Here is a 71,471-nt window from a genome sequence, read left to right on the forward strand (position 1 = left end):
ATGAGAGGAAAATCGTTCCCATTACTGGACATTATTTCGGAGAAATTCTTTTGTGTGCCTTTGTAGATGAGATCGGGAATATTTCTAGCCTTTTAAGGTGTGTTTCAAGTGTAGGAAGATCGGAAATTCCTTGCTATGTGACACTTCCAATAGGATAATCAGATAACAAAACTTTAATGAGCGTTTAGCGAAAAATATGCTTGACTGGTCATAGACATTTAATTATTAATTTTCTCCACAACTGCGCGCTTCTCATGCTAGAATTACTTCAAGTTATTTCACGGTTAATATTTGCTTTTAAATAAATTATAAAAGAAAAGAGAAATGTGTTTATTTTCAATGTTTGATTGTTTATCCGGGAATGATGAGCTATTTTTGCTCCCACTAAACGTGCTTGTCAGTTGTGAAGGAACCAACAAAAGATACGTTGACTGTAACGTCACTTTCATTGTAAAAATAGAGAGCCTTCAGAATATCCTATCCTCCAAATCGTGACAGGATTAAACTGAAGTTTACACGCATCCTATTTATTCTATTGTTACTGCTCCTCGTAAGTGAATTGTACTTGTTGTTTCAATGAGAAAATCATAGATTTTATGAAATCTTAGATTTTTCACTCTATCCTTATCCGCTTTTGCTACCTTAGCTTCATTCATGAATCATATAGTCTACGGATAATACTCCACATATTTAGCTAACTTCTCTTAAAAAGATTCAATGGACGATTTTCCAAGACGAGAATCTTTCACGATTTGTACATTTTTGCGGTCGAGGAATATGCACTTCGGAATATATAGTTACATTAAATTTGGGTAATCTTGCCATGTTCTCCTGAACTTCGGACATACGCCTACCTTAATTATGTTTAATTAATTGATTAATAAATTAAAAACATCTGTTTTTCGTATCACCCGTTGACCATTGTTGTCTAAATTTTCTATCCGTTCCATTCACATAGGAAAACGTGACATTAATTAATACGTAACTTTTCCTATTGTGAATGACTCTTAACTAAAACACAAGCTTTCTTTATCCACATTATAGCATTATAGAATTCAATTGTTTTTAATAGGGGGCACGGCAAATAATTAGGTCAATGTGATCGAGCAATGGCCAAAAATTTCATTCAAGAACATTCGGATGCCTACGTTTTATTGATCTTGACACTTTCTTTTAAACACAATTGTTAATTGAGCTTGACACAATTGTGACCTTATGTCATTTATGTGGGTAAAGGGCGGAAAACTTGCGAAAGATAAGCTGTGATAAAAGTTAAAACAAATTATTGCTATTTTTTATGAAATTTTGATGGGCAAGAGGATATTTCTAAATAAAGCTAATTACATTTTAGGGGAAACTAGGGATTAGTCTTGACTGAATGCCTAGTGTGGTGACAAACCGTAGTCAGAGATTACAAAGTAAACCAATCACCCCGAAGTCCGTTACTTTATCCAGTTTAACTTTTTTTCAATACATTGTAGTGAAATAAATTTGCAATTGATTAAAACAATCTCTTCAGTATACTGCAATTGGAAATCTCTCCTCTCAAGAATTAATTACAAGCACGAAATAAAAATGTCACTTTGAGCTCAAACCAAAGTTAAGGAACTTCGCACGGATTGATGGGGGAGAAAAATTATATTATGATAAGTTTCTTAACTCAATCTTTGAAATCACTCCCTTATTCCTTCTCCTGGATTCCATTCGTACTTATTCCTTTGCCTATATTCCCCATGTTAATTAATTCCCAATTATTATCCAGATTTGTCTCCGAATTTTTGCTACTGTAGGACTCGTTCATTGCTAAAATCAGCGCGTTTTTCTATTTAATAAATTATTTCATTAAAAACACCTTTCATTATTACGGGCCCAGAAAATATTCGTTTAATATTTATCAACTCAAGTTGTTAGAGTCTGTGTGCATCGATGCTTAATAAGCTCATTCGCCCAACAGGACATAAAAAACGTTTTCCTCCCTCAATGAGCGTTCACAAGCTCGCTCCAGCTACCATTTGTATCTTGTTCACGCGCAGGTTCATTGTAGTTCCTCGTACCGAGATGTGGTGCACTAGTGCTGTAGCTAGCCATCGCGTAGCCTGTTACTAGCGTTTCTGGGTTGTAGCTTCCGGTTGTATTGTAGCAAGCAGTTATGTATAAGGACTGTAGGGATGCCAACATGCACCTTTATTAATGATTAATTTTATTTATTTCTTATAAAATATTAAATGAATTTTTATCCATCCCACTGCCTTCAACGGTTTTTTTCTGTGTCTTAGTTAGTTCAATTTCTTATAAACTCGCTTCAACTTTGAGCGCTGTTTGTGGCAAGGATTTGAATAGCATCTATTATATTCATCTAATTCGTAATGCGAATTAGAATTGAGCAGTCATGATAAGTAAAATCGGAATTAAAAATTGGCTGAAGCCTTACTGCAGGATGATCAATTGTGTTTAAATTCAAGACTTGACAAAATACATAGAGAAGTCGTGAATTTCGTAATTCACGGAAACTTCCTGTTTCATTTTTGCGCAAAGCAGATAGATGTCGCAGGAAAAGAACGGTAAGTATTTTATATGAAAGTCAAGGTCATGAAGTTTTGTGTCCCGCCTAGTCAGTTGCCACTATGCATTGGACAAGTGTGCAGCGTGCGTTTACTGTCGAGGCGTACATTTCTAATGGCCGCTTTGCGGAGTTGTCTTCGTCTGAGACAACATTTGGCAGATCACCTAATCTCCTTGAGAGGTGACCTTCTTTGGCCGGTTCCATCCACCGATTTGGCTTCGTGTGATTTTTTATGGGGTTCTTAAATCTTAAATCAATTGTTTACAATGACTGTCCAAAAACCAAAATCACTTGAGGAACGTCACTGGTGCGCTGTAGCAGTCACTGGTGCTCCCGAGCTGTCACTGGTGCGCTGTAGCTGTCACTGGTGCGCTGTAGCTGTCACTGGTGCGCTGTAGCTGTCACTGGTGCGCTGTAGCTGCCACTGGTGCTTTGTAGCTGTCACTGGTGCTGTAGCTGTCACTGGTGCGCTGTAGCAGTCACTGGTGCGCTGTAGCTGTCACTGGTGCGCTGTAGCTGTCACTGGTGCGCTGTAGCTGTGACTGGTGCGCTGTAGCTGTCACTGGTGCGCTGTAGCACCGGCGGAGCGTAGCTCTGGCTGGCCCCCTTTAAGCAGAGCCCTCGACTTCCTCTGCCCTCGCGCCCTCAGTACGCAGCTCTCGCCCTCGCTGGTCCATGTCGACGCCAGCTTACTCCTGCTGCTGCCACCTAAGCTTAGCTTTACATCGCAGTCCGGCTGCTGTGAATTGCCTGTTACGTGTATAAATTAGTCTAATTAAACTGTTTTCTTGTGATAATGACGAACTGAAAGTTTTTTGGATAATTCGTGCAGTTATCGTGTCAGATGGAAGGAACTTCGCTCTGAACCAAATTTCCTGGACTCGTGGCCCCGGATATTTGTTTCTTCGATTTCTGGTTACTCTGACTGCGGCTGGAAGGAGTACTAATATAATATTTACAGGTGAGTGACTCTTTTTTTTCAATAAAGCATGTCATGTCATCATTTGATAACTAAATGCTTTTTTTAAGCGAAATCAGCGGCTGAAAGTTTTACACCTTCATAAGATACGATAAAACGCAAAGTAAATATGAGTATTTCTTGGTAATTCAATTAAAAAGAATTCAGTTTTTTGTATTGAGGCAACGATTTTTCCATGCGATTTATTTTATATATAGAATTCTTCTATTTAGAAATTGATTTTTTATTGATATTATCGTGCGATTGTATACGTGATTCAATTAACATCCAACAAAGCTGTGTCCCAGCAGGCAATGTCAGGATAAATCAACCATGAAACAACGTACTTCGTTGAAAAATATAACGTACTTGAAATAACGTACTTCAAATAACGTCAAATATTAATGCAGAACAAAAAAGGGAATCAGCTTCATTTTTTCAAAGTCGTACATTTCGATGTTGTTTTAACGTTGAAATCGCGTTGAATTCTGACGTTAAAAGCACATTTATAAAAGGTTTTACCACGTTAACATGTTATATCTTAAATTTCCCAGTATTCACGTGATTTCAACGTTGAAAATGTCTAAATGTAAAACGTTGAAAAAATAACGTTGATTAATTTTTCATTCTGGATTAATATTCAACGTTATTTCAACGTCGCAAAAAACATTGATTTACATTGCCAGCTGGCGGCTCATCAGAAAAATGTTCAGACATCGAATTTGATCATTTATTGCATGGGATATCATTTATTAGGCCTCGATTACCGTTGCAATAATGATTTTTTTTATCTAACTTCCATTTAACTATGGCTATTATTTTCCAGCTACTTGAGATTCAAGTTGATACTGGCTGATCCAGCCAAGGCATCTTAATGAATCGTTCTCTACCCTCATGCATTCCGATTTTTTTTCCTCCGGATATTCAAAAGTTCGCTTCATAGTTTTACCAAACGCGTGCATAGATGACAGTAAAATAATTTTCGGAGGAAATTACATTGTATATGAATTCCAACCATTGATGTCGGGCTAGATGTCAATCCTGTTGATTTATCGGTTGGTCAGTTGTAATCTTTCTCAAAAATTTTAGATTTTACCGACGAAAATATTCTTGTTTTTTTTTCTTTGAATCATAGGTATTATACAAAATGAAGTTTTGCGAGACGCTCTAGAGTACATCCTGACAAAGTTTTATAGGCAGAAATATTTTGTTCTTCGTTAAACTTCGAAACAAAATCCCTCGGAAAGCTCACTTATTTGTTATGAATTATTCATGAATTGATCTGAATGATGTCTGATTGCAAATAAACGCAATCAGACATTATATTATTCATAATTGTGATAATAATTCCCTAATGATGATAATTCCCGTAGGATGAATTTGAGAATAAATATCGTAGAGTGAGACGCGAGATTCGAAAAATTAATGCAGTGCAAAAAGAATACTCTGGAGCCAAGGTTTTCTTGTCGATCGATTATAGAGAAGGTCTGTGATCAACGTTGATCAATGATTTGATTGTTGCAACCATCAGTTGAAGGGATAATAATTCACGATTTTATCTGGATCTTCAATTAGTATCTTGCTAACACGCACATTAGCTATAAAAATAAAAATTTTAAAGAATAAATATACTGTCATGAATGAAATTACACGAAAACCACGAATCCGAATTCCTGATATTGTGTAAGCAGATAATAATTTCTATGAATTTTTAATGCCGCATTTCATTGAATATTGTACTGATGATGAGTCATCGTGACCAGTTTGTTCATCGTGGAAAGTTAAATTATGCCAATCTCTTCAGTAATAATCATAATATTCCCCACCGAGGAACATGTTCACAGTGTCACGTCAGTCAGAAAATCCCATCTTCCTAACGCATATACCCAAGCGTCGGAGAATATCTCTTTTATGTTAAAAAATTACAATCTTTCAATTACAAATTGAAAGAGGGCTCGCCTCTAATCAGTCTTTAGGAGAATTGAGAAACGACTGCAACTTTTACTTGTAATGAAAAACTTTAACTTTAACTTTAACTCGAGTCAATTTCGGCAGAGAGGCACCGAGCCGAGCCACTTGAGCAGTCGAAGTTTCTAACGGATCGCCGTTATCGGAAATCAATTTCGAGTGAAATATTGGGCCGTGCAGCACTCGACTGCATCACAAGGCTCAGCATTTTTTCACATTAACCTTAAATGGCCTCTCTGTAAATTCAAACTTTTCGTACAGTGTCGTTGCCACAACATGATCATCGTGCTGTGGTAGGATCTGAGATTCCAATTGTAATCTGCAAAATGACTTCTTTTGTGTGAAAAGAATACTATTGGTGGCTATTTTGCATATTGAAGTATTTAATTGAACGGATTTCCTTCGCAGATGAGCTGTCTAGAACGCATGAGATTCGCGTCAAAAGTTGGTTACAAACATTTAGTTGCTACTTCACTAATTTGAGTTCTGATACGGAGTTACATTTTATTATAAATTTTGATTTCTCATTTAGCCGCTTAGCACTAACGTAAATTGAAACTTTCCACAATAAATATACCAGGCATTTTGACTGAAAATTTTATTCTAATTTATCGATTAAACATCTTGTCTTTGGTTAGTAACAAACTAAACTTTGAATTAAAATTTTTGTACAGTTCACCTAATCTTGCGACGCTGAGCTCTTTCAAGTATTTTCAAACAACAACTTTTAACAAACATGACTGCGGTTTGCGTCTAAACTTTTAACGAACACGACTGTATTTGTTATGAAAGTTTTGCTATTAGTTATCAAGGTTAAGTTATATAATACCATGCTTCTGAATAGAATATTTTTACTCCAATTTCTCGTGCTACCGATTAGAAATCATACATCATAATACTACGTTTTCGTGACGCAAATCTTCATCAGAAGTTCCCTGTATCAGGAAAATAACTTTGCGTATCTGAATATTTTATTACACACAATTTGAAATAAAATATTCCATAGACAGGTATAACGGCCTAATATTTCATAATTACAGGTAAATAATAATTTATTAATCAACGATATTAGAATATAAGCACGTTATTCTGTTGCCATAGTCTTCTTATTGAATGTTTTTGAGCTGCGGTGTTCGAGTTTAATCCATCACGACATCTAATGGGCCGCCAGTTTCATCCAGAAAAGTTTTTTTGGACGCCCCGAGACGCTCTTCTTTTGCTCACAGCCGCGGCAGCGCCGAAATATCACATTTCTGGCGCCCGTGTTTTGCATGATGGACCTGCTGGCAATTTTTAAACCATTAATCTGGCTTGGCACGGCGAAGAATTTGATGTAGACTGATGGGAAAACTGAGGAGCTCAAGGCAGGGCTTCAATTAAGGGGCTTTTTTCATATTCTTTAGTGAGTTTGGCCGATGAATTTTCATTCATACTTAAAATTTGTTGGTGGAATTTTTTTTCAAATTTTTCAATTTAAATAAAAGAGGTTAGTTTTCGCAGAGTGAAGAGGTTTTCGCAGAGTGAATCCTTAGGTCCTTTTGATGTCAAAAAAAAACTCCTGAGCAGCTTTTCACTATTTGTGAAAACAACATGCCAAATGAGGAAGATATTTCAATCGATATTAAATATTTAATCGACCATCATTATAAAACCCGATGACCGCCATCAATAAAAAAATTAAATTCGCCATCGTTGAGTTAGTTTGCGGTTGAGCCAAGTAGTCTTTAGAATCGAAGTCATCAGTTGAAATTCATTCGCATTTCTACTTCACATCTTCCTCATTACCGTAACCACGACTCTACATTTGATTAAATTATTTGTTTGAAACCCCAAATGGAGCCGAAATTCCGTAACGATCGCTCGAGCACAAAATTAATCACCTCATTCGGGCTTTAATTGCTTGCTATTTCTGTGCCACTGGGAAAATTAATGCTAAATTACGTATGATTTAATATCGTTAACAGCGGTCGATTTAATATTGTTTATAGTGGTCTTTAACAAAGACCAAATTGGTCATTGTTGCTGTAATGAATAGTAGTGGACGATACTAAGTTATATATCTGGAAAAAAATTCTTATATTTTTTTGTTTTATGTACAATTTGGAACTTATTTACACCCGAGCATTTCGTTACCTGACCACCATTTTACAAAGACCAACCTCAAAAAAATTCAACTAGTCTGATTTATTGAGACTGAATCTTTTTGTCTGTGCTGCATTCTTCTGGTATACTCTACTAATTATAACTTACAATATTTTTAACTAATACTCAAATGACTGGAGGCACTGAAAGCCATCTACGGAGGAAAGTTAGAAGGTAAAACAGTTATTTATAAGAGTCGCTCGACTCCTGCGAGTTCAGTGAAGCTTCATTAGTAAATCCATCATTCGTAACGTGAATTATATAGCATATTACTCATTACGCAGCGTTTTTTCGACGATTTACAGCAATTTACGGAAAATGGCTGCAAATTTTTAGCGACAACAACTTCCCACGTTATAATGATTGTTTTTTTAATTATGATTTGTTCGTGGGGCTTGAAGCTATTCCTCGCACATATTACATTATTGCAAGCCTAGCATTCTCAGCATTATTTCATTTTAATTCAACGTTTATAATACGATAAATTCTGATTAATTTTGCTGAGTTTTTATGTACTGTTGGCAAATCAAGATCGTATTATGCACAAAATTCAACAATATTTTTTTCAGTAACTATAAAGTTTAAGCTCTCATCGTAGCTGCCAATCGTCCCTTTGGAATGCACATTGTTTATGCATTTTACTTATATGCAATAATAATTATTGCATAAATAATAACTTGTCTCAAATTTATTGCTGAGCTATGCGAGCGAAGACTAAAGTGCCCAAACGTCAGTCAACTTTACACACGTTGGTCTACTTAATACGCATTCGTCAGCCAATTTACATACGTCGGTCAATTTTTCATAATCGGCCAATTTTAAAAACGTCTGTCAACTTTATATCCATCAGCTGATTTTACGCACGTCAGCCAATTTTACATTTACCGATAAATTTCACATATTTCGATTGCAAGAAATCGTAAACTCGGCACTCAGATTTTCTTTAACCCTCAAGTGCCTCCCTCATGAAAATGAGTATCTAGATTTGGCTTCAGCAAATTCCAATAACTTTATAACAATGGGAACGAATTTGCAGAAAGCGCGCATGTAAATAACACACTCAATATGCATGTGTAATTATTCGCGTGTTATCTAAATTTGCGTGTTGAAAACTGTTCCAAACTCCAAATGGAGCGTATTTTTTCGGATTATCAGTATATAGTTTGTCCCATTTGTCATCAAAGGAGCTGGACTCGTGTATCATCTTAGAAACAAAAGCTCTAGCTTTTTTGCTTTCTAAAATGAACTTGCCCACTCGTCCATCTTCTCTCTCGACACTTTAAGTTTAGAATATTTTAAATCTCAACTTATCCAAATTTTTATTTCCTAGCTGTGGAATATGATCAGTCAGGATACTTCTACAGTATTACTCCTACAGTGCTTTTTCTACAGTCAGGTTACTACTGAGATGCTTCTACAGTCGGGTTACTCTTACAGTCGGGTTACTCCTACAGTCGTGTTTTCTACAGTCGGGTTACTCCTACAGTCGGGTTACTCTTAAAGTCGGGTTACTCCTACAGTCGGGTTACTCCTACAGTCGGGTTACTCCTACAGTCGGGTTACTCCTACAGTCGGGTTACTCCTACAGTCGGGTAACTTAGCGCAGATTAATGAAGACACATTCCTGTAATCATCAGTTAAGAGTCACCCAAACAATATATGTATCCGATTCACAAATAACATAGTCTCTGAGAGAATAGGTTAAAATTTTTAGGTAATGCTTAATAGTTAATAAATTGAGAACGTTATGCACACATATACATAATAATGTACAACTAAAATGTATGTAATATTAATCAAGATTAAAATAAATAAGTTCGTTTGTTTAGGACAACCGCTTCTATTGATTTGAGTCGTACCCTGTGCATTCTGAAATTAAATCTCACACAACAGCCGCAAAAAATATAACTCAGTACTCATTGCAGAGAGTGACAGAGAGAGCATTTTCTCAAAATCTACGAAAACGTGAAGTCACGGACGGACGGACAGACGGACGGACAGACAGACGGTCAGACGGACGGACAGACGGACATGACGAGCACAATAGCGCATTTATTCCATAAATGAGAAAATGCGCTAAAAATGCAGATGTGTGTGTCCCTATCTAGAACAGGACAAAGAAGGACTCTAGAAGCTTGTCCCTCAGTGCATTCCTTATGAATGCATGCATTGCAGCGACCGTGCGCGGCAAGTCCTAGAAGTCCCTGGCTGTTGCTGGGCCTTCAGTTTCCCAACCCAGGAACTAAGTGACAGAATTCCGACCGTGTTCCCGAGAAGAGGGGAAGAGGAGGGGAGAGTGTTACCAACGAATGGGAAGAGAGGGGGCAACAATCCCCATTCCCCCTGCCGTGTAATCAATAGTGATGGCGGGGCTCATGCTCTCGTTTTCTCTTTGAGAGCAACCGTGCTGCTCTCCAGCAGCAGCTTAACATGATTCAGTTGATCCTCTTTTTAGTTTCTCCACAAAAGATTTGCAATTTTCCATCGGCAAACAGATAAAAAACACGATAAATTGCGTTTGATATTAGGAGTAGTCGTAGCTGGAATAATTACAACCATTTTTAGTGTTACCAACGAATGGGAAGAGAGGGGGCAACAATCCCCATTCCCCCGGCGTGTAATCAATAGTGATGGCAGGGCTGTGCTCTCGTTTTCTCTTTGAGAGCAACCGTGCTGCTCTCCAGCAGCAGCTTAACATGATTCAGTTGATCCTCTTTTTAGTTTCTCCACAAAACGATTTGCAATTTTCCATCGGCAAACAGATAAAAAACACGATAAATTGCGTTTGATATTAGGAGTAGTCGTAGCTGGAATAATTACAACCATTTTTTCCAAAGAATGAAAGTTCGCATTTAATCGAAACAACTTTAAAATGTTCTCTCTTGCGTACAAACGTCCTCAGGTTGCCACAAACAATGTTTCATGTATAATTGTTTGTTCCCGGAGAGTGACATGCGGCGATTAAACGAGGTTGAATGAACGACTAGTAGGCAAACGCATTAAGCGTATAGTTTAAGATATAAGGTCGTCGTTAAAAATCATTTCATATTTATAAAAATACTTTAACTAAATGACCGTTGAATAAGAAAGTAAAAATAAAATTTTTAGCGCTAAAATAAATTTGTTAAAACTAACATTTTTTTGCTTGCTTCTAAAAAAGCCTATCTTTTGAAATTTATCATAATATATATTGAAATTTTAGAAATCCCTGTAACCGAATGTGCAATGCACTTTCCACTGCTTCGTGGATGCTCTGCTCTACATTTTAAAATTGTAATCGTTACCTCTGATGACATGGTAGCTTTTTTACACCGCCATCGCGGATGACGTTCATAGTGCTTAATTATTCTTAAATTTATTTCTGCACACTGAATCAAGTGGGACAAATTATTTCTTATTATTCATGTTCTATTTCTGATATTGCAGACCTTCATGATTGCGGCGGCCTGCTGGTATGGCAGGCCAAGGTCGTATAGATTGATAAGCTTTATTGATGGTCGCACCGTCTTAATTAATTGAATTGCTGGAGACCTAACTGGGTACATTGCTCCTATCCTTTACGGCCAGTGCATACGCTGAGTGTTCTTTCTCTCAAAAAAATAAAATTCTATGTGAATTCAACTAAAATTCTCAAACGTATGCCTAAGTTTGCGAGTCAACATGGCCCTTTCCGTTTTTTCCCCGATGGTACGGGTGCATGTTTTGTTGGTTGGTTTGTTCTTCATCAAAATTGAACTGAACCTCATTAATTTTTTCGTTAACCCGATGTTAATCGATAACAACTAGAATTCTTTAATTACCTAGAATTTCAAACATCAAATACCTGTATCAAATGAAATTAGATCAATAATATAAAATAATCTCACATTCGCAATATTGACGAAACCCTAACTCAAGAGAAACCATTCTCTTCACTCACTCTTTTGAAACGTTATTATATGTAAATTTTGTTAGGGTAGTTCCATGTTTCATATTAGTTTCCCTTCAGAAATGATGCAATTAGAACATCGGATACAGACACTTTATATTTGCTGAAAAGTAGGACATTTATTTGGGTTTCTTCACTGGAGGCTGCTGAAGTATGCTTAATGTTTATATTGCTTTCACCATTACATACATTTACCTGAACTTAAGTACAATGTGATTTAGTGCAGCCTAAAATCTAGAGAGAAAAATTGTTGAGTAAATTGACAATGTGTTTCTATTTGTCATATCAATATTTTTTAACTTTCTAATGTATGATTTTATATTTATAAACGTGAGTTTTCCAAAATGCACCTTAGTTCAGCTGAAAATACAGAGAGCAGTATGCTTTTTCGATTAAATGTACAATATGTATTTTAAATTTCGATTTTAATATCTTTAACACTTAAATTGAGCTAAAACGTACGTACGTTAGTGAGGCTAAAATTCAAGAAAAAATAGAATTATTAATTACTAAGTACTTTGATGCAGAAGTTACCCCGTTACTGCGGTGTAGAAGTTGTCCGACTCCTACTACGATGCTCTACTACTCAGGGCCTATACTTTCAAAAAAAGTTAAGAGATGGTAAGTTCATCAGCCAATCATTGACGGCCTTTCAAGCAAAATCCACCAATCACAGGCAAGAAAATAGAGCGTAAGTACTTACGTTCACTTAGCGTGTTTTGAAAGTATGGCCCCTGGTGTAGAAGCTTTGAGAAGTCACCCAAACGCATGCCCATCGCATGAAGCATAAATATCTGTAGTAAATAGAAAGTTTGTTTAAGGAAAAGTAAAGCCGTCTGAATCTAAAAGATCTTTGAGCTTAGGACATCATACTAAAATCATGAATACATCGCCAAGTCCACTGGAAACCTTTGATTCCGAAAATTTTTGAAAATTCGGGACTCCAAAATCTCATAGCCTGAGAGATGCATTCTTATTTTGGTGTCCACCAGATTTTGCAGTAATTAAGCTTGTAGACAAATAACGATCAAAACTATAACACTAACCTAAGATTATCGTGTATTCTCAAAATTTTTGAGCTGATGCATGGTGGAACTGATCTCTCAAACATTTTTGATGAATATATGATTAATTTACTTGAAATTGTTTTTATTTTAATTTTTCGTGAACTTGCTAATTTAACTGAATAATGATAAAAGCAAGAACCGTCAATTTATATTATATTATTGTACGTTTGTAGATGTTCATGTTCGGTTTCTATCAGACTATTCTTCTGTTCATTTATTGTCTTTTATACTTTTTTGCCAAGTTTTGATGAATCACGTACTTTTAAGTGCACCAGGTTTGTATAAGACACCGCCACTTTTCAAACAACGTATCGTTTACGTATATTTTCAGTAAACGACTTTTTCCTTGCAAATTTTCCAAATAATTGCTTTGACTAAATTTTTTACGTTCAAATGACTAAAAAACATTACATAACTTGTTGTATTTGTTGCATGAATGTTATAATTTTAATTTTTGTTCCTTTTTCCTACAGCCGCAGGTTTAGGCTGTCAGACCACCCCTCCCATCCAGAAGAAAAGCCTCGGGTGAGCAGAGCGACGTTGCCTTTTGCCTCAGCATCTCACGACTGCATCATCTGAATTTAAAAATGAACAGATAACATCCAGCGTATGCACTTAGCTTCATTAAATTTCACCATTGCGCGATCGATTTTTCCCTAGGTAATGCATTAATTTGAAACCTGAAATAGAAGCAAATTTTCTCAAACATCTAAAAACTCATCGAGTTATTACACAAACAATGAGCTGTTTTCAGCTGCTCATTTCCTTTAAAACGCTGTCGTCGTTCTTATAATTTCATCCAAACACTTTCATACTTTCATACATAGTACAGATGATACAAACTTCACCGAAGTAGAACAGTTCACCATATGACCTCAGTTTCACCAATGTTCAAAATGCAAATTTTCTTCGGCCCAGAGCGGATCTAAAGTTCAAAGGATCCCCTGAAGCTCAAGATGGGTCGGCATTCAATACCAACCTGTCCCATTATCGAACACTTGGGCTCGGCTACAAGAGATGCCAGTAAACGCCTTGAACCAAGAGCAGTTTCAGAGCGGTGCTTAAGCAAAAGAAAGGATCAATGTTCGTCGAAGCCTCAGCGAATAATGCCCGTTAAAGAATTCTGCTCTCTTTCTATGGACCTGCAATCTGCTAAATTTTATGACAGACAATCTTACTCACTATACTCCAAATTTGTTAAACTTGGAAAACATCATCTGCCAAGAGAGGAACTTACTTCTCACCAAGTGATGGAAAATGTGGATGAGGAAGGGAGAGTATTAAAAAGGGCGCCTCGCGTACGGCCATTTCTTCGAAACATGACACGATCGTTGGCCATCGTGCTTCTCTTGGTACTGCTACCTCTTTTCATCGGAGAAGGTCAGTGTCTGTGCAAAAAAATTTAATAAATTATCAATATATATAAAATGAGCATCTATACATAACATTTAAGGCACAAGAAATAATAATCCAAGCACGAAAATTCAGTCTATTTCATTTTGGATTTGAGATGGCACTCAATGGTGATGAGACCTTTCCAAAACTGGTAGAAAAAAAATTTTCATGACCATGTGGAAAACTTGCATTTTTCATCATCAAAACTCGTCAATTTTTAATTATTTCGAAAATATTATTTTCCATATTATAAATATGAGGAACATTTTCATTTTTCATTGTTTTTGAGCACTTGGATTTCACAGCGCATGCGGAACCTGAGCCTGAGCCTGAGCCCAAGACGAAGACGGTGAGACAATGGAAAGCAGTGGGTGACGTCATACCCATATCAGAGGACGAGGATTCTTACACCGAAAACAAACCCAGTGAGTAAATTTCCTGTTCAGAGAAAATTAAAAACTTAAAATTATAGTAGATTCTGCCGCGTTTTCCTAAATTTTGTTCATAAGTTTCCTAAAATAAGAGTTTCAGTATAAATTTTAAGACCAAAATATTTCGAAATTTAAAAATTTGCATAATGTTTATGTGTTTTATAGATATAAAATACAAAGCGGACAAATTGGATTACTGTATTTACCTTTACGATTGTTACATGGAATAGTTTGTTTCAATAAAGCTTCGGCATCTAGAAAATTAAGATCTCGTTTATCCTAAGATCAATACTGATGTCTATGCATGTATAGATGTTTTATAAATTGAATCAATTTTATATGATTAAACTACCCTGGAGCAATATCAATGCATTGCAACAAATATTATTTCATTCATCCTGTTTGCATTTAAAAACACCGAAATTAACGATGTATTTAAACAAGAATTTTGTGACCAATTTTTCATTAGGATCAAGATTTCTATAAAAGAGCACATAATACAATTTTATCATAGCTGTTGCTCGGTGACTTGAATATTCACACAAATATTGAATATTCATACAAATCAAACCATGCATCCCAGTTTGGTATTCGCTATTGTATTTTTTGTTGCTAAATAGCAGCTCACTTTTGATGCACAACAGATAAAACTCAATTGCTCAAGATGTGATCGTTGCTTCTTATGAATTTTTTACTGTTGAGTTGCAGCTTGTGTTTGATGCCCAAGAGATAACATTTAATTGTGCAGGATGTGACTGGCGTTGCGTAAGTAGAGCAGAAAAGGAAGAAATTTTCCACGCCCCTGACATCTGCAATCCCGAGAAAGTGTCGCGTCAGTGCCTGTACGCTCAAGAAATAATTTTTATTTGTGCAGAATATGACCGTCGTTATGTAAGTGGAGCCCAAAAGGAAGGAATCTTCAGAGCGCCCGACATCTATAGCCCCGAAATAAGTGTCGCGTCAGTGCGTACGCTCAAGAAATAATTTTTATTTGTGCAGGATGTGACCGTCGTTACGTAAGTGGAGCCCAAAAAGAAGGAATCTTCAGAGCACCCGACATTTACACTCTCGAAAAAAGTGTCGTGTCAGGGCTTGTACGCTCAATAAATAATTTTTATTTGTGCAGGATGTGACCGTCGTTACGTAAGTGGAGCCCAAAAGGAAGGAATCTTCAGAGCGCCCGACATTTACAATCCCGAGAAAGTGTCGCGTCAGTGCCTGTACACATTCATCGCGGGGGAGGGCGAGCGCGTCAGACTGCAATTCAACAGATTCGACCTGCGCGGCACTCCGCCCGAGTGAGTTCAACTTCGCATTCCCATTTCACTTATATAATGTCAAATTTGTATGTCAATTGATATCACACATCAAATTTTTTACAAATTATAATGCCTAAAAACTTGCAACGGAAAGTAAAATAGGAAGAGAACACCTAAAGGGAAGCTTGTTTAATTCTGAAACTCCGTTTGGTGTACTACAGTCCGTCCCATAGCCTCACCAACAGAGCATCTACCGCTACATCTCGATCCATAACTTTATTGTTACGTCCATCATTGCAAAAAGCTTGAAATTTTGAAAAATATATGAACGAGTGTCTAATTGCTGTTTGCTTGAAATTTAGTATATGTCAACATTCAGTCAATACTTTCCAAAGTGTATTTTTCTTCCAGAAGAATATTGGTTTCTTTCCAAATGCATAAGTGAAAATATCTTAGGATATCTAACTTTTTTTCTGTTGTTAATAACAATGTATGCCTTATATGTGTGCAACCCTATACATATCGAAAACAAAATAAAATGTTTCAAGATTGTTCATCCAAAACCTAGTTAAGTTAAAAAATGTTTGAAAAAAGACTCTCTTCTCTTTCTCCAAGAAAAAAAAAACGCGTGAGAAAATAGTCCTTCATCTTCTCACTAACTTTCATTGATAATAAATTTCTGTCATTTAATTTAATTAAATAGCATTTTAGGCAAAGAAGTTTTTCTTAAGAGAAAATTTACAAGGAAACATTATACATACATTTTCTATCTCGTGTTGTTATTATAATTATCAGTTAAATTAATAATCACTTTTTAATGTCATATAATTATCAGTACTCATAACAGTTCATAATCACAAACAGGCCAAGGAGTTCAAAACCACAAGTTTTGAACTCTGATAAATTACGATGAACTCACGGAATTAACACCATAATTTTATTTTATATATTTTATTAAGGATTTCCATGTGAAGTTTCTGACCTCAATTATATCAGGACTGCTAAGTGACAGTGATTGACTGTCCATCTTACCTACGAATTCCCACTTCATTGAGGTTATCTAAAAAAACGTAAAACGATACCAGGATCAGAGGAAAGTCTGTCAAAAGTTAAAGTTAATGACAATATCCAAAACCCCTAACCATAAAACGTAGCCTATAACTTATAACGATGACATTTTTTTGAAATTGGAGCCTGTAATATATAAGATTTTGTTCTCGTGTGTGCATGTTAGTTAGCGCACTCGTATGAAATAGGAGGAATTTTTCGAAGACAAGCTTCTTCAAAATTGTCACGAAGAAAATTTTTAGGACCTCTTGAGGCGTTCATTGAGACTAACAAGAGAAGTTCAGGTTCATTGAAATAACGTTCAGCACAAAATAAAAATGCTCGGGTGACGAAGCAAAAAATAAATAAAGCTTATGATCTTTATGTAATGCAAATTCTAGTTCACATGTAAAGAAATTTAGACAGATGACAAATGCCGAATAGATTCACCGATAATTGCCATCGTCAGAAGTTTCAGGCTCGTATGTGTTCAGTTCTGCTCAAACCAAGTAAAAATTAAGTAACAATTTTAATAATTCACAAGGTTGCTGAACAAATTAAACTTTGTTGAATACTGCAGATTTTTTCCTGAACATATCGGTTCAAAGCAGTGGAATTATGAGTTTAAAAGCCTGACTGTAGCTATAATTTTTATGCAATTGTTTGATAAATTTATAGATTTGTTCGTCAGAATTTCTTGATTGATGACCAGAAATATTTTCGTGACTCATTGGAAAACAAAATTTGTTACTAGTTAAGCTTAAATTTCGAAATTTTCACACACTATTTCAATTTGCCTTATTCAATTCAATATTCAATTTGTATTCGCTATTTAACCTGATATCTTTATTTCTACTCATTTCCTGTTTCAATGTTCGCATATATTTCGATTCACAATTTTATGACCAACAAATTTTATTGTCAGTGCTTTTTAACCCACATATTTGCATATTCACGGTTAATTACTCATTTAACGTACTAGGATAAAAATAATGCTTAACAATAAGTATCTCATCAACCATCTGACATGACTGAAAAACTTGTCGGTAATTGGCGTAGTTGCGTTAGTTAAGTTGCGAGAAAATTAGTTAAGTTCTAGTTAAGTTACGAAAAAATCAGGTCCATTTCGTTAACCCACAATTGAAAATAACTCTTTGAGCCAGAAACTAAATCAATGAAGAAAATGTGATCAATAGTCTATAATGTCTTTCAATTTTTTAATAAAAAACGACACAAATTTATTTCACAATAAATATTTAGATTAAAAAAGACTGGACCTTCCTTAACTGTATTCTTCTGTTCCTATCTGTGAAATTTATTTCTTTTCCTTTCTTCCTTGTTTAGAAATATGTGTCTAATACGTAATATTTTTGCCTTGTTTTGAGCGGAAGTTCTCATTAATGGTAGCAATGAGTCGATATATAAGCGGTGTGGCTTTCCCGTAGACTTTATTTTAGGTCAGTTAAGCATTTTAGCTTCGCCTTATTAGCAGTTTGTTTTATATCGTTTCTCCAAGAGCTGCTGAAACGATGTTCGCTTATTAAGACCCCACTTCATTCCTGTTTTTTTATTCGCATGATTTATTCTAGGTTCTCATATTCTTCCCTATTTTTGGTTGACTCTAATTTTCTTGTGAGAAGTTTGATTGTCTCATAGCTGCGACTAGACTGTGTTGTGTTTTAGATATTTTCTATTTATGATGCAAATTAGTATCACTATTTCTGTATAGGCGTAGAAAGTATCATAGAAGAATGAGAATTATATTATCCACTCTCTCATTTAACGAAGGAAATCTGGAGCTACCAGTAATTGAATCTGGAGCTTCCAGTGAAGGCTGGAGATACCAGTAATTATAAGTAACCAACAGTAACTTGGGGCTTAGTTTAACCATTACTCGTAAGATGAGCCTTCGAATTAAGACAGTAAAAAACTTGAGATAGAAGTCACCGGGACATATTGGTTGTACATTTCAAGACGGTAGATCCATTGAATTACATTATAATTTTTCAAAAAATTTATGTCGTTGAGCACTGGTATGTTCAACAACGTTGATATGGGAGAAATACAAATGTTTAAATACAAATGTTTCATTCATGAATCGAATGCGGCTTATACACTTGAATGGAAATGACAATATGAGAAAACTTACTGCAAAACAAGCTTATTTTCTTTCTATTACGTAATATTTATGCTGATGAATTTTGATTGTAATTACGATTAGTTATATTATTAGTTATATTACCCATAGTACGATTAGTTATACTCTTCTTCAGTTATTTGTTTTTCCTGCTTATAATAAATTTCGAAATTCATTTGCCCTTATAAAAGTGATTTAGCAATTCTGAACCTCTGAAACGATATAAAATTTTCTGAATGCGCGAAAAATCGGGGCTGAGACGAAATTGATGGATGACTTTGAGTGAGACTTGAATGTCTTTTGGCAACTATTTAAGAAAACTTTTACTATTTCCGTTGGTCAATTTTTGAACGTTATTCAGCCTTAGTTTTCATTTATCGTGCATCCCGTGAAAACTTTAGAATGACAAAAAATATAATTTTCTATTCGCCTGAACATAAGAGGAAGCGAAACAGTAAATTGACCTAGTCAAAAAGTATTATGAGTAACTAAAATATTTTTGACTACGCAACTTCACCCAGATCAATTTGAGAATGGAGGACTCAAATTTTTTCGAATTGAGTTAAAATAGTTATATTGGAAATTTCGAGCGGCAAGATAATACTGTCCACCAACTTACGTGAATTGAATTATTTTTATTTTTAAATACCCTCTAAGCGAACAAATTTACCGGAAGTTATTTCATGTTGTTTCAGTGCGAATATTATTATTTATCGATCTCAGTACAGATTTTTTGGTAAAAAAATAATTTATAGGGTTCTGTGGCATGATAATATGAATCTTTAGCAAACACATCATGAATCATGAGCGAAGTGATCACTTATCATTTCTAACCAAAATTATTACTACTTATATCCTCAATCTCCTTAAAACGCAGGCTAGCAAGTTTAAAGCAAAGAGAACACAAAGTAAATTCACCATATCGATATTGAACAATATTATTCGATAATATTGTTTACATCGATATGGTGAATTCACATGGCGTTCTCTTTGCTCCTAATTCCTTGTTAAAATAATTGATCCTTTCGTGGCGCTGCCGGTCATGTTCTTAATGGAAAACTTTGTTCAAGTTATGAATATTCCTGATGTTTCGTTCACAAATCAATAGGTCAAATTTTGTAGAAATGAGCATTACTCGTTGTTATAATTATTTCCTCTAATTACAAATATGCTGAGTTTTTACTCTACTTGTCGAATTCTTGTGCAAAATCACACATAAATTTTGATAATTCATTATCAGAGTAAATTGCTAGAAATTTTACCATATTTCCAACGAAATCGTTCAGGAGACCAGCAACGTTCTCAATTCGAAAATTCAATAATAACATTATTATTGTTGTAGCAGTAAGACACAAGAGATACAATATTGTACACATCATAATCACAATTCTACTAGACTATTGAATTTCTGAACTAAGCAAGGATTCACAAAAGCCCCAGTTTGAAGTGCCAAAAGTGGAGGCGAAAATTGTAAAATTTATTTCGGACACCGGCTCGTCATATCGTTCAGTATGAGAACGCACAGCTGGGTCTTACCGCACTAAATACCTACTCGCCCATCCACCTCATTTAGCTGTGCGCATTCACATTATACATTGCAAAATACCGTTTCTCCAAAAAATCAAGTTTGAGCCAGTCTTCGGAACGATTTCATTGGAATTACAGTAAGTTTTCTTTTCCAGAAAAAAACCTAAATTTTCATTGTATATGCGGTTAATTTCTTTAGCGAAATATATTTTTATTTATTCACCAATTCTCGAATTAATTTAAACTTCCAGCTTATATAAATAGCTTTGAATCAAATGAAAAACCGTGTACTTATTCCTGCTATTTCGGCAAGGCAAAAGTTGCTTGCAGGTCTGGCCATGATGACAAAGCTAGATGCTTCCAAACGTCTTTGATTTAATGATTTATTGGAATTTGGTTATATGAATTCACATTATTTAATAAGATTTCTTCCTTCGACTCGCTTAATGTTATACTGCAATGTCACTCGCCCACAACTTTCACAAATATAACTAAGTTTTAAGTACAATTTTTCGTAAGCTGTGCGAAATATTTCACGAAATAATTGCTCACATATTTCACCATAATTTAACTACCACCTACGTATTGCACACCTTTTGAGAATCCAAAACATTTTCTACGCTAAATTTAACATTATAACGGCTGAAAAACATCATTAAATGATTTTTCATCAACTACAAACGCACGAACAAAAATGATTTACAAGTCGAAGATTGTCCACTATCTACAACTCCCACCACGCGTAAAACTAATAAATTTTTGCATCAATAATGCCTCGCATAACCATAATTTATGTTACCGATCTTAAAACTTGAGTTAGAATTTAAAAATTTCTACTGTCTATTAAACATTTCGCATTTCGTGAATCGCTATCAAGTCACAAAGACATTACATGAGTGAACTTTTACTAAACACTCAATGTCACACTATCACTGAAATTTAAATTCCGTTCTTGCATTTACGTGACTCTCTCTGATCTCATACCAACCTAGATTATACACTAACACCGAAACCTCCTTGCTCGCATTTTCCTAACTCTCTCTCACCCCAAGACGACCATCACTACACTTTAATGAACAATCTATTTAACAACATCACCGAAACCTCCGTTCTTGCATTTACATGCACCTCTTTGCAAGACCCCACGAAAACCTTAACTACACTTTAATGAGCAATCTATTTAACACCATCACCGAAACCTCTGTTCTCTCATTTACTTGACTCTCTCTGATCCCATGACAACCATCACTACAGCGGGTCAACTTTGGGAGTAACGCCGGCGTGAGTAGATTCCCTTTCGCGCATTTTACTCAATTTGAAATTTTTCTAAAGTTCTATTTCGATCCAAGTAATCTAATTACTCCTTTATATTTGATGGAATTTATAAAACACTTTTCTTATTATTATCATTGATCTATGAACCTCGTCCTTGTAGCATAAACAAAGAATCTTAAACATCTTTTAAATCCATCGCTATCATGATTCTCGTATTTCGGAACTCTCGTGTCTGATTATTACGCCTCGTATTTACTTGAACGGTGAATGCTCTAATTTTATCTACGCCTAAGAGGAGGCCTCCTTTAATCGTTGTCTCTCATCAATTCCTATTTGTTTTCTTTCTCATACATTTTATCAACAAGTCCGTTATTGGCACTTGTTCCATAATTATTGGGTTAAGCGTTCCATTTTAAGCATTAATAATACTTTATAACGTACGCGGCCGTAGATTTTGTGTTCTTTCTATTCTCTTTTTTATTGTTCTTTGTTGGTTTTCTTTGCAGAGTAATTCATGCTTGAGTAGTTTTTAATGTATGCATTATTTGTGAGTTGCATGTGCATTAAAATAAATATCCTTCACACGCACTTGGCTTTTCAACAGTGAGGCTTCTCAAAGTTTGTCTTCTTCGCATCCACCGAGTTATATTTATTTTAGACGTTGATTTTAATAATTATTTACGGCTTCCGTAAGAACCAAACTTCGAGAAATCCTCTAATGTGATCTTGCTTGATGCTCCTCTACTTTCTTCTTCTTTGGACGGTCTCTTTTCGACGGACTGTTGTGTTTCTATAAGCACTTTTGCCCTCCATAGATACCTTGAGTCGAAGAAATTTTCTAGATCTGTTACGAAAAAGAAAGGGTGAAGTGAACTATAAAACACATGGTATGTGGGTAGACAGGATTAACTTTTGGTTACATGTACTTAAGTTGCATAGTGATGAAGGCACTCATATGTACTCGTAATATGGTAGTAGATGGTTATATGTATATATGAAAACGAACGTTGCACACTTGTAAGTATTATTTTCTCTGTTAGAACTACTGAGAGCTCAATGAAAATTGAAACGCAGCAATATAGTATTATATGAATTATATCGCCATCATAAATCGCTGTTCCGAGAGTTCAGCATTTACCAGTTTTTTTTCAACAGCACATTCAACACAAAAGTGCTCAGGCGGATCGTGCATACAACGCCGAATGAATTTTACATATTATTCTCGATTGTAATATATATTTGAGTATGAAAGCCAATGATTGAGCAATCCTTGTTATTTCTCCGATTTTTATTTTTTATGCATTTGTTGTTTTTAACAATTCGTAATTTAAATACTTGATAATAAATGACTCGTGAAATTCGGTTGGCGAGCTTTTACTCTTCATTTATTTATAAAAAGCATGCTAATAATTGAATTGGGTCTAAAATTCATACCCGACATCATTCAATTTACTTCAATGAATTTATTCACAAACACTTGCACTGTTAAAACTAATAACTCGTGATATTATAATAAGATTATAATAGCATCATGAAGCTTTTATAAATGATCATCCACGTTGTCAAGCGCAAAACTTAAGGTTGTTAAATTAATCATGAATGAAACGGAGGTTTAAAATTCTTCAATATAGGAAAGAGTGTTCAAATCTCATTTGCTGAACTTAGAAATGACAGAAGCAGGTTCAAATTTTTCTTTTGCGCATCACAAAAAAATACATTGGGGGAGTAAAAATTAATAAGAAAAATATTTGAATTATATTACAAGTCATTGAAAATTAAATATGACTTTGAAATTTTTCAAATAGTTCATGTGTTCATATTTACATCATAAAAATAAGTTTCCAATCAAGTTTATCACTGCCCTGATTTGAAACATTTTTATGATATAAAATATGCTACTATTCAATCTCATACGTGTAAGTGCATGAACAAATTAGAGTTGACTTCTATATATTTTTTAAACTCTCCGACGAACGTCCTAGCTGTAAACAGATTTAATGTCATGAGCATTCAAATTTTTTATCATTTCAACCAGCAATCATACAATTCCTTAGTGATGATGAATCGCGATGATTGCAATAAATATTGAGTAAACTTAATGCAGTTAATATTAGCTCTTAATTACTATTTGAGGCAATTACAAGGTGATGCTAGTCCAGAACTGATAGTTTGGATAGGTGAATCAGGATGAAAGTACGCCTGATTCATCAGCCTTTGTTAATATATAACAATTTATTTGCTAGATAAATATTGAAAATGTAATAAACTATTAAATGCGTTATAATTTATTTGAGAAAATATGCGTAGGAAGAATCATTGCATTTAAATTTCTAAATTCCACAAATTGTTTTATTAATCTTTTTATCGCATTTTTTTCTCTTTATAATACATGTCTCGCTAATTATAATTGTAATTTAAACTCTTCAGCATAAATTTTTGTGCTAAATTTTTAATTTTAAATAAAATATTCATGTATATTGTTGCCATAACTCAAAACCTTGCGTAGACCCAGCTCATAAATAACATTTCCCTGGCTGTAAAATAAACCGTATACCCGAACCCCATCTTTTAAAATGCTCTAGGCAGACTCATGCAATCTTATGCGTGCTCCACTCGCTCCTACGTGCCTTACGTATCTTATACGTACGTACCCCACTCGCCCTTACATACCTTGCGTATCTCAAACGTACGTGCCAAACTCGTCCCTACGTGCCTTACTTATCTTACACGTACGTGCCCCACTGGCCCCCACGTGCCTTACGTATCTTATACGTGCTCCACTCGCCCCTACGTGCCTTGCGTATCTCAAGCGTACGTGCCGCACTCGCCCCTACGTGCCTTACTTATCTTACACGTACGTGCCCCCACTGGCCCCCTACGTGCCTTACTTATCTTACACGTACGTGCCCCCCACTGGCCCCTAGGTGCCTTACTTATCTTATACGTACGTACCCCATTCGCCCCTATATAGGTGCCTTACTTATCTTATACGTACGCACCCCACTCGCCCCTACGTGCCTTACTTATATCATACGTACGTACCCCACTTATCCCTCTTCACGAGGTCACTGCCTGCCTCTCACAATCTTCTTCAGTAACACAATCCTAACTTTCGATCATAGGTTGGATTGATTTACTTAAAGTATTAAATATTATCCCATAAATTTGGTTTGTTCGCATAGGGAATTAACTTTCGTCCGCGTAAAAAAACCTAACGCCACTTCTTGCTCCTACTAATTTTCCATGCATCTATGCAAACTACCATCAATTGGAGGATTATTTTTAATTAAATTTGAAATTTATTCATGTAACTGTGTTAGTTATTGCTTACTGAATCAAAATGCAAAAAAATAATACAAATTAATTTTTTTAATTACTTCCTGGAAATTTTGTTATGCAAATAATTTAATTGTTATGACTCTAGTGTGTATTTCTCATTATTCTTTCTCCCTGAAATTTTTCGCTGTGGTCCTCGACAACGGTCTCCTGCTGCTGTGTCATCGTCGTCTTCTCTACAATTGTCGACAGAAACTTCCATTGAAGTGGCACTAATATAACAAAGGAAACTATATTCTTTGAGAATCTTTATTCCTTATTCTTTGAACGGTAAAAATGGCGATATTTATGCGTCCTTGAATGAAAAATTCCGTTTGTCTCTGCACGGATCCGGATGATTGGCAAATATCGTTGCACGATGTCAATCATTACACGCAAACAAACGAATGATTGGCGAATGACGCATACAATGTGTGGTTCATTCTAACCTGACATCCGCACGGTTGGCGGATGGCGCTGTCATCTTTGATACCATCCACGGTTGGCTCTGTCATCTTTGATACCATCCACGGTTGGCTCTGTCATCTTTGATACCATCCACGGTTGGCTCTATCATCTTTGATACCATCCACGGTTGGCTCTGCCATCTTTGATACCATCCACGGTTGGCTCTGTCATCTTTGATACCATCCACGGTTGGCTCTGCCATCTTTGATACCATCCACTCCAATAACCGGGAGGATGGCGAAGCAGATGTTCTCACGAGTACCTGGATATCTTCACGGAGGCCACAGATCCGAACAAAGACCTTCTCAAGACCCCTTTTGGAGGGCGATATTGCGGAAAGATCTCGCCTCGACTGCGCATCTCATGGCACAAGACAATCCATATCGCCTTCTTCACCGACAATAATATCACTACGCCGGACCTATTTTCTGGCACCTACAAGTTCATTAATGATTGTGAGTTTGAATTTGCGAGCCTTGCAGTAATATTATAATTTCTGCGCTTACGTTTTTATTGGAGAATTATATGTTTTTATTACGTTTTTGGGTTTATTATTATTGTTATTATGTTTTTACTTATAATTGTAGAAAAATGTTTTCCGTGTTCCCATTGTAAACGAAGTAAATTATCATCCAATTAAAGTCACATATTAGACTATTAAATTATCGGTTATCATACTTTCCGGTTGCTTAAAAATATTTAAATTTGAAAATATCTTTATTTCTACCACAGCCAAATATTCCGTTGGAGTAAAAGCACCTGACCAAGACTGCGGCTTTGTGGTCAACGTGGACGTGAAGAAGCACGGGGAATTTTTATCCCCAACTTACCCCGGAGTTTACCCCAAGAACATCACCTGCTACTGGAAGTTCGTGGGCAAACACGATCAGAGAATCCGACTTGAGTTTCGTGACTTTGATCTCTTCTACGGTGGACCGCAGTGAGTGAACCTTAATCTTATACCTCAATAATATATTTCCTATCATTCTCTGATGGGCAGAGAGTGTATCTCAATCTTATACCTCAATGACAATCTACTCCCCATCATTCTGTCGTGCATGTTCAACCCAACGCTTACAAAGTTTCTTGAATTGCGTGGTTTTTTTTTGTTGACACTAACTTTACTTTAAAATATTTGCAATTATTACTCCTAATTAAATCATTTGCATTAGAAAATTGGTTTCCGTATAAATACTACGACTGTTCATATTTACTTTATGCGGTTAAAGTGATTACGTCTTCTATATTTTACGGTTGTGCGGACGAGACATCGATTGCAGTGCACGAATACCAGCTTGCGCGTGACTGATGGCGCTGTTGCGTGAGCCAGTGCATTGTAATCCCGCCTGCAGACCTCACACAAAATAAAATAGAATAAAAGCTCTTTCATTATTTATTCAGCTCTCTCGTATCACAAGTCAATAGATCTTTCGTAAACCATTGAATTCACTTTGGAAGCGGAATTTGTTTATTGGCATCGGAAAGCTTAGGTTGACCGTAATCTAGAATCGCCCTATTAGTGACTAATGTAACCTATAACATATAACTATTGAATTCAAATCCAATTTCAGTCCCTGTATAAGATTGAATAAAATATCATTTTGCAACGATTTTTTAATAGGAATTGCAAAAAAGAAGCCTATTGTGTGTTCCGAGTAATGTCGTTCAAACCTTCTGCTCAAATCTTTCATTGAGTCTTTAAACTTTTAAACCAGAGTTTCATTACTCCCCCTCGCCACAACATTTTTCCTTCCTGGAAACTCTATCATTGGAATAAACTAAGTTTTGTGATATTTTTAGCACAGCCTGTGACGCAGGCTTGGCGTCACTGCGCGCGCACTGTCGTCACAGTGATCGACGTACAGTGGCTTGCTCCGTTTTATTCAACAGCTTTAAAGCCCAAAAATTAGCTTCTTCTACCCTAAGAAAAACATATCGGTCATACATACCGGATAATAACATAGATCTCCCAAATAATAACCCACGAATAATAACCCACGTCGTAATACCCAGGTCAAAAAAAAAAGAGAGGACGTAGCACGGACATGTCGATTTGCGGAACCAAGCTGAATCAAAATGACCCATACGAGGGCAAAAATTGCAACAGTATTTGTACAAAGTCTCACTAAGTTTTCTGAATGCAGGGTTTGCTTGTCGATTCACGAAATATTTTATTAGGCGTTCACGCATGCTTTTATCTTCAACTCACTTTACTGAGACACGCAAGCGAACACAGACAATGTGTTAAGGTTCGAAGTTTTTTCATGTTATGTAAAGAATGCATAAAGTCAGTCATTGATGCATCGATGATCGAAGGCCTTGACATTGCATCACAATGTCAGCATTGTTTACGGCGCGTTCAAATGAGTGCAAATAATTGCAAGCTACCCTTTCAAATAAAGATGAATATGTGCAAACGATTGCAATCTATGCTATGAAATACGCGCTGATGATTCTACGAACTCTACACTTTGCATGTAACGTTTATCAAGATACGTAGCAATGCAACGATCAATAATCAATCAATCTTTTTATTATGCTAATTTTTACAGGTCGAACATTTTATGCAGTCACTATATAATACTTAGCAGCAGTTATTTCAAGAATGTATTTTTTTAGTTTAATGCCTACCTGAATTATCGCTCATTTCGCCGAGTGAGAAACGTACAGCTAAGTCAGAATGTCCCACGTATGCCAAATTTAACTGATAATAATTACATTTATTTCGTATATCAATAGCCCATTCGACCACCAAAATGAATGATAATAATCCATTTCTCTTCATGTTCCAGCAGCCCATTTGACCACCAAAATAATTGATATAAACAAATTTTTCATCATGTTATAGCTGCCCATTTGACCACCAAAATAATTGATATAAACAAATTTTTCATCATGTTATAGCTGCCCATTTGGAAACCTAAATAATTAATATAAATAAATTTCTCGCCATATTACAGCTGCCCATTTGACCACCTAAATAATTAATATAAACAAATTTCTCATTATGTTATAGCTGCTTATTTGACCACTAAAATGGTTGATATAAACAAATTTTTCATCTTTTTATAGCTGCCCATTGGAAAACCTAAATAATTAATATAAACAAATTTATCGTCATATTTCAGCTGCCCATTTGACCACGTAAAGATGTTCGATGGTGGAGACACGTTCGCGCCACTTATTGGCACGTACTGTGGACAACAGAGGAATCTGGTGGTGTTCAGCAGCAGCAGCTCGGTGTTGGTCACGTTCAGCACCCTATACCGTATCGCTGATACGCAAAACAGAGGCTTCCAGGGCATCTTTAACATCTCCGACAGCTACCTCAGACTCAGTGCGTATCCGAAAAGTTATTAGTTGAGTAACAATAAGTACAAAGGAGGTTATTTTCTACCTCAGTCTTAGTGCGTATCCGAAAAATTATCAGTTGAGTAACAATAAGTACAAAGGAGGGTATTTCTACCTCAGGCTTAGTTCGTATCCGAAAAATTATTAGTTAAGTAACAATAAGGTGAGATAGTCTTCTTCCTCACACTAAGTGCGTATTCACAAACTTATTAGTTCAGAAAAAAGGCAGAAACGAGATTGAATTGGATTCTAATTTAATTGTTAGTCTTTCTTGGGTGTTTTCTAAAAAGAAGAATCGATTTTAAATATTTTTTTTCTCATTCAATAATTAGCCATTTATAATAAATAACTTTGAATTAAGTCTTTTAATTCAATAGCATCGCTCACTTATTATTACTTTCTGTCGAGTACAGTAATGCATAATTTCATTACCCCCCGTAAAATTTGTAGAAGAAAAAACCCTTACATGTTGCCACTTAAAATAAAACTGTAATTTGCGGCTGTAATTGCTGAATCAATTCATCTTAATTTTTAAACTTGTCAAAATTTCTTGCAGACTTCATGCATCGCCTGTTGGTACGTCGTAAAAAATTTCGAGCCGGTTAATCTGGTTTTAATAAGTTTTTTTTAATTCCCTGATACTCGAGTCTACATAAGTAAAATTAATCAAGAGATAATTTTGGAAAATATTCCTGTGTACAAAATTATTAATAATTAGTCTACGAGTCGAAACAGAATTAAATGAACGAATATGTTACTAACCAATTTGGCTGCCCTCTCTCAAATTGAGTATAAACTTTGTGTAGAATTGTATTTAACACCTATTATTATTACAGAAAGGTAAACTAAAAATTAAGTAAATAATAACTAATAGGGATTTCAGGCAGGAATTATACGTTTCGCCTTCACGACTATGGTACAGTCAGCTTCGGTTAGCCATTTTGGGAACCAACATTGCGAGAAGGAGGTTTTTCCATACAACCCTACGTGCTGCTTGCGAACATCTTGAGATTAGAAGGCAGGGCGTGAAGCTTATTTTCCATCCGACCGAGTCAACCTTGTATCTCACGAACTGTGCTATGGCTAATATAATTACAAAGTTTAAAATCGAAAATTACCATTTCTTTCACACCAGTTAATCAATTGTTACGAGCATTTTTTTAACATATCGACTAAAATCTACCTTACGAGAGGAGATAAAATCTACCCTATCCTTTGCTATAAAAACGTTTGATAAACATTGAATAAATACCAGAACACACCAATTGGACTATAAAACAATTGCAGACAGTTTTTGCAGACTATTTGGTGTAAAGCTCGTCGCTCGCTCATAAAGCTTGTCCCTCTTCTATTGTTCGGGAAAATTCTCATGCAGCTCCTGAGGAATGGATTGTGGCGGGAGACTTTCTTGGCTCCACGCCACGGCTCTGCTCCAGCAGTTTCGGAACCGCGCTAGCAGTATTTTCACGCCGTATCTTCCAGTACATTTTCAAGCAGTATTTTCACGCCGTATTTTCCAGTACATTTCAACAGTATTTTTACGCCGTATTTTCCAGTACATTTCAGCAGTATTTTCACGCCGTATTTTCCAGTATATTTCAACAGTATTTTTCAAGCATTATTTTCACGTCAACGCGACAACGTCGGTTTGAAAATATTTAAAGCCAGTAATAACGGTTGTAGACGGCTTAAAGCTCAATAGTGCCTTAAAACGGCTTAAATCGTGCCATAATGGCTTAAAATCTCTAGTGAAATATTACTTTTTTCCCCTGAATTGGCCGATAATCACTTTAACTTCAGGTGGTAAGATCAATAGATTGCTTTAACCGCAAATTAAACAGGAACTAAAAACGAATAAAGTACCAAAAATTCAACTGTTATTTGGTTGAGAACGTTTCGGAGAAAAGCAAGCTCGATCATCTTTAGAAATCACCGTATTGTGGTGAACGACAACCGACCTACACCTATCACTCGAATTATTTTTTGCTCTGCAATAAAAATCTAATGAATCATAATGACGTAAACTCGTAATATTATTTGTCAATGTGCAATTTATCAATATGCAATTTATCAGTTGGTTAAAATAATTTGGCTTAGTTTCGAAAAAGGTGACTAAACACATTTTCAACGTGGACGTATTTGACAGCTAAAAACGATCAACGTTAATATATATAGCCAACACTTAACGACAGAGAACCGCAGTATTATGAGCTATGAGCAGCCGAGCCTCCATATCTCATTAGACAATTGATGTTTTAACATAAAAAATAAACCATAACTTTCTCCGCTGCCATTCCAGTACTCGAGAATAGCTCATGAAATTTTAGCGAATGCGAGAATGCTGAGATTAATGTATTTTTTATTTTATTTAGTCGAGACATTTTTTAAACTTGCCGGTTATCTCTTAGACGAATTTGAATAATGTTAATACCAATTCGTTTACATTACAGTTTTAGTTTACATTACATTTTGTTTTACATTACAGTTTACAAACGAGTTTTAGATCATATCATACGAAAGTACAAAAATGAGAATTGGACGTTTGTGTGCTGAAATACAGTCTCTTGGGGCTAGAGTTAATGCAAAATTTAAAATGTAATTTTTTCGGTTTTTATTTTACGGTGCTTCAAACCAGGACGCAGCAAATAAGTTGTTTGGAAGGCTACAAATAAAATTATTGTTCTTTGAGCTTTACTAGCCTTGCTCTTAAGGTTCTACTTTTAAAAAATTCATTGATCCACGTAGTTGAGAAAATAAATTTTGCCATAGTCCAATGATATTGTTTGCTTAAATAAGCCCATAATCCTAAAAAATGAAATCTAATTTACCTGCCGTTGCGTTGTTGAAATCAGTCTACGGACAATACTCCTAAGATTCAAATATATTCGGAGACCCGAATCGGAAAACTAAAATTAAGTTTGAATCTACGAACTGAATGGAACAGTATTTCTAACATTTTTATGCATATAAATTTAACTGGAATTTGGTTCATTACGATAATTCTATATGACTGGCACATCTAAGACTCAACAGAAACATCTTAATTAGGAAATGCATTTTGATTATATATGGCAAGTAATGAGCTTATATACAATTAATCTCTTGTAGCTAATTACAGGCGAATGATTTATTTAATGGATTAATGTAATTTTTCCTACAGGTTATTGTGAATCGTAGTGCTTAAGCTACAGCAACATTTAAAATGCAAAACTACCGCAAAACTGAACGTGTCATGTAACTTCACATCAAGAGTGTCGCGTTGCTTCGCTTTAAACTATTTTATATTATTTATCCCAATTAAAACTTGAAGGTTTCCGCTTACTTTTGAAAATAAGGTGCTTCTTTTTAAATAACTAAGGCAGTAACTTACTTCCCGACAATAAACGACAATTTTTTTAACGAGCCATACTGTATTAGGCTTTCCAAGTAACCCATCTCTCATCAGATCTAAATAATAAAAAATGTTGGACTTCTCCATCATGGGTACTCTATTTCGTATTTCAGTTGGTGCCTAAATTCGAGTTCTTTTTTCAATCTCATTAATACTGTCGAGTTAATTTGACTCAACGGGTTTTCTGCCTTACTGTTCATTAGATGGGGAGGTAATCAGGTCTGCTTCGCTGACTCAGCGCGATTGTCTTTGAAAGTTTTAGAAACTTCACTCTGGGTTTCATGTGTCAAACTTACAGTAATGCTGTTTTTGGAAGAGAAGTTTGTAAACGGCCTCTCAACACCGTTTCAAGTCTGCTAGACTTTACCAGAGTACAATTTAGGAAATACAGTTTTGGCTTCAACAAATTTTTTGTGTTTTTATATTCATAATGACAAAAGAAGTAAAGAATCGAATTTATATATGCTCGCATAAAATGTAGGACTTTTTGATCATTTTGAAAATAATCGTTTCTATTTTTCCTTAATTTTTCATCTATTTTTAAGAAAACTCGATCGAATAGAATGAAAATGAATTCAAATTCATGCTTAATGTTTCACCTTTCTAAATGTTTCAACCTAAATGCGATTACCAATTCTGTAAATGTGACTCATAATGAACTAAACATATAATGATGAGAAATAATACAAAATCTTGTTATTTGTAGCTTGATTTTCTTATTTTCAGATTTCATCAACGAGCACGACGCAGAACACATCAGGGGCACAGAGTGCGACCAACGCATCCTGAGCAAACGGACCAGCAACGGAACTGTGTTCAGCCCCAACTACCCCTACCTCTACCTGCCCAACATAGTATGCAGGTGCTGATCAGCTATCTAAATCTTATGCATTATAAAACGTCGCACCGACTACTTTTACCTTTATCTACCTAAAATCGTATGCAGGTGCTGATCAGCTTTAATAGTCCTTCTAAATCTCACACATTATAAATCTTCGCACAAACTGCCCCTACCTCTACCTAGCCAACATTGTGTGCATGTGCTGATCAGCTTTAACAGCCCTTCAAAATCTCATACATTATAAATCTTCGCACAAACTACCTAGCCAACATTGTATGCAGGTGCTGATCAGCTATTTAACAGTCCTTCTAAATCTCATACATCATCAATCTTTGCATCAACAACCTGTACCTCTTCCTACCCAACATCGTATGCAGATGCTTATCAGCTTTAATAGGCCTTCGGAGTCTTATCCTCGGTATGTTCAACCTAAATTTTTATGAACACTATAGCACTAATCACCTCTTCCTTTACCTACCCAACATCCTTTGCAAGTACAGCTTTCTTCCAGAATATACTTTGAGTCTATTTCAGGGTAATTTCCACCAACAACATTTTTCGAGACCTAGAACAGCATAGCTTTAATTCATTTTGTATCATATTATTATCTAATTCAGATCGTTACGTTTTTCGGACACTTTACATACACGTACAGGCATGGAGGTAGTCATGGACTAGAATAATAAAAACTCATTTAAAATGTAATTGTATCGCTCATGGTGCCTGCATGAATTTCATGTGGTAATAATTTCACATGCCATGAATTTATTCTGACGTACTAACAATAAATGGTCAAATGAGAAAAGCATGAAGAAATTTTAACCAGAACCATTTCGAAAACTTTCAAAATTTCCACAATTTTAAAATAAATAAATTAAAACTGCTGATGTTTACCAGAATTTCTGGAAAACATATATGAACTTTCAGATACTTCATTTACGGGCTGCAAGATTCTCAGAACCTGGAACGTGTCCGTTTGGAGTTCTTCGATCGTTTCGACATTCCTGCCACGCCGAAAAGCGGCAAAAAGTGAGTTAGAGTGATATATATATTCTGCAATTCATGTAGTTAGATAACTTCTTTCACTCTATCTCATTATTGTAATAAGTCATCCATATATGATAACGTCTATTACTCATCTTTTTTTTTGCGTGAATGATATCGCAATGTTGATGTTTTCGAGCCATAAAGAAAAGCTGTTAAAATTCTTTTTGCACTCGAAGTTTTGAATATTTTATTGGCGGTCTTTGTTCATTTCTAAGTAGAAGTACTACATTAGTTGACAGGTTAAGTGTAGTTAATAGATCGCGTCAAGCGAAAGTTAGGGCGAGAGACCTTATAGACATATATATAAATATTTTTGAAAGAAATTGTGGACAAATAAATCGCACTTGAACTAAATCGTGAACAATTTCTCAATGAGAGTGTGGTTTCGTTCATTTTTACTCGTACTTAGAATTTTTGGGCTATATCAGCAAGCAAACTTATTTTGAATCAGGCTCAAAGTTGTTTTTAAAAACCAACAGAACCTCCGTTATCTGGTTCCGGCTAATGAAAAATATGTTAATCACAATGATTGGGGTAATTGCTTTTTCGGTTGTATTTACATGCTCACCAGTTACTATTTACTTTATAATCAGCATATAGCTAATACGTGCTGATAGTTGTACTTTATTTGTTTCTTTCTAATTTTGTTAAGTATACTCGCGTGTCAATTGGGAACACCGAATAAGAAGAAATATTTATGTTTATTTGTTTCTAAATTTAACTCTTGTTACGGTAACCAATTTAGTTTAAGTACTTAAATTTGAAGAAAAATTCAGTATTCACGATAGTGAATTAAGCTGGGTTACCTTCACAGATTTTCTTTCAGCAAATGATGACTTTAATTTTACTGTTCTTTCTTATAATTTCCAGTGTTCAGACGACGGGGTTTGTATATTGTGTTGTGAACGTTTTGCTCATTTGATGTACTACCTTCCATGCTTGTTTCTGTGTTTTTGGTTCAACGTTTAGCCGCGATGTCCTACGAAAATTGAATAAACCTAACAAGCCTGTACAAAAGCCTACTAACCAGAGCATAACTCACGCTGATTTTAATTTAAAAGAAAAACTGAATAGCTGGAAATACCAAATTGAACAAAAAATAGTCTTTAAATTTAAAATTTTTCTGATTTTTATGCTCGAGGATTTTTAGGTTAACATATATTAGGTGCAGCTGTTTCTTCAGCGCAAATAACTTATTTTAAGACTAAGTTACAAATAACTTTAAAACTATCCTTAAATAAGTATTGCAAATTACTTCGCACTTACTTACAGACATAAATGATTTTTACTGTTTAATTTTACTGTTTAATTAATTAATTATTATATATCAGATAGTAATTGTTGGTGTTAAAATACAAATTGGGTGAAATGACTGCATAACGTTTTCTGCGCTACCAGTTGTATACTATTTAGCAGAATAAAACATCCTTGAACCAATCCCAAAATTAAAAAATGCAAATAAAAATCTTCTATTTTTGAAGCGGATAACTGTTATAAAATAGGTTTTATCACGGGTGAAACATGCCTCAGGCGGCTGTAAAAGAGCGACCAAGGCACGATATAATGTCATTCCCATATACACCTGATAAGTTTTTCGTTATTAAAATGTATAGTTGAATTAAGTAGAAAGTTACCGCAATCACCCTGATAATTTATGTTGATGGATTTAACTGATAACAAGTATTATTAGCTAATATATAAAGCTGAGGGAGGTATACATGGAACTGTCTACTTCCATGTTCGATACAAGTTTAAACTCCTCATGAAAAAATCGTTTAAATTATTTTCAAATGATAATTTGAAATTTACTTAAAATCATAAAAGTCTTGAATAATAATGCATATGTAAATTATCATAATAGCCCGAATGTTATACTGTATATTCACCCTGCGCTCAGCACGACGGGCGGTTCATGTTTTCCCTCGAATATATTATGCCCTTTGTTTTAATTAGATTCACGCTTGCTGTCAGAATAGGATTTATAGCGCGCACTTGTAAGAAAAAGCACACTGGATCTTTAAATTATTGAACTGAAGTCCACCAAAATTGTAAAAGAGAAGAAAACGTTAATTAAATTCACCAAATCTTTAATGTAAGCGTTTTCATCCGAGATGTGGTGAATTTATTTGTCGCTTTCTTTGTTTTTAAGTTTTCGGTGAACCTGCGATTCGAACTGAAGGTGATATGCAACCCATCTCATTAATTTACGACCTGCAACATTATCAGCATCACCCCTCCAGCATGACATATGGCCTTCATAGCGTGTTATCTTTTGTTGCAGTCTTCGTTCTGATATTTTAATTTTTAATTTTGCATGTATATGAAACGTGCAAGCGCAATTGATTTGTTTCATGGTGAAGGGATTTTGTGAGGGATTGATGTATGGGTGTGTCCACTGAACGTATCAATAGAAATAAGATTATTCCAGTAATATGAAATGTAGTTATAATGATATCAGTTATTCAGCTGATTGATTGATTATCCAGCACACCATTTTACAAGCTTGATGGTCAGTATGAAACTATTGTTGTTAGTGAAACATTTGCTTATATAAATTAAGAATTTTAGGAGGTGTCTAGCATTATTTTTATTAAGTTTACCCATTTATTTAGTTAATTTCAATTTTTATTTCATATGAGCATCTACATGACACGAAGAGTCTGTCGTTGTAAGGCTTTCATCGTCTTCCCGCCCATCCCCATTCCGTATGATATTGTACAATGTTTTAAATGCAATGGCCCATTTCGAGCTTCATTTGCTGAATGTTAATATATGAATCAATTCTATGCTAATCATCATTAATTCATTTGAGTTGCAACGTTTTCCGTTTATTTGCTTATCATTCCATCCATTATCATAATTTGTTTAGCATGGCATTATTTCAGTATTTTTTCATGAATTATTATTTATGGTTAATCATTATTCTGATTTTTTTCTTCAACAGTAATTTGTTTCTAATTTGCACAAGCATTGTTCAGTCTGATTTGTGCTAATTGTGTTTTATTTACTCGGGCTTGACACATTGTCGGCTTTTGCCTTGGACAAGATGTACTTGTGTGTATGAATATAATGATTCTCTTGTACTTGAGTTTGTATGGTGTTGAAGTCATAACGATTCAGCGGGAATTTTCAGACGTACGTATCACCGCAAACATCAACGCCTGTTTTGTTGGTACAGTTCGAAGTCAATGGGCCTGTAACGGCTCAGCATGCTCATCTAACTCATATTATACATTGGTTTTAAAAAACTGTCCGCAGTCAAGTTATTCCAAAGAAACTCAGTTCATGAAACGAGTTTATTAAAAAAAAATCTAGTACAATGTAATCTCGAATTATTACAATAAAATCTACCCATCGAAAACGAGGTTTTTATATGACTAGTAAAATTTTTCTTTAAGAAAACGTTAGCCAGAAATTTTTTCGAAAATCAGCCTGATTCTGAAGTCTGAGCTTCATCTCCGCAGAAACTTAATTTTGACATTTTCACAGCTGCACTGATGGCTATCTTCGCGTTTACCTTCGTGGCCAAGAAGTGCGAAGCGAATACGACAAGCCTGACCATGAATATTGTGGTCAAACATTACCACACAGCGTCGTCGCCTTAGGTCCCAGATTACTAATGGTTTTCAGCAGCGGCAAGACAACTGGCACAGGATTCAAAGCTCATTACAAGTTTGAAACAGGTTAGTTATTCGACACGGGTTTGACAGCAGATTAGTTATTCGACACGGGTTTGGCAACAGATTAGTTATTCGATACGGTTTTGACAACAGATTAGTTATTCGACACGGGTTTGACAACAGGTTAGTTATTCGACACGGGTTTGACAACTGGTTAGTTATTGACACGAGTTTGACAACTGTTAAGTTATTCGACACGGGTTTGACAAAAGGTTAGTTATTCGACACGGGTTTGTCAACAAGTTAGTTATTCGACACGGATTTGACAACAGGTTAGTTTTTTGACACCGGTATGACAACAGTGCAGTTATTCGACTCAGGTTTCAATCATGTAAGATATCCGACATGGATTTGACCCGCAAATACAATGTGTTTTATTTTGAGATCTGTTAATTGACGATGTCTTAGGAGGTAATTGAAATGGGCTCCTGAGCAATGACAATGATTCATAAAGCTTAAGAATTCTTCTTTAAAACCTAGAATATTATGTGTGGCCGACTTCACTTAAATTGTATGATCCAGTTTTTTCGCAACCAAATTGTTACCTGTCTCATCTCGAACAAATTTTTGCAGTCACGTATTAATCAAAATGTTGCCAATCGCCTTTTGATTCAATTGGTTCTATGCTCGCTTGTACCGAATTTTATTCGCTCTTATATGAGCTAATTTTTGTTGATCTCAATTATTCATCGCCAGAGTACAAGATCCCCGGGACAGCCTCGCCTGATGGCCGGTGCGTGTTCTCGTACTTGAGTTCAAGCCAAAAGTCAGGCACGTTCAATTCGCCCCGCCACCCGTCGAATTACCCATCGAATACCACATGCGAATTCACTTTCAAGCCAGCGCACGATGAGGTCGTCGAGATCGTCTTCGTGACGTTCAAGATCAGGAATGATAACCCGGGCACTGGCGTTGGGTAGGTCATCGTAAGCTCCTGCTCTGAGATTTTTACATGGAATGGCATTCGAGTTTACCAGCACTCGATATGTCATGATAATTATTTGATATTATCATACATTAAAAACTTGGAAACCCACCAATGATTAGCATGTTCATTGAAAGGTTTGTTAAAAATTTCTTTGAGTTTATCAGCTCAGTTTTCTTGTCTTTTGTTCGACAGAGTGCACCGCTGTCAAGAAGACTGGATGGAGCTTTTTAACATTTACAGGCCTCGATACTCGGAAAAAGAGAGAGAAGTCCTCAAAGGCAGGTATGGATTCCAATTAGAGAAAGCTATAGTGCAAATTTTGCTATTAAAATGTAGTTTTTAACGTCTGAAAAACTGAGTCGCATAGGAGCATAGTTTTACGGAAATATCTTGTATATTTAATAGCTCTGCAAGGTTAAAAATTTCAGACAAAAGGGTTAGGAATACAGTGAGAGTATGGTACACAATTTTGCTTGTTTGTTTCATGCATGAAATGCAAACCTAACGAAAAGTTTCTAGATGATCCATAAATGCCACTCCCACAAGCAATCTTAACTCTTAACAGGAGCATTCCATTAAAAACGATTCCAATTCAGGACACCATGAGTCAGAGCAACAAAATCATAGAATTTAGTTTCCATTATTTACTTCTTTGGAGGTAAACAATTCTGTGTCAGATACTGCGGAGAGACTGCCCCCGGTCCGACGCAGAGCGAGCGCGAAGCTGTGGGACTGCGAGTGGTACTCCACACCGACCACTCGGGCGTTTACAGCGGCTTCGACGCCATCTATATCTTCAAAAAGAAAGAGGAAACCTTTGGTGGTGGGTTTAATTCGTGATGCGGTGGGTTGGCGGGTGGTTCTATACGGGCGATTACGGCTGCTGCGACGTATATCTTCAAGGAGAATGAGGAAACCTTTGGTGGTGTGTTTAGTTTGTGAGGCGGTAGGGTGGTGGATCGTTCTACAGTCTACACACAGATCACTCGGGTGTTTACAACGGCTGGCTTCGACGCCATCTATATGACTATATCTTCAAGAAGAGAGGAAACCTTTGGTGTTGGGTGTAGTTTATGAGGCGGTGGATTGGAGGGTCATTCTACACACTGATCACTCGGGTGTTTACAGCTGCTTTGACGCCATCCATGTCTTCAAATAGAAAAAGGAGACTTTTAATGTTGAATGTAATCAGTATAAATTTTTCGTTGCACAATGAACCTCAGAAAACTTGAAAATGTATTAAGTTGAAAAAAATTTCCTGGACTAACATAATGTAGGAACTTAGTAAATGTTAGAGTAAGAGAGACGAAAAATAATATAACTCATTCAATAGATTAACTTCCATTGAGTTTTGCAACTGGATTTGAGGAGAGATAAGGAGCGAATAAACAATTCGCTTTTATGGTTAGGCTATTTCCCTCAAATGAACAAACACTGCAAAATGAATTAGGATTTCAAAACTGGCGATAAATTTTGAGTGCTGCACAGGTTTGTTGACCACACAGGTATTTTTCACACTTATGAAAGTAAAAAGAATCGATTTTATGAAAAGTTTCTGTCATCGTCAGCGCAATATCTAAAAAAAACTTTTTGTTGCTGCTTACTAAACCTAAATTTTATACAAAATTCACTCAAATGCTTCGAAAAGAGTAATATTCATACTTATTTATATTCTATAGTGTGTGGGGGGAACATTACCGAATCTGAGTCAGGCGAGCTGCTGTCTCCTAACTTCCCCGAGAATTACGGAGCGCCCGACAAGACGGACTCGTCTTACTGTGATTGGTACATCCAAGTCCGACCAGGCTACAAGGTTCTACTCTGGTTCCAGTCTTTCGCTGTTGAAGGAAATCCAGAAGGTCAGATATTTTCATGGATATTTTTATTCATGTTTCTGTAAGCAATACGCACATGTAATTAAGTACGACCAGGCTAAAACGCCCTACTATGGTTCCCGTCTTTTGCTCTTAAAGAAAATCCATTCGCTAAGATATTATGCGGGCTCTCATTTTCGTTACAAATTAACGTTAATTTCATAATATGTTTTTAAAGAAGTTAAATAAGACAATGGAATGCTGATAGAGGTAAACCTCCTGCAATATTAAAACTAATGATACTCATTATTATATCGATGAACGTACTCAAGGGGAGGCCTCGCCCAAGAGCAAATATATCAACTGGATAACACAACTGACAAAAATGAATATACGTTTATCTTAAATTAGCTGCGTTCAACCTTATGCTGCTCTACCTGTGTGGTCTGGAAACACGAGCACGATATACCGGTGGACATGTGTAATCTGTATGAATTCGCTCATGTTTTATAACTTTCAAACACTAGAATTTTCAATGCTTTATATGTAATACAGAGCGGGGCTGTCCCGCGGCCGCGGTGCGTGTATGGAAACACGAGGACGACATACCGGTGGACATGTGCGGAGACGCCCTGCCGTCTGACCAAATCCAAATACTGTCCCAAGGCTCGGTGCTCAGGATGACATTCCTGGCTGCGGCCAGGGCTGTCGGTGCTAAAGGATTCAAGGCCATCTGGACTGAAGTGCTGGATAGTATGTGCCGTAACGATAATTGTATCCGAACTTTTCCGATATCAAGATTACATAATTAAGATTTCGATCATTTCCACTGAATATTTGTTATGTTGGGACAACTGCATTTGTGTTAAAATTATCGTTTCATTTAAATTTGACATGAATTGGAGATAGAAAAGGATCTGATGGAAAGCAAGTTCATAAATTCACAACTTGTTCGTTTCAGGTCCGCAGTGCAACCAATTCCTGTGCAAGTCAACTAACTTCTGCATTCCGCGTTCCCTTCACTGCGACGGCGTGGCGAACTGCGGCCTCAGCGACTTTTCCGACGAGGAGCGATGTAAGTTAGGTGCATTTTAAAAATTCTAGGCATCACCTGTTTCTCGGCATCATATAGGATTGGTTCCATATTGTTTACCTTAAACATATGTTCTTTTCAAACGCCCCCTAAACTGGAATAAGGCGTGAGCGTGGTATTTTACCTTGAACGTACTGTATATGCATTGAACAAATATTTTATTTCTATTTGCCGTTAACATGGTCTGTCTTCGTCTTCTGAACAGGCGACAAGGCGCGCGGCGTTAGTCTGGTGATGCTGACCAGCATCGTGCTGGGCGTGTCGTCCTCCGTGACCCTAGTCGTCTGTCTCTGGTGCCAGAAGCGCAAGCTTAGCAAGAAAAAGGAGAACTCAATGGCTCATGTTCACGCATATGAAAAAGGCGCACGTTTCGCTGCAATGGATATTGTAAGATTGACAGTAAACTCTAGAAACTTTTCTAAATGGCCTAATAGAGACAACGCTATCACGCGTTTTCACTATTTGGTCCTCTTCTAAGACGTTTCGTCTTCAGCTCCAGTTCATTAATTTTACGACAAGCTATTAAACTATATAATCTCACTGTTTCAGTGACTGAAAATCAATTAGGATTCTTCAATTGGATTTGAATGCTGTTACAATTGCAGTTGTGGAAATTATACGTCAATTTCTATTATACAAAATAATGAAATGGTCATTCCCTAAACAATACCTTTTCTGGAAAACATTTTGCAATCGACATGCTGGACTACCCCAGGGGGACCGGAGTGTGTCGCCTGTGATAGGCACCCGTAAGGCAACTCACCACCTGAGCCACGCCTCCCTGCGTATGGAGGGCGTGGTATGAGACCACGCCCAACATTCCCCCACACAGCGTCCCGCTACCGCCATCGGAGGCCACGCCTCCCCCCGCGGCAGTGTTGGTAGCGCACTCATGGGGGGTGTTGGGCAACACAGTCGATCCGGCCATGTTACGCCTACCTCAGGTACATTAATTAAGTGATAGGATAAGCGAAAAAACATAGAACCAGGTAGTCTGTAAGTACCAACGAATGCGATATGTGTTGCTGCAACGTATCTGGCAGAGATATTTAACTGACCAAGGATCTTTTTTTTCCGCGACAACATTGTAATTTCAGTCTCACATTTTCGTGCATACGGTTCTCGTTCATCAAAAATGATCCGATTTGATTCAAATACTAATTAAAATGAAAACATATAAGTTGCACACTTGTCTGCTCCTATCCACGTAATGTGTTTAAAATTGTGTTCTGAAGGAGGCCGCCGTGTTGAATACAACGACTTTGGCGAGGTGGTGAACTCACGCCCGCACACTCCGGGCTTGACGCAGACAACGCACACCCAGACTCCCATGCTGAACCAGATCCAAGAAGACCACTACATGCATCACATGCAGCAACAAGAAGACCGTCTGCTTCACCTCCTGCATCACGACATGGGCCATGGCCTGCAAGACGAAGACATGATTCACCATCACCACTTACAGCCACGCGACATCGATGCGGACGATGCCGACCAGATGCAGCAGGATGACTACAACGAAGAAGATATTCAAGAAGAGCCGTTGGGGTTTACATCCTCAGCTTCTAAGGATCCGCTCATGTGGTAAAGTGGCGTATTCTTGGAAGAATGCTGCGGTTGTCTTTCGGTGTTCATCAATTGAAATGACACGATTGTCACTCGACCGACTTGTCCCTTGTATGGAATGTCACTTGAAACAAATGCCACTCGAGACTAACGTGGTTCAATCAGAATCAAAATTGTTGAACTGTATTAGCGAATTATGTATGATAGAAACATTGATTACATTTTAGTCAAGCATAAACTGCATAAAGCTTATCCCACAGACATGCATCACTTGCATGGCTCTGTTGGAAAGCTTCTCTAAAAAATGTTCGTAGCCTAACTTTTTTACAACCCACCTAATTCATAAAAACAACTTCAGAGTTATTGAAGGACTATATTGTTGAGCAACACGAACGTTAATTGAGTATGTTGCAGAGTATAGAGTTCTACTTTTATAATTCATCTTATAACGAACATGTGAATATGGTAGTGATACTTAGAACGGAAAATGTTCTACTAGTGGAGATAGTTTGCGATTGTTACTCGCAAGTTTCCTTAGAACAGTTACTCCATTTTTGGCCAGGCATCCATCCAAAGTCACGTAGTCGTTACTATACTACGTATGCCTCAAGCTCTCAAACATGGTCACCTTCTCTTTCTCCAGTGCGATCGCAGTTTGCATTTACATATGCTGAGTAACAGAATTTTATCTATTATTCAGTCGAGGTTTTTGCATGCATCAGACTCCATCAGGTAGGACGCAGTTTCATAGATTTAGAATTGAAAGAGCAACTTCAAAGCCCTCTCTCCGTTGGTCGATCTCAACTGAAAGTGCAAAATTACACAGTCAGCTTTTTTCACCGTACGTATTACCATGAGAGAAACTTTATTATAAGCTGCGACTAATAATTATAATTTAAGAAAACTTCAACGTCTCTTTGTGAACACACTTGTACACAGTTTCAAATCGTAGAAAGAAGACTAAATTAAGAGTTATTTTGTTCATTAATAGCTAAATTGCATAATCTCAGTTATCTATTCATCAGGGGAGTTAAATTTCTCGCGAATCACTTTGGGATTTGTTTTGGATTTGGTGCATAATAATTGCATTATAACGAGTATTTATGATGGAAGCACATTTGAACTTGCCATGGGTACTCCATCTTGACTTGCATGATAATCCATTGTATATCCTAATAACCGTCAATCACTATCATATATTTTATATTAATGAGCTGCAGTAGCCGCTATTTAAGACCTGCGTACTCTGGTCAGTCTGTATTTTCATCACTGCTTTCGTGTGGCCTGCAAGCTGTAATGTAACGGCTTGCTCTCCTATGTATGTCTTAATTATATGATTTAAGGTGGAGCGTTAAGAAATAAGATCTCTTATTTAGTTATAATCGAGCTTCAGATGGGACTATAATCTCAGTGCTTTGCAGAAAGGCTTATGAAGTGTTTATATAAATCGTAATCATTTAGAGTCTGCAATTGAGGCACAGAAAACATTTTTGTGCACTCGCTAATTCATCCTACAATCTATACTCCCTTGTCTGACATTGTACTGATTTGAAGATTACTTTTAGTACTGTGAAAAATTGAGTGTGAACTCGGATAATACAAGTTCAGAATAATTGCTGAACTAAATAGTTTCTCAACAATTATATAAATTAATCTAAGCTAATAATAATATTCTAGAGTCTCTTCCACGATGAAAAAGTTCCTATGTACCAGTGTATCCGTTTCTGTTCAGATTGTTTGTCTATCAAAGAAGCAGCGAGCCACCATTTCAAAGCGCTTTTTTTTGTTTAGCTTGCTGAATTGCGTTTTAGCTTGCCGGAATTAGAATAATTTATCTAGGAACAGTATTTCAAAAAATGAACTCGATTGACAAAATATTCAACGACCTGATCCAAGTCACCAAGTTTACCTTCTCCTGATTCGAAGCGCGTAAAAATAGGTAGTAGACAACGGTAATAACTACGCATTACAAATGATACTAATTAAAATAATTTCCCATTTTTCTTGTCAATAATATTCTAATCTGCATAAATTTGAAGAAAAAATGCGAGAGATATGACGTGTTAATCGTTCGACTCAAGCCTGGACCCTCCAGAGACATCGAAAACAGTATTTCTGGTTGATTTTAGCAGTACCCAGGAAGTATTATTTGAAAATTAAATGATTATTTCCCCTTCGTTGTGATGAATAAATGAGAAAAAAACATTCGGTTTGCGTATTGTATATGTATTAAAAATGTTTAGACATCTATCGAGATGTGCATAGTCGTGAATTTTGATAGTATGAAACGAAAAAAAAATGTTTACCTGCCACTCTGAAAATTCGTGTGGAAGCGAAAAATTGCGTGCTCAATATCATTTAGAGTTTAAGCCCTGTGTCGCCTTTGGCGGGATGTATATAGGCAGTAATTATTGTAGCTTAGAGAGAATACAACACGCTTTATAGTTGTTACGAGATATTTACGGTGTGACTCCGCGCTAGAGAGATAAACCAGCGAGGTGGTATACGTCGCTACTAGTACGGCCTTTTCAACCGACAAGCCAACCTAATCTGAACAGGCAGCGAAATTCAGGTATAAACTTGGTTTCAACGGCCGGATGCCTACATATATTTCTCAAAGAAAGAAAGCTCTGTCTCTAGAAGTTAGATGGTTATGCAATCTAAACAATCTGCGTATGTCTGTCAATCAGATTTATGTCCTAAGCAAAGCCTGCTTCCGTTTTCAATCCTCGGTCGAGATAGAAGGAAGTCCAGTAATCAGTATATAGTCACTATAGTGTAACGATATCGACACGATTGCCTCTTCAAAATTCATTGCGCTTGACCGTACTACTAAAACATTATTATTGTTGAACAAATTCAAGCGTTTGAATAAAAAGAGCAACATTCAACTTATTTAAAGTGTTTTTTAGTTGCGACGTACTTTCTTAGCATATAAGTATCCATCTCACTTGCTTCCCATGCCATGTCTTGTCAGCCACTTTGCTTCGACTTCTACCTAATCAACGGCGCCAATCTCATCTCTTGGTATACACGCTTTGACTTCGTTACCCGTACTATGATAACTTCCATAGAAAAATGTACATTCTTAAGAAAGCTATAAAGGGTATACATTTAAATGTATTTATTTATAAATTTTAAATTAGTGCAGAGATTTAAAGAAAATTCGTGTCATCGTCCAACGCTACGGTGCTTACAAATTAATTACTTAAAGCCTGAAGACCTTGCTCGGTGGTGTTCTGTCCCGTGTTTTAAGTTCGTAATTTGAAGTTTTCGAGAAGCTTCAAAAAGTACTTGAATCTAAACCAACTACCAAGATATGTCCAGCATGTTGGCGTTAGAATGCAACTCTGTTCATCTATATTTTTATTCGTCTGTCCCTCCTATCATCCCTAAACCACTTTACGAGCTGATACGTATTCAATTAAATCATTTCTCTATTTGGAAAAAGATGTTTCATTCTCATCCTCTCATAACTACAATGACAATCAATCATCTTCATAGAAAAATAAGGAATATGAATGATACAAAAACAAGATATTACTAAAAGTAGGCATGAACAGCAAATGAAACACCCAGTGATGATTTTGTTCTACACTACTTTCTGTCTCAAATTCGACCATCTCATTAGTTTAGGAATAAATAGAAACTTATTAATTCATCCTCACTCGAAGAAAACAAATTTATCTCCTAGCGACGGCAATTTAGGATAAGAATATACGCCTTTGAGCTTCATGTTTTATACAAACGTGCGTGAGAAAATCTAAATAAACACGTAAATAAATCATTTTAAGAAGTAAAACCAAGCAACAACTTAAAACATCCTAACTTTTCGCCAATTAAATTTATCATTTTAGAAGAGGCCATTCCCGAATCTGCAATCGACACACTGGTTCCAGAAATTTTTTTAAGCATGTACTACTTGGCAGCACCGTTAAGTAATTTGTCATTAATAATACTTAATTTATTAGACGCAAATTTTCAACACTAGTACGTATCATTTTGTCCCAACTGAATTGGTACTGGTCAGCGCATCGAGATAACGTACCGTTTGAGTTAACGATGAGCTGCTGAGACCATAATTCAAGCATTTGGCAACAGCAGTAGATGACTTCCGGATTATCTACCGCTTGACTAAACTTTTTCTGAAGTGAGAAATAATCAAGGAACTATCGATGAATACATCTTTAAATATTCGCATACCACCTGTAAATCCCTCACGCACCAGTGTAGATACGCCTATTCCAGTTTAGGACCCACTGTCAGTGTTTGATGGTTAACACTAAAAGATCAAGCCATCGGGGCATTAAAAGATCAAGATAACTTCAGAACTTTTTGTCACATCAAGCACTTAACAACCCAGAAGCAGCAACTTTGAAGGCGACGCTTCGATTATCTTATTGTTATTGGGGTAAAGCGACGCGTGAAAAGCATTTCTCATGACAAGCTTTAAAATTATTTTTAAAAATATCAACATCTTCCGGAAGTAATGCTTACTCTCCATAAACAGTTGAAATAATAAACATGGAAGAAACTTCAAATAAATAAATCGGACGTTAAATAATGTTTTGGGATATTTTACGTTTCCTTCAGGCACAAACAATAAAAGGAACCATAGTTTACACAAAAACTTGAAATTCATCGGTAGGCGAAAATTTTAATATTGCCAAAGTACCTCGTTTATTGGGAATTTTGGTAACACCATATTCCTCAAATATTCCTGTACATTAAGGTTATATACATGGTTATTCTAGAAAATTCTCCAATTTCCAGAGTGGAAAATATTTAACATAAATATTATTATTATAAATATTAATAAATTTCTAATAAAAATTCTCCAAGAAGAACAGGTGAATAAATGCACAAACTTCAACGGCCTAACTAGTCGGAGTCATCAACATAAAATGCTTGTGAACATCGTATTCAGCATGGGCAACTGAAGAGCGCAAATATGTCGATGCTTGAGCAGCTCCTTCATTAAATCGAATAACATAATTTATTTATGATTTTAAATTATACTAGGTTCTCAGCAACCCGGTCGCCATTTTCATCGTTATCATACAATTGTATTAGATATATAAGTTCGATTGATGACCAGTGAATCTGAATAATTTTTTAGTTCGTTCATCAATTGAAATTATAAAATATAACAAATTCTGACATCCTATACTTTGCCTATGAATATAGAAGCATAAACTAAAAAATGCCGATGCGAAAAACAAATATATTTTTCCCCAAAGCTTCCAGAATAACCGCTATCAAAAACCATTGATGCATAAAAATTTTAATGGTGTCTTAAATATTTTTCTTAGATGATACCTTGTCCAAAATTGTTCACTTATCGACGAAATGCTTGAGTTAAATTTATCCATGAACTGGTTGGTTAAACCTATGCATGAAATTGCTCGGTTAAATTTATTCAGGAAATAGTTAAGTTAAAATCCAGGAAATGGTTTGGTTAAATTTACCCAGTATATTGTTTGGTTATAAAAAAATGATTATGAAGTAGTGTCGGAGGCGGCGGTCCTAGCAGCAGCCACGGCGCTGCTAAGCTGCACGAACTCTTCGACCGACGCTGCTTCGCTAAACGCGCTGCTCAACTGCACAGAGAAATATAGCGTCTTATTATTATTAGTGCATAATTTCGTATTGTCATTAATATACAATGTCGTATTCTTATTTGTATACAATGTCTTGTTATTATTAGTGTGTAATTTTTTATTCTTATTAATGTACAATGTCGTATTCTTATTAATATACAATGTTTTATTCTTATTTGTATACAATGTCTCATTTTTATTTGTATACAATGTCTTATTATTATTAATATACAATGTCTTATTCTTATTTATATAAGATGTTTTACTCTTAATAAGGACAGCGTTTTATTATTTTGTATCATTTTTTACCAATATTGTAAAGCTTGTTTTTCTTTTGTTCTACAGTGTATCATTCTTACTATTGTATGGCGACTCAGTCCAATAAATAATAATTGTACAATATAAATATATAAATAAATAATAATTATTTAATTAAATAAGTTATTTATATAAATAAATAATAATTGCACAGCGTATATCTTATTAAATTACAGTATCTTAGTTGAACTCATTTGCCAGGCTGCACAATTAAAATTACAACAAAAGCCTTTCAACTAACTTAACAAATTTAACTGTCGATTCAAGAGTCAAAATAATATTACCAGAAACGCTCAAAAAGCTGTAGATGACTTTACCAGAAATATCGCTGTTAATGAGAAGGATATGCCAAATTACAATGCTAACATAAAAGTGTAAAGCATAAGCATCTCAGGTTTTCTATTCAAATTTTCCAGCAGAAATCCAACAGATTTAGACCTCGGTACAGTCGTTCGGTGTTTCCTATCCATGCCCGGAGCGTAGCAAAATTAAATGAAAATGAAACCTTAAAACTGCACATATCTACTTGATTAATAAGTTTACATCCTCCAATAGCGGGTGTAGAAGTTTTTTTTTTATCTACGAAAGTTAATTTTTGCCTTACAGTGTTATCTTCTTATGAAATTGTCATACAAACAAATGTTTAGAACTAAGAGGTCAAACAGAAATTTAAATAAAAGATAATGAGCCTGAAACCTATTTAAAAATGTTTGAAAATATTGCAAATCTTACTGCAAAAGTGTATTCCAAACATCCCGCAAACAACAAATGATAATCATTAATATCCCTAACATTAATAATTAATAATATCATTTACTTTCATTAGTATTTAGTGTAATGGTAAATAGCATTTTATACATGTAGTTGATAATCTACTCAATTATTACAAAGTTGATTAGCACTGTATTTGAGAAGTGACCTGCATGGCGAAATGCTGCACATCAAGATGCAGCTGCTCCCTGATCTTATCTTATTATTATTTAGTGCAATGGTAAATAGCATTTTATATATGTAGTTGATAATCTACTCATACATCACAAGGTTGATTATCACTGAAGTCAACAAGTGACCTGCATGGCGAAGTGCTCCACGTCGAGATGCAGCTGCTCCCTGATCTTATTATATTTTTATTTACTGCAATGGTAAATAGCATTTTATATATGTAGTTGATAATCTACTCATTCATCACAAGGTTAATCAACACTGCAGTTGACCAGTGACCTGCATGGCGAAGTGCTGCACATCAAGATGCAGCTGCTCCCTGATCTTATCCTCGTCTGAGTGTCCCTGGGGCGCCGTGACGGCCGCGGTGCCGCGCGCCCGCTTCAGACGCCGCAAGCTCTCCTCTGTCTTGGACACGTTGTCCAGTACCTCGCTGGTCAGGGTCGAGTATGTGAGGATGGTGGAATGGATAGCGTGTGCATTGCACAGGCTGGTAGTTGCAACTTTTAACGGGAGCGGGAGATCGCCGGCCCCAAATTTTGAAGATAAGTTTTTACAACCATCACTGGCTATCTGAATGGCCAGAACCATTTTATTGCATTACATAACATCCTGGACAAGCCAGATACTCATTAATCAATCAAAAGTGGATGAATGGCAGAGTTTGCCATGAACCAAGCTACCCAAAAGAACTGGTCCTGCAATGAGGACTTGAACCCTTGTAACTGGAAGCGATAGACTGAGCCTCTCACCACTGCACCACGACGCTCTAGGCATGGAGACATATTAGCTGCATAAACGTGAAACAAAGATAAATATGCACAGGAAACAGTTGCTTCCTTTAAGACGATATAGACGGATGACAAACGCACAGTCAAGCGACGTATAAAAGCACAAATTATAACCGCGAATCAAAGCCGACTCACTGCTTAGCTACGGCAGCAGTGATGGTGACGTAGCATGAACGCAGCAGCGGCGCGGCGACGCAATGCTGCGCCAGCTGCTGCAGCTGCAGCACGGGAGCGGCCGCCCCCGACACGTAGGGTTGAGGCTTGGTGGGAACCTCTCTATTATGAGGGGGAAAGGGGGTTAAGTTAGCCAAGTTCCCTTATAGAAGATGGAGAATTCTAGCCTAAATTTTCAAATTTTACACGTATAGTTTACTGAAAATATTTCTTTTTATCGTAACTTCCACTATACGCAACTTTTTTACTTTTTTCAAAACGTTATTTCTGGAGAGATAGAAATTTAAAGGGCATAATTTCTGTTCATATTTCAAATGACGGATTAAGTAAAAAATCGGGTTACACAAGTTATCAAAAGCAAGTGCAATGACACTCCATTCGATGATAGTAAGCTGAATCGAATAACACAACCCGCGGCTCGACTAGAGAAAACAATCGAAAATTCTAAATTTTCAACATTACAAAAAAATTGTGAATTGAACAGAATTTTACAACGTGAGCGTTACCAGTAGTGGTGGTAACAGATTCTCAAGTAGTGAATTTCGTGTCACGGCAGAAGTTAACTGTGATTTATAATTGGGATTGTAACAAATATAATTTATAAATTTCCTGAACAACGTAAAAATGGCTCCACGTACCTGTTGGTGCGGCGGTAGGGGCGGGGCGTGGCAGTGACGGGCGGCGCCACGTACCTGTTGGTGCGGCGGTAGGGGCGGGGCGTGGCAGTGACGGGCGGCGCCACGTACCTGTTGGTGCGGCGGTAGAGGCGGGGCGTGGCAGTGACGGGCTGAAGAGCGGTGGTGACGGCGGTAATGACGTCATCACAGATGAGTTGAACCAGCGTTGCTTCAAAGGCCAACAGCAGTACGCTCTCTCTCTTCAATGCATCTGAAGGATGAGATTCCATCAGCTTAATATAAACCATTATTCAGATATATTACATTATACCTCATTCCGTGAATTCATGCAACCATCATTTTATTAATGGATAACCTTTAGTTTTTTCTTACCATTATACCAACATCAGAGAGTAAAATTCCAAGAAAACCATCAGTACCAATTGGAAGAAAATATTTACAATTAGAAGCAAAGTTCCGAATGAAATTTTAACGCACTTCGTTTTAAGCTTAAGGCAAATTTCAGGTTCACACTTCCTCATATATTCTCTAGGCTTACAAGCGAATGAATTGAGTGTAATTCCTGCAAGTCGGATCTCTGTGCTGAGAAATTCGTCCTATTTCTACCCACTGGTTCATTTCAAATTTCTTTAGACGAGACTTCAATAACAATGTATACAACTGATGAATATCAAGTACACCATTTCATAAATAACTTCTTCACACTGATTCTGCTCACTGATGATCATGGTGCTGTGTTTGTGTTCAAGGTGCTGCGTGTGCTGGGCGATGTGTTGGTCGTAGAGCGCTGTAATGTGCCCACACAAAACACGGATGTCGGACAGCAAAGCAACACAGAGATGAACCACTGACGTCGGGCGGCAGCTTCCCATGCCAGGCTTTGGATTCAGTGCCAAGAGGTCGCCTCCGCCACCCTGATGACCATTAATTATTATTTAGATTAAAGAGGGAAATATTGATAGTTAGACATTATAATCCATCCAAATAACAGGTACTGGAGTTTTGTTTTGGACACAAAAAAAATGTTTGGTACAGCTCTTATAATGGTTTATAGTTCCTCTTATCTAATTAACGCCTGACCACTGCGCTAGTCAGCGGGAGGTAACTTGAAACATTAATTGCGACCGCTACCGTGAAGGTCGTCATACCATCATTCAATTGGATGCTAATTGATCCATTTAACTACTGTAAAGACAGCCAGTCCCACATCAAATAAAATATAATCCTAGGAACCTGCAGCATTAGAAGGTTCATATTCTTGACCATAAATTTAACTCAGTAGTAGAATAACTGAAGTTTTCCTGATATTCCTCGAGCAGACGTTTCTTACCGTTTAATTATCTGCTTATAATTCTCCTTATTTTAAAAAAAGCACTTGAAACCTATATTTCAGGCGATGACGTATTCAATTCTTACATATTATTGTGAAAAACCAAGTGCACATCACTTGATGTCAACATATTTGTTCTTTAACCACGCTCAGAAATACTACTCACTGTGCGTTCTCACATTATGTGTGTAAGCAAAAATGATTTCAAGTTAGAAATCTGAATTAGCCAGCAAAATACAATATGAAGAGCAAAAATACTTCAAATGAGTATTACAAAGCTCACTTTGATCTCGTCTATAGCGTGCGTGATCCAGGTCCTGTGCCGGGACAGTATGAGAAGAGTGAGCTTCCAGAACCTGTGCAGCAGCGGCGGCAGGAACACCTCTGGCAGCCAGCACTGCTGCGTGCCGCGCATGACGCCCCGCGTGCTGCACAGCATCCCCCCTCCGCCACCCTCGCCTCCTGATAAATAAAACTCTTGAGTATCGCGCCTCCGCCACCCTCGCCTCCTTAAAAATAATACTCTCAAATGAATATGTCCCGCTTGTGATATTTTTATATGGGGGTAATGGCAGCTGAGACAGTGTTCATTAAGTCAATAGGTTCTGGATGTGATGTTTTTATAGGGGGGTTATTACAGCAGGAAAAATATCGATAAATCAATACTCAAGTTGTTCCGGTGATATTGTTATTGGGGATTATTGCAGTAATGACCATGCTAATTAAATCAGTAGTCTTGCAAACTTGAGTTGAGCTGCATTTGTGCGTAAAATTCCGTTAAAATACATGCAGAATTTCAAAGGTATGTCCCAAGCCGGACGTCTTAGGTTAGACGTAGCAGGCACTACATCTCAGGTCTGACTTCCCACGTCATAAATATCAGACAAGACGTTGCAGGAAAAACATTAATTTTAGTGCTGATTTCAAAGTGTCAATTACTTGTGTAAAGTATTTATTCATGTATTTATTTAAAAGCACACAGAGGCGACACAACTTACCTGACACGTCACGGCTGAGGAGCTTCACGCCGGCCTCCTCGCACAGGCTGCTCTCGACCACCTGTCTGATTTCTTGGTTCCTGGAAAGACTCAATCTATTAGTTGAGACGTGATATGGGTTCTAGAGACGCATGACTAGATCATGGGTTCTAACTCTCTGACTAGCCACATGACTAGATCATGGGTTCTAACTCTCTGACTAGCCACATGACTAGATCAGAGAGTTAACAATTTCAAGCCTAAAATTCTAGTCACGTGATATTTAGACGATTAAGTGATGCAATCAAGAAATCAGTGACATAAATTTATCAACTATTCATGCTGTTCCCTCTTCACCTTGGGATGCTACAAGTTGTTTCCGGTAATCTATCAAATAGGTTCAATTAATAGTAAAAATTCCAAGATTTGTTCAAGATTCCATGAACTAATTTTATAACTAAACCGACATTGAACACTACAGGACATTAAAACTTGGCCGTGTATTCAAAGCATTCTTGCACTAGCAAGCACAACAAAAATAAGTATATTCATTCATCTCTAGAGATAGAATTTTAATCAAACTTCATTATTTAGTCGATTATTCTTGTACAATACTTTTATGACTGGAGTGCTTACCCCTATGGTATGGTTCAATATATATAACCATGCGCGCAACTATCCAATTCGTAGCCATAATTTAATGACTAATTTGAAGTATAATACAAAATTATGGTCATTTAATTAAGACATTCTTATAACTTAGCCCTTTGCTCAAAATATTTTCTCTAACTGCACCTGTGTAAATTTTAGAATAATATGCATTTAAAAATTACTTTTTAAAGACAACACTTCAAAAGGGGCAAGTGTCTCCAATGTTATACATCTACAATGAATTTATTTTATTTTCGAATATTAATTAAAATTATTTTTATTATTTTTATCCAAAAAAATACATTTATTTTTTGCATTCTGTCAATTGATTCAAGCATTGTTTTCAACTTTACGCAAGAGTGAAATATTTTCACATGAATTGGACAGGTAGAAGTGTGTTAAATATTAATTATAAAATTTGTAGCAGACAAACTAACATCAAGAAGTGAAGTTAAAGAGAAATGCTGTAAAATGATCACTACTTTAAAGCCTGCAAAGTCAAATTGATAGCTGCAAACAATTCGCTCACCGGATCTGGAAATAAACGGCCAGATTCCAGAGGTCAAGAAATTTTTGGTACTCCTCCATGGCTCTGAACTGCACGACTCGTTCACGCGTTACAAGCAGCAATTCGAGAGCGTCCAGCAGCTCCAGGCACTGCGAGTACCTCTGCAAAAAGAATATTTCTTTCAAGCATTTGTATTAATTATTTATTAATACCTAATTAATAATTAATTATTTATTAATACAAATACTCTTACTCTTTACTTTTCAATACATTTTGTATTAATTAATATACAAATTAATAAGATACACAAATTATTTACATTAATTTGTATTAAATACGCGAAATAATACGAAGCCAATGTTCTGTTCACTGCAACTCCCAATGTTCATAGTTTATGTAAAGCATTTACGCCACTCTTGGTGTTCAGTGAGCAGTACAATGGCATGGTGCATACTCCTAATGCTCATTAACGAATGCAACTCATACGGATGTAACACCACGTGCATGCGGTATATATTGTTCACCAACGAGGAAACATTTAAAGTGCACCACAATGTGAACGTAAAATGAACGATACGCTCCGTGTATACTGTAGTGCGCGTGGGTGAATTAAGTAAAGTACATTACAAATTATGCAGAAGTGTAACAAATGTCCAAAATCAAGAGCTCTGCCTACGTGGATGGCAGTAGATACCCATGCGGCAGGCAGTAGATACCCACGTGGCAGGCAGTAGATACCCACGTGGGAGGCAGTAGATACCCACACAGGTGGCAGTAGATACCCACGTGGGTGGCAGTAGATGCCCATGTGGGTGGCAGTAGATACCCACGTGGGTGGCAGTAGATACCCACGTGGGTGGCAGTAGATACCCACGTGGGTGGCAGTAGATACCCACGTGGGTGGCAGTAGATGCCCATGTGGGTGGCAGTAGATACCCACACGGGTAGCAGTAGATACCCACACGGGTAGCAGTAGATACCTACTTGGTGGAAGAGGCTGGGGTTGGCGGGACTGAAGAAGTCGGTGAGGCTTGACAGCGCCGTCACCACCTCGGGGAAGACGCTGCGCTCGATGAACTGCAGCCCTGGCACCTCCTCTGCACTGCAGCTGCACGAAAATAATATTTTAGGCTTATAACTGTCCCAGCATTTAATAGATCATTCACAAAAACATTAGGTAACTATTAAAATTATCAGTAAAACTCCACATAGAGTTCAAATGCAAAGTCCTTGTAGAAATAAACAATACTATGAACACAAATTTCCACCAATTTACATGACATAAATATTATCAACTACATTTATATCAAAACTACACTCCGTGAGTAACAAATCTCAGTGAAGAATTGTTCGTTCACACAGAGGCAGTGAGCATGGACTAAATATTCATGCTAGGCATATGACACGGTTTGGTCGTACCTACTGTGATGTTTACGTGGCACTGTGAGGGCCAGCAGCGGCGCAAGGCACGTCTTCAGCTGAGACAACAAGGAGCTCAATACACCAGTCAGGCCGCGAGGGTTACTGCGCAGACTTTCGTCACTCACAGTCTGGGAACAACAAGTAGCTTTATTAGCCATAGCAAGTGCAGCAAGATACAGCACTAAGAAAAACTTGCTCACTATCGGGACAGGAAGAGTCCAGCAGCAAGAGTAGGTAACGGTCATTATCTGGATAGGATGAGTAGAGAATCAAGAATACCGGTTGTTATCTTGATAGGATGAGTAGAGTATCAAGAATAACAAATATTGGTTATTATCTGGATAGGAAGAGTAGAGTCTCAAGAGTAACGGTCATTATCTGGACAGGAAGATTAGAGCAGCAAGAGTAACGGTCATTATCTGGACAGGAAGAATAGAGTATCAAGAGTAACAGTCATTAGCTGGACAGAATAAGTAAAGCACTAACACTTACTTGATCACTCTATGGGCAGCAAGAGTATAACACCAAGTGCTATTTATTCAAAATTTGGTCACCAAATATAGAGCACTAACAGTGATATCAGCAATATCAAGCTCAGTGCATGCATGAATCTGTTGTAAATCATCAAAAGGTCTTGCAAAGTGTTAGTGCAAATTAGTGGGCTCTGGGCTGATATATATACTTGTTGTATGAGTGGGCTGAGTATGTCTCTCAGTACACGCTGCACAACACCAGGTCTGCCCAGCACAGTGCAGGCAACCAGGGTGTGTTTAAGCAAAGTGATGTTGCAGCTTGTGGTTGAACCTCTACAGAAGTCTCCACCCAGGGCTGTACGGAAGTTGCTCTCAATGCATGCCTCCACTGCAGATTGTATGCGCTCTATATGCTGGTGGAAGATAATAAAAAACAATACAGAAAAAATATCTTATGCATATAATGCACCACACTGCAGAGTGGCAGCAGTCACATCAGAAAGGAAACTACTTTTACAGCCTTGCTTCAGAATACAATAATAAAAAAAGACTTTCTTCTCCATTAAAGACTCGTGTTATACCAGGATTCAGTTAGTAGTTGTGTTCAAAAAGATCAGATGCTAACCAAAATGTGTATTGCAACTTGCTCCTGTCAATTGATGATCAAAATGGCATTTTGTCAATAATCTTTTATGAAATGACCACATTAGGAAGCTTACAGGCTTATATATGCTCATCAGATGTGTGCCTTCGCAGGTGCTGCCTAGATAATTCAGATGACTAAGCTCTGCAGCAAGCCTGTGCAGAAGCTCCTCTTGAGAGCAAACTTCCGCACACAAATTCTGGGAGGTGGTTTCTTCTGTACTTGGAGTTTCTGGGATACCAGTCCAGGGTGCTGATGGTGATGCAGCATTGTTTGAAATTTCTGGTTTTGTTTCAGCTTTTTGCTGCATTGGAGATTCAGAGTCTAAGCTAAGATGACTGATGAGATCCTCAAAGTTGTCCAGTCTGAGGAAACACAGAATATGTTCTTGGAGTTTAATGTTTTCCAACAAGTGATTTGATAAGCATTTTTTCAAAAATCAGGACCAAAAGATAGTATAATACTACATGTAAAATTCCAGCAAATATTTGAGGAATATCTTAGCTCTCCTATGGACTATTTTTAAATGAATAGCATTGAGGTAGACTGTAGATGAGTTAGAAGCAATTGATAATTTACTGGGAAAGTAAATAGATTGAAATCAGCTGGACCATAGATGTATAAAATATGAACACGCACAAGTGGTTAGAGAAGCTCAAACTGGAGAAGAATACCGGTACTGGCTGATGCTCTTACACTATAGAATGAAAACTAAAATGCACCATTCAGTTTTTTACACAAAACAATATTGTTCCACAAGATCATTTAGAACAATTTAAAGGAAAGAAGTATATAGTATATACATTATTTAGACTTGGTATGCAGCACTCAAAAAACACTATTTTTTTTTTTTTGTCACAATGTATACACACAACAAAGTACAAATCTGGCCATTAGCAAGGCAGAATAATTTAACCTACAATTAGTAGTGGAATATATACTACACTTTTGTAGTGAAGCCTGTCATTGCCTCATTGGTATTGATAGCAGGTGACATGAACAGCAGAAATGACACAATAAACCACAACTGTTGATGCTCCATATTGAATTTGCTCCATATTGAATGATCAGTTTTTGCACTTAAATAATAATTCCAGCATATTCACCCCTAACATAAGTCTTTAGTAAATGATGTATTACCTACTTTTTTGCAATAATAGAGAGTGTGGAGAGTTTCTTTTTGTATTTGAGAACTGCATCTTGCTTCTGCAGGTCAGACATCACTCCAGAGCTTGCAGTCTCCAACATTTGAGATACGCTCTGCACAAGGCATGTCTTAAAATACCCAAGAATATAAAAATAAAGAAAATAACAACCAAAAAGCAATATTTTTCATGGAAATGCTTTGGAAGAGAGCTTCTAGACATTTAAACCAATGAATAGGCTGATCAATGAGATATTTGGTGGTGAATTTCCAGAATTTTTTGTTGCTGTGAAATTTCCTGTAGATTTTCATTCAAAGCAATCTATTTATATTCATCTTAAAAGCAAGTTTTTATCAATTCCAGAACAAATTTTCTAGCCCCTTTGTTAATTCCTGTTCTAGCTCCAGGAAAATAGTTTTGCAGATAAAACTATATGGTAGTAATAATATCCTATTTTTTGATATGTTAATACTGGATAAATACTAGTATTAATAGATTTAGATTATTATATTAGCATAGCTTTTCAAACTGCTCAGGAAATTTAGAAAAAAAAACACTCAATATTGATAAAATCATAGCATGAATTCCTCACCAAAACTTCTTCTCTGAGCTTTTCCAAAGGAACTGTGAGAGTCTGTATAAGGCTGTCTATCCCAGTGAGGTTGGTTGAAAGGTTGACAAAGTCAGCATAGTCTCTGTTGATTAGATCAATCATTGCTGAACGCAACACCTTCAGGTAGACACCAAGATGGTCACGCAGCATCTCTAAGTTGGTATTGCCATTCAGCTGATTGTATTCTCTCATGAAGTCATCCACATTGAAGTCAGGCTGAGAACATAATAAATATTTACAGAATATTTTCTGTCACATTGGATACAAAATTACAGCATGTTGTATAATTCACCTTTTAGGACAGTTTCAAGATTTTATCAAAAATTCAAAATGTTTCTTTCATAAACTTTTTAGTACAATCTATGAAGTGGGACAGAATAAAAGAATACAGGATATAGTAATAAAATTTCAGGCATCAATAGAAAATATGCATGCCATAATACAAATTACCATTTAATTCTCTTACCCGCATGAAGACATCTTTGTCAAAACAAAGGTCCGAAGTCCCATAAAGTTGTACATCAGCTTTATTTTCCATGTTTTTGGCTTGTTATTTAGTCCTTATTTGACAAATAGAAGTAGAACCAGCAAGACCAAGATGATCATGCCATATTTTTATGTGAAGTTTGAAATGGAGCTATAAGAAAGTTTGAATTGAATATAATTCAGTATTTCATTGCTGCTGTCATATCTTTCTCTAGTCTCTACAAAAAATGAGAAGTCACAACATTTGTTTAACAGTTTAAGTAGATTTTAGGCCCTACAATCACATTTTGAAAAGTGGAATGAATTGACATGTAGCCTAGTATGCTTTTCAAGTTTCATATATGCCTTAAATAGATTAAAATACAAATTTGTACATATTTATTAATATCAATTTCTAATACATAGAGCCTAGAGGTAATTGACATTTGACAAAGTAATTAACCGTATGTTCATTAGTAAAATAAAATAGTTACATTTTTTAAAGATAAGTTTAGAAAATTATTTTTAGAGATATTCTTAGTTTTTTTATAAAGTAACAAATTGATCAATTATTCATTTCAAGATACTAATTTAGTAATTATCATGAATAAAAATTTTGCTGTGGCTGGTTCAATCTGCTTTTGTAAACTAAAAAATTTTTTGTTTAATATTCCAATTCACAGTCTAGACTAGACTATGCACTATGCTATGGTAGAATGAATAGAACATTCAACTTATTAGGCTAGCTAGGTACTAGGCTAACTACATAGCCTAACATAGGTAGTATTGATAGACTAAAGGTAGAACGCCACTCACTAGAACAACTTTCTCTGCAGACTTTGCAGACCACGACAGGTAATTAGGGGGTACTGATAGTACATAGTAGCTACAGTGTTAGAATTCTATTTTTAAGAACAGGGAGAGGGAGGTTCCTGCTCCTGCAGTCCTGCACCTGCAGTTTGGCCAGTGGCCACTGGCACTATCAGTTCAGAGCCATTTTGCATTTTATCCCAAATTTATTCAGTTAAATATAAGAAAAACTACCCACTTTTAGAAGTACTAATTCAACAATGGTTTTTTTTATCCACTACTGTAAACTGGGGTAACTTTGACTCCCGGGGTAACTTTGACCACTTTTGGTTTTTTTAACAAAAACCCCCAAAACTCAAAAACTATTTGACATAGAAAAATTTNAACTCACTCACTGCATAGTGGCAAAGCAGAGTTTTTTTACTATTCCTCAAGTTCAATTTTGGGTCCAATAACATACTACCTAAGTCAACAAAGTAGGCCTCTACGGCTCTACCAGCAATGGCCTGTGCCGGTGCCCGGTGGGCAGTCACTGTCTCACTGTCACTGACACTTAGTCAAAGGCTCAAAGCACTTGAACTCTAAACAAGTTAGCGTTACTAAAATTAGATCAATTGGCATACATACGGTATCCTACTGCCTATCAAGTTCTAGACTTCTGATTCTGAAGAATGTCAAAATACAGTGGCCAAATGGGATCTGTATCGCTCCTTCACCCACTTGCCTTACGTACGAATGGATGGCGGATGAGTAATCCATTGAACAGTGAAATTTATAAACGTGGCACCCTGCCACTTTAAAAAGAGTTTCTAGGTTCACCGAAATTATATCACAATCGCCGTCAGCAAGGTTAAACCATTTATTGTCCTCAATTTCTTTAACTTATCACCACTTAACTTCAAATTAACATCTACCAATTACAATTAGTCTGTCCAACGAAACAACAGTATAGTCAGTATGGACTACTAAACGCTAACGTACGGTATAGCTAGTAGGTATTCAGTATTTTAAATTTTTAAGACATGTTATTTAGCATTTACTAGCACTTGCACTGATGAAGAAATGTCGTAAAATATTGTTTTTTCTTGTAGCGAGCCTTTTAACTTTTTTCTATTGGTACGGTAGTAGTTAGTACTACGGCTAGGTACCTACTACGTAGTACGTAGTAGTAACTAGTAGGCTAACTTCTGTCTTCTGTGCTTTTGGCTTAGTTTTGTAAGTTGTAAGTATTTTAACTTCTGTTAATAAAATAGATGGCTTCTTATGAAGTCAGGCCCCTGGCGAGTGGCGACATAGGCCATAGGCTAAGTCAAGTGCTGTGACAAAGTTATTGGAATTTACACAGATTACACTAGCACTACAACTACAGTAGGAAGTCACTACCTAGTCAAATTAGCCTATGAGTGCAGAGTCAGAGTGCATGGGCCAGGCGCATAGTGGCAAACCAGAGCTTTTTTTTTAGAATCAGTTCATTTTTAATTTCCTCATATACTCAAGATTTAAACCAATTTCTTAAGTATGATAATGCTGGTATCCAGGATACTTTAATGGTCTACATATTGGACTCAAAAATGAACTTGAGGGAGAGTCTAAAAAACTCTCTGCTTTGCCACTATGGCCAGGCGGCAGGCGCCACTGCCACTGTGACAGCCTGACAGGGAGCTCAGCCCAGAGGCTCAGAGCTGCCAGAGGTGAGCAGGGTGCTGCTTTATTGAAATATCAGGCAAAACTTTCCTAAATTCCTGGCTAAAAATGGTTGTTTGATGAATGATTTTTTTTTAGAATTGTGGCTAAAAATATTTCTCATTTCATACCACATAAATTCAAAATTGGTAAAAGCCTTTAAAATGCCAATTGGAATGGGTAAAATAGGCCAGGTTCATGGGCATTCTTGTGTGAATCATGGTAAAAATATGTTTATTTTCAGTTTTTTAGGTATCATTTTATTAGGTGCAACTGTCAACTGTGCTACTTTAAGCCTAAGGGAGGTCTATCCGAAAAGTTATAAATTTGGTGTTTTTTGGTTTTATACTCATCTTAAAGCTGACATTCTGACCCTATCCAACGGTACAAAATCATCTCTGTGCAATGATTTATGCACTCACGACAGATCCTGGCCGGGTATTACTTTAGATTATTAAGCGCATCTAAAAAATTAAAAAAAAGTGTTTTTTTTTTAATTATATGTTTTTTGGTTTTGGGGTGTAGATTAAGAATCTGAAATCCATTTTTGGCGGTCGGCATTGGAAAACCAATTTTTTCCGATTTTTTATATATTTTCTAAGATAAAATGCAAGTTAAATCTTGGCCCCAATATCCGTGGATTTATGGCGTTTTTAACTTAGCCTTGGTGACCCATATACATACTCTTGCAAGTTGCAACCACAACATTGCAGGCAACCAGGACATTGCAACTGCGGTTAGGTTAGGTTAAGTTGAGTTAAGTTAGGTTTTTTTGCCAATTTTTGCCTGATGTTTTTTTTTACAAATAAGAGCCTCGGGATAAAAAATCAGTTTTCCGATGCCGACCGGGAAATCGGAAGAAAATGAGAAGAAAACAGGCAAATGAGTAAAAAAAAGGCAAAAATCAGGCTGTGTTACCTGATTGGTATGGTCTTTACTCTTTACAAATCGAATGGTATTCTTTCGATACTGTAGTTTGAAAACTGTAGGAGGAGATAGATTTTTAGAGTACCCTCTTTTTTACTGTTTTCTATGAATTTCATGTTTTCTATGAATTTTTCTGAAAAAATCATAGGAACAAAATGTGCTTGTTTTTTGGTTTTACATATATGTGTGAAGTTTCAGAAATATCCGTGAGTAAATGTGGAAGTTTTTCTGGAGGGTACTCTCAGGGTCGACCCCCTTTAATTGAGAAAATTACCCATAAAATAAGGCATAAGAGAGATAGAAGTGGTTTTGGCTTGTTCTTTGTCTATTCTGCCAAGTTTTTTATTTTAGCCTGAATAGTTTTGAAAGGCTCAGTTTACATATTATATTGGCTGTGTATGGAGTATTTGGATAATTGATATGGCATATGAGAATTTGTAAACCTGTTCCATAAAGAATGTAAAAATTCCCTTGTAAAAGGAAAATAATGGTCTAATTTTCCCACTGTTAGATTATACTTGGACAAGGTTCATTTTTTTGCATTCAGCATAATGGCTTCTGCATTTTACAAATTAATTATCAGGAATGCTGATAAATTTGTTCCTGCAAGAATGCAGCCATTGTGGAATCATCCAGCAGGTGAGCATTACTTTTCTTCTACGGTAGTTCTAACTTCTACCTATAAAAAGAAAGATTATTAAAGATTTATAATACTACATTACTTGATCTCTTATTTCATTCAATCATTTATAAATTAAACATTTTTTAGCTAGTAAAATTTTGCTGTATATTTATGTGTTTCTTGTCTCAAAATTTTACTGGTTATTTTTCATTTGCAGGTCCAAAAACTGTATTCTTCTGGGCCCCCTGTTTTAAATGGGTAATTATAGCTTTAAGTATTTTCAGAAAAAATTGGCAATGCTATAGTTTTTGTACACTTTTCACATACTTGAGACTTGAGTTGATGTAAGATTGCCATCAATTAATTTTCTTACGAAATGGTAGATATATGTGTAGCACGAATTTTTGGGATCCATAATATGCAAATTTTAGTGTAGGCTGGCAGAATTTCTTCTCTTAAACAAGATTTGTTAAAGACCAGAGAATTAGTTTTATTTATTAGCTTCTTGTTAGTTTTTTCAATAAGTCGTACTAAATTCTTTGTAGGTGTTGGAAGATTGAATATGCAAATTGTGTACAAATAGACATAAAAGATAGATATATTTAATTTTTCAAAATTTTTTCTATTGGGATGGTTATCTTTTTTTTTACACATTGTACTTTTTTATCTGATCAATTTGCCACAGTTTACAGATTTAGTACCACTTCATAAAATTTGTGCAATACAAATGTGTTGCAGCATATTTTTTCCTTTACTATTTCAATTTCATTCACTAATGTGATAAACTTACCTTGCAGGTCAGCTGCTAATTGTATCAAATTAAACGTCAGGTTTAGCTGTTATTTATCTATGTTCATCATTGATTTTTATATAATTTTTTGCAATTCAAATCTGCATCATTGAATGTTGGAATGATTTTCAATTCTTCAGTCTGAATGTATGGCTTCAATTTATAAATCCTATTCTAACATTTCAATAATCAAAACTAAAGAATTTTTCAAGAAAAGAATAATATTATATATAATTTTTATTTATGTTCAAAACTTTAAAATATCGTCAAAATTGCTTGCATGTATACCTACCAGTATCCAGGACATTAGGGTTGTCAACTGTTATATGTACCTACCTATATTATTATCAGACCCTGTGCAAACATTTCACTAATCTTTCATATACCTATTGATATTAACCCCACTATAAGCAAACACTTTAGAACCTTTCCCTGATGTGCAGGGCTTGGTCATTGCCGGCCTTGGTGATCTAAAAAGACCTGCTGAGAAGCTCTCGGTCTCACAGTCTGGAGCTTTGGCAGCAACTGGACTAATCTGGTCAAGGTTGGATTTAATTTATTCATTTTAAATTAAATATTCATTGCCAATGAATATTCTCCAAAGAAGAAGAATTCTCCAGAAAAAAATGCTAACTCCATGTAAACATTTTCTATACTGTGTTTTTTTTTTAACTCTGACATTCAATGTGATTCTGAAATTAATGAAGAAGAGTTTAGTATGTCAGTTTAATATATCTGCCAATGCACAACTCTTAAAAAAGACCAAAGAAAATGGATCAGAACATAAGGCGTGGTGTTCCATTTGAGATGCTTCATGACTGTGATCATTTTAAAAATATACTACATTATTAACCACAGACTTGTATTTGAAACTGAATAATTTTATTGGCATGATAGCTTATACATGTGCAGGAAACTTACTGCCATATATCTACTTGGAAATTTAATAAGGCTACTGTAAATGACACGTTTCTAAATTTTTATTGCTGCACTCTATTTTTAAATAATGCAATTTTTATAACATGTATTGTATACCTATCAGATGACTATTTTGTTGTCTTCATTGATGAAAAAAAAAAAACAATTTTCAAAACTATCAAAATAGGTAGATCTGGGCCTATTCTTTCAAAAAAAGTTAAAAGATCGTAAGTTCATCGGCCTATCATTGACGTCATTTCAAGCAAAATCCACCAATCATAGACAAGAAAATAGAGCTTAAGTACTTATGTTCATTTAGCAAATTTTGAAAGTATGGCCCCTGGTCAGTTATGGTTAAATTCTGTTCAGACAACATGTTTTCTTTATTGAAGGTTGGCAACTCAGTTTTTGACTATCTCAATGTCATTCATGGTAGATGATTTCAAAATAAATGCCTTAAGTCAAGTTTTGTGCCTAAAAAGTATGGGAAGTAAATGTTCATTCACTAGATTTTCTTAGTTTATTCATATACTTGAATTTGTGTTAAAATGGTATTTTTTTCTGAAATTACCCCAAAAATGTGTAGGAATATTTCTTTCTGATTTATTTATTTATGACATTAGTAGTCTGATATTAGTAGTTCACAATAGGAATTTTGTGTCAAAATGGACAAATTTGTAGTTGTGCACTTGCTGCTGGGCTTCTCTTTAAAACATTTATTTTTTTATAATTGATGGATTTTATATTGTTTTCAGCCTCCGTCAATCAGTTGCTAGAGTCGAGCAAAGATACTGAGTTCCTCGTAAAGATCTGATCAGTTTGCTTGTTAGGTGAAAATATCCGTTTGTCTTTTCATTGAAATTTCCTATATTTTTTAAAGTTATTTTTTTCATTTTGTTTACTTAGAAGATGGTGCATCTTAATTTACGCCACATTAGGCAATAGGGTAATTTTCATTATCACCTTTATCTGTCTTTTGCTAGGCCTACTGATTCTTTTTGCTATTCTTAAATGATATATGTACACAAATTCCTTTTATGATGAAATTTTGAAATTCACAAATTCATTTTTGCACTGAAATTTTTAGTTGGATTGACCAGGCCACATTGATCCTGCGTGCCATTTATAGCTAACATTTTTCTGTTTTTCTAGGTTGAGCTGCCTACCTAAAAATAAATGAATATAAGTTCCACTATTCCAAAGCGTTCCCATGTTGCAATGCGTTTCCTATGTTGCAACGAAATAGAAGTTCAAACAGCCTTGGAGCTTCCATGCCAAGTTAAAAGCCGTAATACCCACGACACCAAAACCATTGAGTGTCAAAACTTAATCTTTCTGTCACTAATCATGTGTTACTTTAATGTGAAGCTCTTTTTATAAGCTATATTTTATTACATAAACTATTTCAGATACTCGCTGGTCATCACACCCAGAAACTTGAATCTCTTCAGTGTGAACCTGTTTGTTGCTGTGACTGGGTGTTATCAGCTCTACCGTGTGTTTAGGTGAGAAAATTATTTTATTAGCTTTAACCCCAAATCACTGCAGGTTTAAAGCAAAATAATAGTGTGGAAGTCTAATGATAAAAGTTTCTTTTTGCTAGAAATTTGTGAAAAAAATATAATATGAGTTATAGTCTTATAGACAAAGAAAGATGTCCGCTGAGGATCCTCTAGAGAGATCACAAGCTTTTGTAATATCCCATTGACTTGGTCTTAATTTTTATTTAAATGTTTGGCAAAATGAATAAGTTAAGGGTTTTAGTTTGTTTGCTCACTTTATACAATAATTTTAGTGGTTTTTGTCATTGATTATTAATATTATTATTGATTGTTAATATTCTTATGTACTAGTAATTAAAGAAATCTGACCTATCATTATTCTCTCAGGTACAACCAGGATCAAAAAGCTCTGAAGAACTCGTCTGCTGCCAGCAACTAGCATCTGTTTAGATAATCTCATTGCAATTATCTAAGTTTCTAAAGAACGTGTCAAATTTGTTTTGCATGTTTACGTTTGAAAAGTTTACATTTATTGTTGCGACTTTTAGGCATTTCCGATTGAGCCATTTGATTATCAGGCCAGACCTAAGCATTGTAGTCTCCCTCCAGAGTCCAAACTGCTATGAAGCATATTACTTTGTTGTGAAAACGTGTTATTCACAATACGACGGATGTTCATTGTCTACATTTAGATGAGCTACCTCTTATTTGGAATTAATGCCGAAATTATCTAAAAGTAGAAAAATACAGGATTCGTATACTGTTGTTCTGCATCTTTTAGATGCTGCATTACTTTGTGAATATTCAAGGCATTGTCTGTGGACACATTGTGTACCATGTTTGATGCCATCTTTATCTAATGCCCGTGTAACTTGAGTTGCCGTCGGGAGACGTGCAATATGGAGTTTCAGGTTTAAGTTTCCTCTAAAAAAAATGTATTCAATTAATAATTCTGTCTTTCTTGAAGGCAGCTTATTCTTTGTCTCTTGTTATATCATGTTTTCATGCTTTCATTCCTCTCCTCAAAAACCGTTCTAAAGTTGATGTTTGGATTGATGTCACAGGTAATTTTCATTTTAATTCAGAAATAATTGGTTATCAAAACCTTATGACAGTGCAAATAAGGAACGAATAATTATAATGTAACTTTTGATGCGTAATAACGTTATGGCTGATACGATTATTACCTATTATTGCCTTGCTTGAATAATTATCAATGTAAAAGTCCTACAAATCTGCTCACAACGGAACACCTTTAGTGGTTTGAACGTATTAGTTAATAAACTCTTCTGTTCACAGTGTGGTGAATTTTGTTCAAATTTATGTTTTGTTTACTTGATTTCGTCTTCCTTAGGATACAAATATATTCATTTGATATTAATTGACCCTGTTTATTTTTTTTTTCTATGTGCAGGTTGTAAGTGTATTGCTCAAAGCTTGTTTACTCGTAGATATAGCCTGTGGCTGAAACATCCCTAGCAGCCGACCGAATTTTATCTAACTAACGCACATAAAATGTGATGAGCTGTCCTCCTTTTCCCTGTTATAATCGCACTCTTCCAGGATATTATTTATTTTCTAATGAAAGCTCATCGCCCTAATGCTTTAATCTCTAAATTTGACTTTTCTACTCCAAAACTATCGAAATTGCATCCTAAATCAGAGGATAAAATCTTCGGACATCTGCTTTGAAGTTTTGATCATTGAGAGAAGGAATAAGTGACACAGCCTTTCAGCATATGGCATTCACTCGCCTATAATGTGAACGATTTATGGATTATCAATGTTGCGAAAAACCTATGTTACGTCTCGCATTTCAGCTCGAATGAAGGAGTTATATAAGTAACTCCCGTATCTCTCCAGTCATCAGTTTGTTCGCTCCCCTCCACTCGTAAGTGGTACGTATTTAACATCACATTCTTGGTATTGAAAGACTTTTTCAGATATTTATTTTCAATATGGAAAAATTCCTTCATGTTTTGCTCGCATTGTTTCATGGGCTCAGTCGGAATTGCCTAAATGTATTGTTTGATGACATGAGTTTTGTACTCTTAGTTGTCCGCCAGGACAGACAATTATTCTCTAAACATCTATTACTTGCTGATAACTTGTTCTTGGATGCTATTGCAATTCTCTGTTTGCTTTACCAAAATTCGTTGGGTAAGCACTCTGACCGCAGTACGCGTAGTTTCGGCACTTACGTGTATGTAAATATGATTGCCAGATTTTATTTTCGTTAAGAGCATTTGCCACTCTTGTGAACTGTTAAATATTGTTGCTTGATCTATCTTGTGTATTCATATCCCGTGACATTGCACATTTGCTGTGAACGCATGCTATTGACTTGAAGTTCATAATAAATTCAAACGTGGAACTAACTGGTTACAATTCCAAACCATTGTCTACTTTGAGTCTTTTTGCAGCTAATGATCCTATTTAGTCAATGGTTTTTTGTTCGATTACCAAGAGCGTTTAAATTAAATTAAACACGCTCGTTCAACATAGACTCTGTTTGTGACCTCTCTCAAGAAAATCTTATTGAAATATCACTAATATTCTTATCCAATCGCAAATCAATCTTAGCTTATTCGACGTGAGAAATTCTTCACGCGTCTCCTGGAATAAGCAGTGTTTCAAACTAGCATTTATCTTCTAAGGTCGAACTAATATTTAGTGGAAGTTAAAGATAATGTAAAGTAGTATATTGAACCTTTTTCGCGCATTAGACATAATCTTGTAGAAATAACTTATTACACATAATTAAATCGCTAAACTGATTACAAATTGGTTTTGTTTATCTAATCCGACAGAAAAAAGTATTTCCTCCATATTCCGTTTTAATCGTGTCACGCGATATATCCCCTCAAAATCAGATTGCATCTGTTTTACGACCTTACTTATAAAATTTATCAGATCTCTTTCTATAGTGTTAAGGCAAGGATCTTGTATTCTTTCATGAGCTGGTACATTTTTTTCATACTTCTGTCGTGTTCAAAAAAGACGATAATACTGTTTTTTTTTTGTCATTTCGCATAATTTCATTTCAAGTCTTAGATAAAATAATAGTGAATGTTTTTACATCAATACAATTTTTTTACAATAGTGAATTTTACGATGTTTCGAATGTTTCTTTACATTCGAAACATTGCAAGATAAAACGAGTTGAAAGACTANTGTCATTTCGCATAATTTCATTTCAAGTCTTAGATAAAATAATAGTGAATGTTTTTACATCAATACAATTTTTTTACAATAGTGAATTTTACGATGTTTCGAATGTTTCTTTACATTCGAAACATTGCAAGATAAAACGAGTTGAAAGACTATCGCCCGTCATGATCACTGCGATACATTTTTGCGCAGTACATGTTTAGTATCTAGTTTACGAAATATGGGTTAAGATACACTCGCTTGCTGAAATTCGTCCTTTGGTGTCACTTTCTCGTTCGCAAACCTCGTGGTGCTCAACATGCCAAATTACGGATAGCGGAAAGCTAAAACGTTTTCACAGTCAACCGATTAGTAATCAAAAAAGTGAGTGCAGAACTATATGTGATGTTTTCATCTTAAAAATAAAAATACTTATTGATATTTCTTTTTAACTCTGGATAGTTGTTGTTTTAGAGAAATGGTAGGTGAAAAAACTATAGATTCTAACGTTTTAATTTATCAGATTGACTCGAATACAGTCTAAAAGGGAAATATTACATAGTAGTAGGCTACCTAAGGCCTAGTTTTTTTCAAGTTTTGATTTATGCTAACAACTTAGCTCAACAAGTAAATGAGTGATCTTCAAATGATTCAAATTAATATTTTTTTTCTGTTCAAAACAATTTTTTGTATAATGGTGACTTATCTAAGTGAAGTGGTCTTTGTTAGTGGGTATACATAGTGACACTGACAAACCACTGATTTTTTAACACATTTTTCTTAGGTAACTCTGTTTCGCGTTTGTTTGTGGATTTGTTTGTTGTTAGCATTGACAACGAAAATTAGCCCACTTCTGAAGTTCTGATTGCTCTAGACTAGAGATCTGAAATTTGGCTTGCAGGCTATTTTTGCCTACCTAACAATTTCAGATACAATCATAAAAACTAGCAATTAGATTTAGAGAGTCTCTAATTGCTAGTATTGTATTGCTAGTATTGATAATATTGATTGTATGATAGTTTTTATGATTGATAAAAACCAGAGCTTTTTTAGAATCAGTTCATTTTTAATTTCCTCATTTACTCAAGATTTAAACCAATTTCTTAAGTATGATAATGCTGGTATCCAGGATACTTTACTGGTCTACTTATAGGACTCAAAAATGAACTTGAGGGAGAGTCTAAAAAA

At 35.9% G+C, this 71,471-nt stretch overlaps 3 protein-coding genes across 5 annotated transcripts; 2 read left to right on the plus strand and 1 right to left on the minus strand.

The window, feature by feature from the left end:
• Window positions 1-3,232: 3,232 nt before the first annotated feature.
• LOC108682334 (bone morphogenetic protein 1-like) lies at window positions 3,233-45,385 on the plus strand. 3 transcript variants are annotated; one of them, XM_018171479.2, is made up of 21 exons: window positions 3,233-3,524; window positions 13,100-14,006; window positions 14,327-14,446; window positions 15,579-15,750; window positions 21,677-21,703; window positions 25,727-25,935; window positions 26,213-26,420; window positions 28,609-28,817; window positions 32,949-33,084; window positions 33,991-34,092; window positions 34,981-34,995; window positions 37,600-37,793; window positions 38,487-38,706; window positions 38,911-39,000; window positions 39,396-39,541; window positions 40,398-40,577; window positions 41,088-41,285; window positions 41,494-41,607; window positions 41,831-42,012; window positions 42,341-42,569; window positions 42,861-45,385. In XM_018171479.2, the coding sequence occupies exons 2-20, from the start codon at window positions 13,583-13,585 to the stop codon at window positions 42,428-42,430; spliced, it is 3,036 nt and encodes a 1,011-aa protein (XP_018026968.1). In that variant the 5' UTR covers window positions 3,233-3,524; window positions 13,100-13,582; the 3' UTR covers window positions 42,431-42,569; window positions 42,861-45,385. The 3 variants fall into 3 exon arrangements, with proteins under 3 accessions (XP_018026968.1, XP_047737620.1, XP_018026969.1); XM_047881664.1 differs by lacking the exon at window positions 34,981-34,995; XM_018171480.2 differs by lacking the exon at window positions 21,677-21,703.
• A 1,530-nt stretch (window positions 45,386-46,915) lies between these two features.
• LOC108682335 (conserved oligomeric Golgi complex subunit 2) lies at window positions 46,916-60,122 on the minus strand. Its single transcript, XM_018171482.2, has 15 exons — window positions 59,883-60,122; window positions 59,396-59,632; window positions 58,803-58,918; window positions 57,735-58,023; window positions 57,225-57,428; window positions 56,540-56,670; window positions 56,105-56,228; window positions 55,142-55,281; window positions 53,983-54,062; window positions 53,268-53,446; window positions 52,373-52,568; window positions 51,763-51,904; window positions 50,977-51,118; window positions 50,331-50,501; window positions 46,916-48,791 (listed from the first exon to the last, which is right to left on the minus strand). The coding sequence occupies exons 1-15, from the start codon at window positions 59,952-59,954 to the stop codon at window positions 48,690-48,692; spliced, it is 2,325 nt and encodes a 774-aa protein (XP_018026971.1). The 5' UTR covers window positions 59,955-60,122; the 3' UTR covers window positions 46,916-48,689.
• A 3,645-nt stretch (window positions 60,123-63,767) lies between these two features.
• Window positions 63,768-69,420, plus strand: LOC108682336 (mitochondrial pyruvate carrier 2). Its single transcript, XM_018171483.2, has 5 exons — window positions 63,768-63,940; window positions 64,141-64,181; window positions 65,157-65,257; window positions 67,041-67,136; window positions 67,521-69,420. Exons 1-5 carry the CDS (start codon window positions 63,853-63,855, stop codon window positions 67,570-67,572), a joined length of 378 nt encoding a protein of 125 aa, XP_018026972.1. The 5' UTR covers window positions 63,768-63,852; the 3' UTR covers window positions 67,573-69,420.
• Window positions 69,421-71,471: the final 2,051 nt, after the last annotated feature.

Source organism: Hyalella azteca, unplaced genomic scaffold (genome assembly GCF_000764305.2).
Source record: "Hyalella azteca isolate HAZT.00-mixed unplaced genomic scaffold, Hazt_2.0.2 contig8532, whole genome shotgun sequence".
In the NCBI taxonomy this organism is placed as follows: Eukaryota; Metazoa; Arthropoda; class Malacostraca; order Amphipoda; family Hyalellidae; genus Hyalella; species Hyalella azteca.

Excerpts from the sequence above, each read along its gene's own strand:
- LOC108682334 (XM_018171479.2), top strand. The coding sequence starts at position 13,583 with ATGGGTCGGCATTCAATACCAACCTGTCCCATTATCGAACACTTGGGC. Across the intron at positions 37,794-38,486 it reads TCATTACAAGTTTGAAACAG|AGTACAAGATCCCCGGGACA; the intron begins GTTAGTTATTCG and ends ATTCATCGCCAG. Across the intron at positions 39,001-39,395 it reads AGAGAAGTCCTCAAAGGCAG|ATACTGCGGAGAGACTGCCC; the intron begins GTATGGATTCCA and ends ATTCTGTGTCAG.
- LOC108682335 (XM_018171482.2), bottom strand. The coding sequence starts at position 59,954 with ATGGAAAATAAAGCTGATGTACAACTTTATGGGACTTCGGACCTTTGT. Across the intron at positions 56,229-56,539 it reads CCACGTAAACATCACAGTAG|CTGCAGTGCAGAGGAGGTGC; the intron begins GTACGACCAAAC and ends ATTTTCGTGCAG. Across the intron at positions 51,905-52,372 it reads ACACAGCACCATGATCATCA|ATGCATTGAAGAGAGAGAGC; the intron begins GTGAGCAGAATC and ends CTCATCCTTCAG.
- LOC108682336 (XM_018171483.2), top strand. The coding sequence starts at position 63,853 with ATGGCTTCTGCATTTTACAAATTAATTATCAGGAATGCTGATAAATTT. Across the intron at positions 63,941-64,140 it reads ATTGTGGAATCATCCAGCAG|GTCCAAAAACTGTATTCTTC; the intron begins GTGAGCATTACT and ends TTTCATTTGCAG. Across the intron at positions 67,137-67,520 it reads CAGCTCTACCGTGTGTTTAG|GTACAACCAGGATCAAAAAG; the intron begins GTGAGAAAATTA and ends TTATTCTCTCAG.